General features: G+C 46.4%; 3 long non-coding RNA genes across 10 annotated transcripts; 1 reads left to right on the plus strand and 2 right to left on the minus strand.

Annotated features, from left to right (window-relative positions):
• Positions 1-909: 909 nt before the first annotated feature.
• LOC144167312 (uncharacterized) lies at positions 910-4839 on the plus strand. The gene is made up of 2 exons (XR_013321950.1): positions 910-1050; positions 4678-4839. It is a non-coding gene; the product is annotated as an uncharacterized LOC144167312 (long non-coding RNA).
• Positions 4253-20881, minus strand: LOC144167272 (uncharacterized). 8 transcript variants are annotated; one of them, XR_013321926.1, is made up of 4 exons: positions 20488-20881; positions 11526-11596; positions 7462-7566; positions 4253-4838 (listed from the first exon to the last, which is right to left on the minus strand). It is a non-coding gene; the product is annotated as an uncharacterized LOC144167272 (long non-coding RNA). The 8 variants fall into 8 exon arrangements; XR_013321918.1 differs by having other exon boundaries at positions 20484-20881; XR_013321932.1 differs by having other exon boundaries at positions 7441-7566; positions 20484-20881.
• Positions 20882-26902: 6021 nt separating this feature from the next.
• LOC144139358 (uncharacterized) lies at positions 26903-35019 on the minus strand. The gene is made up of 4 exons (XR_013316161.1): positions 34731-35019; positions 31758-31847; positions 30743-30866; positions 26903-27020 (listed from the first exon to the last, which is right to left on the minus strand). It is a non-coding gene; the product is annotated as an uncharacterized LOC144139358 (long non-coding RNA).
• Positions 35020-72089: the final 37070 nt, after the last annotated feature.

Here is a 72089-nt window from a genome sequence, read left to right on the forward strand (position 1 = left end):
TGGGGATATAAATGACATAACCGTTGACTCCCATATTTTTCGCTGTGGTTTGTGGGCCACGTGGGGGTGTGGACATAGGCTGCTCCCGCAAACTCACTCACAGGAGAGCGTGAGTGCGTCGTTAAATCTGCTGAAAATTTTGAGATAAACGGAGTTTTGAATTAAGCGAAATGCTGAAAATCTGGGGCCAAGTGACTGAAGTAAGAGCTAGTGCTGGTAGCAAAAGCTCAACTGCACCAGGGGAAGTTTCGTGGTAAAGGCAAAACAATTCGCAAGAAAAACAAATTTTTTAAATATTGCAGAAGAAAAAACTGCGTGATGCCAGCCTGCTTCGCGTTCACATCCAGTCCCAGGAAAGCGTTCTCAAGTTGGTCAATGCATTGCATCAAGTTTTGGTTGCCACCGCTACGTTCTACCTTGCAAAACAGGAGCAGCATGTTTCTTGATTCTGCCGTTGTAGGCACTTCTCGAGGCTCCTTGTTGCCCGCATGATCAGTTGGACGAGGCCAAAGCAACAGCGCCAGGAGGGGGGTTCGGAAGGAAAACTGCTCCCCTCCTTCTCTCGCTTCCTCGTAAGTGGCGCAGTCGACTGTTTCCAAGGGGTAGACAGAATGCGAAGCACATCACGGCACATGTTGTCAGTGCGGTCGCCATGGAGAGCCGGCAGCAGCTCGCATTTTCGATGCTGGCTACACCCAGATTCAATCTTTTTATCCGATGTCCCGGCACTGGAGCATTGTAATAAGCAATTTATTGCACTTTAGAAAGTATACAAAAGTGGACGGTGCCATAGCTGTTCATCGTTATATTCTATATATAGTTATAAACGGTATTGTTATAAGTGTACTCGACTGTACCCGTGGCCTAAATATTTCTGCAGCACCTGTATAGAAGCAGCACAATATGCAAACAGCGAAGAGGGCAGACCGAAACCGGTCAAATCACCCATTTGTGCCGCACTCTTCTCGCCGTGTTTCCAGGTAGCTCGCCACACAGAAAATGCTCCTTGGTGTTTTTGCTGTTGGTAGCACACTTATTTAAAATTACCGGGTCATTTCAGATAAGATCGAACAAAGCATGGCTGGTCGACCTCTTCAATTCGCTTGAAATTTTTTTACCTCATTCCCGCATGTATGTAATGTGCGGATTCACAAATATTTTCGGCGGAAAAAATTTTGGCCGACTGAAAAAAAATTTGGAACCCACCCGCGTGGACCCCGGCCGCTACCTGCCCATGCGCCGCGGCCAAATTTAGCGACGTCTAGCAAAAAATATACTAATCAGGCGGGAATGGTAATTTTTATGCTTAATCTACGCCTGGTGTACATTTCGCGCCCAAAATATCGTTGGCTAGAAGAACATATATTTTTTGTAATAAATTTCCAAATCTTGCTCAGAGCGCATTTTGTTGTGTACTTTGCGGGCCAGTATTACCGTAAGTAATGGAGCTAGAGCGCTAAAATTTGACTGAGGGCTGCTCCTGGCAAGCACAAATAAGGGCCGTAAATATTGTGTCTGTGCACACTACGGTTAAAAAGTAAATGGCGCACAATTGTGAAGAAAAAACTAAAACACTCCGAGTTCAGAGGCTTATTAAAACAAAACACTTCTTCGATTTTGCTGAAATTCTCCCCAGATATTAACCTGTGAATGTACTTCAATGATCATTAAAAACATGTTGCATCATTTTGTTCCTACAGCGCGAGAAAAAAGCCTGGTCGGCCAGGTCTTCACAAGATCCTGAGACACGAAACAGTGAGAGCAACTTCCAGTGAATGTGCAGACGTTTGATAATTTTTTTGTACCAAAGGCAAACTGTTACTTATTGATAGTATTACAGAGAATTCAGAAGCAAAACTGAAATTTTTATGTGAATTTTGGAATGAAAATAAACAATCTGCGCACCGCTAAACGTGTACTCTTCGAAGAAAAAACGGAGGAACACCAGATTCACGCGCATTTAAGAAAAAACCCTTCTTCGAGTTTTATGAAGCTTTCCACGGATATTTTCCTCCTACTTTAATTGCGTGAGCCATTAAAAAAACTCGCATCATTTTGATCACTGAAAAGCAAAAGAGCCTGTCAAGCATGCTCGTCACAAGGAGCTGAGACATAAAACGACGATTGTGACTTTCTGCAGATTTCCCTTATTTATTTTGTAGAAAGGGCAGAATATCTTCTGAGATAAGGAGAATAGAATAGCCACGAAACATTAACGAAGTCAACGTTTGAAATGACAGCGTTCCATCGGCACCCCATTAATACCGTGCAGCTACTAGCTGTTTATTTACACGTTGCTTGCTGCATCAATGTTCACAGTTTCCTCAAAGGGGCACAAACAGTCCACGCTGCACATAGTTTGCATATATCTGCTTCTGATGACTTCCTTAAAAGCCACACGTGCCAGGACTGTATGCCGGGAAAGGCACGCACTGTTTGCCATTCTTCCTTTTTTGTTTCGCGATGGCTGGAAACTTCGTTCCCCTCGAGGTATATGAAGTGAACGCCCTTGATCTTCTCAGACAACACAGTTACCATGTCTTTTGCCGTCTGAATCGCATTTCTTAGTGGTTCTCTTAGGTTGTAAAGTGTCGCCTGGTGTTTGACGATTCCCCCAACTCCGTCGCAGGCATTCTTTCCGTGCCCTGTTGCGGAGAATATCCAATGCGTTTCATGAGGCTGGTGAAACGCAATGAAACTCATGAATCTGGTGCCTGTTTTTAAAGTGACTGGCAGCTCCGTCACTCACATAAGTCACCTTGGAGTACAGTGGCAGATTGTCGTCTACCCACAGCCTGATTTTTGCTAAAGCCAAGCAGGCATGCGCAGAGTCATGGCAGACGTCATCGCTTGCAACCACAAAACTATGACAAAAGAGACTGAGTAACAAGCTAAATATATACAAAAAGAATAATAAAATCAGAATACTTAAAAGGAATAATAAAAAGTGATGAAATGAAGATTAAAATGCGACCGTAGTCAAATAGTGGGGAGGTAGCGCAAGGCACTCTCCCAATGTGACAGAACAGAAAACTTGTAACCGTTCGAACGCATGCAGCCCCTTTTCTTCCAGTCCCCTCTTTCGCTCTTTCTGTCAGCCAAGTCCCCGCCACCACATACGGTTGAAAAAGCCCAAAAAACACTCGACTCAAACAAAAAAATGAAGATCCCACATGTGTCGTCCCGGACCCCACCGGGCTCAAGGGCGTTTGCCTTCCTGTTTGGTCGCTAATTCGGTAATTGAACCAGTGTGTCTGGAGAAGGACTGCAGAGGGGCGTGCTACCTGGAGACGTTACCCGCGCCGGGTTCGTGTGTGGCCGATGTCCGTTTTTAATACTTGCCATGTGTGCTGCCGACCGGACGGGCTTCCGTTGAACCTTTGATTTTAGGCGAACGAAAGTTACGTCCAGGCGAGTTAAAAAGAAGACTGCGTGCACCTTGTCAAATAGGTGATCTTATGAACCAAATACAGCGCATCACGGCAGCAGTGCGCACAAAAAAAGAGCGTTGATAATGTAAGACAAAGAGTGACCGCGGTTGGGGAAATTTAGAGGAAGCTATAAAAATAGACCCGAAAACCTTCAAATTGCGCGTTTTACCACCATACATTGCAGCGGTTTCGCCACCGCACGACTGTATCCGCGCTGTGCTCAGAATGACGCACGATATTTCTAGGGCTCACACAAGTACGTTTAGAGGAAAATATCTGTGGAATGCTTCATAAAACTCGAAGCGTTTTTTTTTTAAATGCGCGTGAATCTGGAGTTTCTCCGTTTTTTCTTCGAAGAGTACACGTTTAGCGGTGCGCAGATTGTTTATTTTCATTCCAAAATTCACATAAAAATTTCAGTTTTGCTGCTGAATTCTCTGTAATACTATCAATAAGTAACAGTTTGCCTTTGGTAGAAAAAAATTATCAAACGTCTGCACATTCACTGGAAGTTGCTCTCACTGTTTCGTGTCTCAGGATCTTGTGAAGACCTGGCCGACCAGGCTTTTTTCTCGCGCTGTAGGCGCGTCAGGAACAAAATGATGCAACATGTTTTTAATGATCATTGAAGTACATTCACAGGTTAACATCTGGGGAGAATTTCAGCAAAATCGAAGAAGTGCTTTTTTTTTTAATAAGCCTCTGAACTCGCAGTGTTTTAATTTTTTCTTCACAATTGTGTGCCATTTACTTTTTAACCGTAGTGTGCACAGACACGATATTTACGGCCCTTATTTGTGCTTGCCAGGAGCAGCCCTCAGTCAAATTTTAACGCTCTAGCTCCATTACTTACGATAATACTGGCCCGCAAAGTACACAACAAATTGCGCTCTGAGCAAGATTTGGAAATTTATTACAAAAAATTTATGTTCTTCTAGCCAACGATATTTTGGGCGCGAAATGTACACCAGGCGTAGATTAAGCATAAAAATTACCATTCCCGCCTGATTAGTATATTTTTTGCTAGACGTCGCTAAATTTGGCCGCGGCGCATGGGCAGGTAGCGGCCGGGGTCCACGCGGGTGGGTTCCAAATTTTTTTTCAGTCGGCCAAAATTTTTTCAGCCGAAAATATTTGTGAATCCGCACATTACATACATGCGGGAATGAGGTAAAAAAATTTCAAGCGAATTGAAGAGGTCGACCAGCCATGCTTTGTTCGATCTTATCTGAAATGACCCTACCAGTCCTTCTTCCTTTGCATCCCTGTTCTGTGTTCTCACATTGCAGACACTCCAACTGGCTGCAGGGTTACAAACGAGGACAGGGCACAAGCTGGTCAGATGAGGTGGCTGCAGCATACTCCCAGCTCATGATGGTGTGCTTGGCCTCGAGCAAAGTCCGTTCACTGAGGACGGGCGCAGCCAAACAGCCATTAATCAAAATGAAAAAAAAGAAAAAAAAAGCACCCCAATAAACATACAGCCAACAAAAGCGCCAACACACACCATATCTGCCAGATTCTCTGTGACAAAAAACCCCCAAAAATTGTCTCTGTCCAAACCGCTTCTATTTGGAGGAGCCATGGGAATACTTTTTGAGCAATTTGTAGCTGCTAACTTAGGTAAATATGCTTAGAAGGTTCGAATTTCCTTCCCCCTTTTGTCGAGCAAACAGTTCACCTTGAACTTGCTTTGCACCTAATTACATGGAATAATATACACTACCGATCAATTCCCATTCTGCAGCAACCCCCCAAAACCTGAAAAAATGTGATAGTTAGATCTTGTGCCACAGAGCAGTTTTCACTAAACTTACCTGAGTAGCAAGTGTGCCAATATTCTCAAGGAAAGATCTTTTTTACTCATTTTAAACTTCAAATGGCATACCGATAATTTGTACTCAGCTGTTTAAGTCTAAAAGCAGTGCTAAAATGTATACAAAACTAGCTTTCTACCACAATAAAATCTTAAAGCACACCTTCTTCGAAAGATTTATAACAGTGCAAAGCACTGGTGCATTCTGCTTTTCTAGATTGCACTACCTATACTTTAGCCGGCAAATGAAATAAAACCAGGAGAATATAAACCACAATTTCTCATCTTAGCTCGCTGAGGTTAAATCATACCCTTTTCCCCACACATTTACCACCTGAGATAACTGCACTATACAACAGCGAACACAACCATTTGATGTTTAATGAGAAAATCTTTAAATTTGCTTGTATTTTTCCCATTTGAGTTAAATTTGCCCGAGTAGTGCACAGATTGCTAACATGGCAAGTGTACTACGACCACTGTACACACAGGAGAACAGAGTATATCATCTGAGGACAAGAAAGGCATAGTTGAATGGGAGCACGGTGTGACATTTCCCCCACTGCAAAAAAAACAGCTCTATGCAACACCAGTGACCTAGCACAACCTACACTTTACATCCTGCTGTGGGAACCGAACTATTCAAATTACTAGACGTTCTGTTTGTAGACTGGTGGAAATGCATGCATAGGGGTTCTTCAGTTCAGTTTGCCAAAAAAAAAAAAAAAAAAAAAGACCCCCGAACATTTTGACACATGCTTATATCTACTCGGATGCGAGATGCTTACTTCACATCATAATAATCCTGAAAATTTCGGTGCCCCAAAATTGATTGTTTTAAGTGCCTTATCCCTGAAAACACATTACATCCTTCTTTTGCTGCACCAACAAATGACTATGCAATGGTTAAGCGTGTCCTCTCTGATAGAAACAGCATGTGTAGTTTCCCTCTGTTGTAAATTTCTATTCAGAATCGTGTAGAATTGCCAGACCACCGGTTAGTTACATGCCTTCTAGCTTCATTCTCTAAATGCTATTGCTGAAGGCTGAAGTCAGTTTCACAGGGCTGTTTGACTGTACATGCAATGTACAAACTGTTGTTGCACCCAGAAATAGCTTGCAATTTGGTTAGGCCTTGCACCAGATAAACACAATCACAGTGACAAGGTAGTCCACCATATTCTTTTAGGCCTACTCTTAGGGATGCCAACTGTTTCAAGTATCATCACTGAGGACAGTTTGGAGCCTCTCCTCTAGGGCAGTGGAACAACATGGAAATTCGTTTCAAGCTTGGATGTCCGCCAGTAAGGAAATTATACACGACATTGTGTATCTCGTCGCACTTTTCTGATGTACTTTCACTTACAAAGGCCCTGTTCAGGTAGCACCTACTTCTCCATTCATGCAGTCAACATGGTCCCTGCCACATGTGAGCAGGAGAGCAGGCCTGACAAAACTGCAGTTCTAGAACCTGCAGTGCATGAAAATGTCATTTTGTTATTATACTGCTCTACTGCAATACCAGTGGTACAACCAACACATTGTGATTTGGAGCCGTTTTCGGAGTTGCCAAATATCAATTTTGGAGGAGTTGGCAGCATCTATTTGGGACTCTTTGAAGCAACTAAACATCATTTGGTAAAGATGCCCAAGGTTCTCTGAATGCTTTAAAATAGACCAGCATCGACCCTGGAAGTATCTGCTTGATTTATAAGTGTGCCGCTCTGCCTACAAATACACACAAGTGAGAACTAAATTCACATTAATCTTTAAATTTAAATACAAACAACAAACCTGCCTGCACAACCTGATTTTGTGCATGTAAGTCAAATAGAGTGAATTTCTTGAGACATTGCCTCTTGCATGTTCTGAGGTTTTTCATTGACAGCTGCGAAGTTAGCCGTGTTTCCTATTTTTGCCTTGTCCTGATTATTTTTCCTGTTATTCGTCAGCCATGTCCCGTTTGTCTTCATTTTGAGTCTGTGTGGTTCCCTTGCATGCACTGACAGCGTAAAACTAACAAACCTCAATTTATTCACATAGAATAATTTACTCGAATGAAAATGCATTAAAACGTGTTTGCATAATAAATGTGCCCTTTATATTGGTCGTCAAAATTTCAGGATTTTTTCCCCTCTGCACAGGGAACACATCCCCCCTTTTTGAGAACAAAAATGTACCTAATCTGCTCACAGATTGCTTGTGGGTAGTTACCGGGCTATAAAAGGAGTGCCTGCATGTGCCAGTCACCATGCCTGCTCTGCCTTCCGGTCTGTTATCACCTTCGATGCTCCCCACTTCAGTGCATTGTGGACTGACCTGTGAATGGTGAAGAGGTAAGAGGTTTGATAACATGCCATGCGAGTAAAACTCCAGTCACAGAAAAACTCAAAACATAGTGCCTCGAATAGAAGGTTACTGTTTTATGCGATTCCACTGTTTTATGCGATTCCACGAAGTGCTCGGCTGTACCGAACAGCTAGGATGGAATTCTGAGTTGGATGTTTTAAAAATGTTTATGTCGCACCCGTGTTAAGTTGCGATGTAGTTACTGCTGCAGGGCAGCCTCTGACAAGCATAGAAACCAATGCTGCCCCTTTGCTTGTTTTGTGACCGATCCATATCATCTGCCTTCAGCCAATCAGGGCTCACTTAAAGTTGACACTTTGAAACAAATAAAATGTGGAATACCAGCCCTGGCCACGTCATGAACGTTTTACTTTGCTCATATTACATTGAGCAACAGGTTCTCAGCTTGTGAAGAAGACATAATGCAGGTATCACAAAAGAAGAGAGAAATATAGTGAGCTTAAATTTGCCTTGCACAGAAAACGCATGACACATGCCACGTTTTACAAGGAAACAGCAGCCTAACCTCCATTATTCATTTGTGCCAACTATGTTGAAATGTTACAATACATCTGGATCTCTCATCGAACTGAATATTAAAAAAATGTATTATTTGGACGAGCATTTGTAGGGAAAAAATAAAAGCCTACTGGAAACTACTGAGACGTCAGAGGCTGCACACAGTATGTGCAGTCACTACTTTTGGCACACCTGCACACAAGATCGTGACAGAATGGTGCAGGAGATCTCGTTTGGTGTAATTTGGCACAAAGTGGGAGCAATTCAACAGGCACTCCCCCAATTGATCGAAAAGGGGGCTTGGAAACCTTCTTATCATACTGATTTTATTAACAGTAATGTGAGGTGACTTGGTGGCACCAGCAAGAGTTTGTGGCAACTTCATTCTCACATGACAGCACCCACCATGCTCATTCACCAGTGTGTCGCCCTTACTACCATCGCACATGGCCATGGCGCCTGTGCCAAGTCATGCACGCAAAACGACCATGGCTGCCTGCTGAGGTGCCAGACCCCACCACACCCTCTTCTAGCCTGGCTTTAAATCCCAGGAGCTCAGTCTTTATCACAGCCTCTTTCTACAAATGGTGACCCAACTTCTGCACCCTCTGACCCTGCCACAGCAAACATGGTGACTTCGGACCCAACCATCCATAGGTTCTAGCTGTGCTGCCATAAAACCTTAAAATTCTGCACGTACCTAATTTTTATGAAATTTGCAATTTTAAAAATTCATAAATGCCAAGTACATGCCATTTAAAATTTTGCTTTTAAAAATTGCACCGTGAATAATAATTGTGGCTGTATTGTTTGTTGCTAAGCCTGATCACTCGTGCATTAGAAATTAGTTTCTTGAACACACGGACTACTGCTTCTGTGTACAGAATGAACTCATCGAATCAACACGAACCGTGAGCACTGCTCCTCAGCTGGCAATATGACAAACTGGTTTGATTTTGTAGCGGTGTGGAGCAGTCAGAAGAAAAATTTTTCCAAGAGTATATTGAGGCTGCACCTTGCTTTGCTCTGTTACAGCACTTTGCTCTAGGTTAAGATTGAAAGTGCCAGTGTGCTGAAAAAGCGTTTCCACAAACCTTTGTGAAAAAAATACTTGTTGCAGTGACCCAACCAAAATGCTCGAGGTTGCGCAGATTATCTCTCCCTCATAAACAACCAATATGTTGTGAGCAACTGCCAGCTCTTTGAAAGTCTCAGTATGCGTTTTCTTCCTAGCACTGTTTCTCCCTTCAATTTAGTCTGACATTCAGTCTGACATTTTTCATGTTGCCGTTTTTTGCCTCTTAAGGTGAATTTATGAACCACTCATCTTTCCAGGCACAATTATGGACACCATGTGCAGAAAATCCTGGGCACATTCCAAGTCACTACGTTTCCATGGCTCAAAATTCAGCTTCAAATGTCGGCAATCAGCCTCAGACATTTGCCAAAATTTATCGTCACAAATATGGAGCGTATGCCTGAATAAAAAAAATACAAGCAATGACATTAACATGTATATTATTAAAGGGCGGTGTGAAAAGCTGGAAAGCATATCCCAGTTGCACTAAATTACCATTCAGGCACTCAAGCGCTCGATCCTCTGGCCAGTCCCTACTAAGTCCCCACCATTCCATCACTGAGTATGCACCCTACAATGACCTTTGTGCAGCCATGCACAGACACTATGGCTCGTTTTCATGGGCACAGACTAAGCTTAGTAGCCGTGACTACCTAATCACGACTTCTGCAAGTCAGCTCTTACTAGGCCCTGACTAACATAAACCGTTTTCAAGTCGCCATTCAAGTGTGCTGACTAAGTAGTCAAGCATTAGTTGGCACTGTGACGCATTCAGAAAATGCTGCGCATGCATTTTAGAGATTTCCCCCTAGCAACAGGACAAGTATATGCTTGGCGCTCACTTCCTCATGACATGGTCTTGTGAGTGTTTAAAGGAGCCATGAAGAGAAAATGCAAGTTGGTTTTATTCGAAAGATTTCGTGTTTTATAGTGCCCCCAGCGCTTGTCCGGATACAAACGATGCTTTATTCACTGAGAAATTAAACAACTTAGGTTAAAATTTTGCATTTCCCGCTAAATCGTTTGTTTTCGGTGTCTGCAATGACATCACAGGAACCGACCGCTCTGCAACCTAGAATACCTTCATTCTCCGCCGTACAGGGTAGAGACACGTATACGCTGGCGCCGCCATTTTGTGTCGCTCGCTCACCGCCGAAGCAAGTCATTGTGTCAAAACCGCGCTAAAATTATCGCCGCAACGCGGTTTACTGAAGAAGTTTGAATCATATTGTCTGTTTCGCGTTGCTAGGTCTCGTGGGAAACGAAAAGAACAACGCGTTGAGCATGTTGGCCCAATTGCGGCGGCACGGGACCGTTCAAAGGTTGTCTCCACCCTGTACAGCGGTGTTGGTTTGTTCCCACGTTTCTTTACGTTACCCGAACCTAGATGGCGCCACCATACCGTGGCAAGCGTTTGGTTTGTTTTTGCCCGTATTTAAACCTGGCTTGTTTTTGTTCTGGGAGAAAATATTCGTTCCCTGAAACAGTGCTCGCTCGACAAATGTGGTCACGTAAGACACCGTTGCTTGCGTCAATCGGCCAGTGTCGTCTGAGACAACCCCAAGCCCCGTAGTGCCGTGCAACTAAACCAAGCATGCTGTGCGCAGTACGAACAGCAGTACGCATAAGTACTTCTATGTTTACATGTGCTTTCGTAACTTCCACTGTTTGTCCCATCATTCTTATTGTTTTGTAAAGAATGTGCCCTAAATTTAAGTGCAAATCGCTCGTTCGGCTAGTTTGTAAGCTCTACCTAATTTGCGTCTGCTTGTGCCGGCATCTGCCAATCGCAGAGCATTCTCGTGTGACATCATAGGTTCTGTTGCGGGAAATGAGCTGGTGGGTCGCATGGTCATTCCCTTTTTTCCTAATTATGTAGCTTATTTGAGCGAAGTTTACGTTAAAAGTGGCGTCAGTATGATTCTAACGAGGCAATCTTTTGAATGAACCAAACTTGTGTTTTCTCTTCATGGCTCCTTTAAGAAGTGCTCCATAAGCGATTCCCCGGAACGCACTAAGGACGAATTGCTGTGCGGGAAAGCCAGACAGAAGCAGTCGTTCAACAAGATTTCAGGCAGCTCTAATCAGTAACAGACAAAACAAGTGCTTATAGCCTCAACAAAAAGATGTTGTGTACCTAATTTTTTTCCCCCCAATTCCGATTTATACAGTATGTGCAGTGCCATGCAAAAACCCCACATTGGATCATGACTGCACACCCACATGGCAACTTCGCAGACTGAATTACCTCAGCCCAAACACAGGCTGTGAAAAGAAATAAAAAGAAGGTATGTCAACTCCTTCCATTCCTCTGAAAGCGGCAGGCTCTTACCAAACAAGCGCCTCGACACTCCCCACACCAGCTGCAACAGTCAGCCCCTCCACAAGCACCATGGCAACATCCTGCAGAAACCAAAACAAGCTGGTCAGCCAATGCCGCCATCCAACCCACTGCTCTAGAACAATTTCCACCCTTACCTGCCAACACTCCCCACACCATCAATCACCCAATACACCACATTTGACCGTAAAAACGCTTAACATTCCACCATCCTCATGAACAAATAGTGCAACTAGAAACGAACTCTTCAACAGCCTTTTTAGTATATGCGGTGCTTAAAACCAGTAAACCTGCCGTAAATGACGAAAGGAATTCCCAAATGACACTCAATGTCGCTTAATGGAATGACGAGCATCAGCAATCCAAATTTCAAAGGCAAGCGATCAGTGTTCGTGTCATGGCAAAATACCACACCAGGGGCCCCAGGTCCTATTCTGTGAGGAATGATTGTGTGCACAAATTTTCCAATACTTTTTTGCCGCTACTGAAACACAACTATTTCAGCCACCTGGTAGAAAGCTGAACAAGTGCCAACTGTCAGCCTGCCGCACCTTACTAGCCTTACTAAGATGCAACTATTTCAGCCATCACTGGTTCTAGAAAAGAGAACGAGCATGTATTAATAACAACCTGCAAGAAGCTTTCTGCCTTATGTATATAAGTGGTAGAAAAAATTTACCACCCCTTCCAAAAGAAAGTTGAGAGAAATGCAAAAGCTAAAAGTGCAACCAACATTCATTGAAGGTGCCCCCATTCGATCGACAAACCTTCAAAGACCGAAATCACAAACGAAGAACGAACCCATGCAATGATTTTTCCCGCACTAAGTAAACGCATCTGCGAATGATTTAAACGTATACCGACAGGTGATTTATGAGCTAAAGGTATGCTATCGTACACACTCTTCGTGATTGATGCGGGTATTGTCTTATCTAGAACCGTTCCTTCTTCGCGATTTTCAAGTAACCGTTTTGACACAATGGAAGCCCAGTTACACGCGCTGTGTGTCTAGAGATGTTATCAGACCTTTTCGGTCGACCAACCGGTCTGTGGGAAAATGCATTAGTTTTTGACAGAGTGCAATCGATAAGAAAGCTTTCACATTAAAAACTTCACAAAAGCTTGGTATTGCTAACACAGACAAGGACAAAGGGACTGGACGCACACACAGGGCACTAACTTCCAACAACTGTATTACCATGTTTCCTACGTATACATATACAAAATCAAGCTCTTTCTTTGATAATGCTACAGAGGCAGTGCTGAGGCACTGGTCCTTCATATTTGCTATCATCTGGGATTCTATTATCTCGCGCGTGAGTTGATTTTTGTGGTTGCCATGATTGCCCACTTATCGTAGAGGATTGCAACCACACTGCTTGCAGTGTAACGCCAGCTATCTTCCTGAGCCATTCCTTACATTGTTGCTGTGCTCTTTGAGGTGGTCATTGAGGCAATGCCCAGTCTCGCCTATGTGCTGTCAGAAGCAAAAGTCTGGATTCCATGCGAGCGGCGAAGGAAATGCATTGCAGTGCCACCATGCAAAGGGGTGCCTGCTGCCGAGACACCGCTTGCATGGCCTAACTGGTCGCATCTTCGTTGGCTCGCTTGAGTTGATACACCGTTGGTAAATTCAGCTGCACATGTGTCTTGCCTTTTTGAAGTGTTCTGGCCGAGCCAGGCTGAGCGGTGTAATTCGTGCAGAGTGATGCATCGAACAAGTTCGCTTTTTTTGTTACTTTTTATCATACACTCACACACGTGACACGCTTCAATTAAGCAATGCCTGAGCATGTACTGGCTTACTCTTGAGTTCCAGATTGTCTGGGAAGCACAAAGAGGATAAGGAGTAACAACAAAGAATAAGAACACAGCCGAGCATTAAGGCACCCCAGATAGTAACTGAATATTCAGCGGCTCACCGAGACCACCTTTGAAAAGACATGCAACATGTGCAGCCAAAGGCGACACCTTTGGTTTCTCTTTCTACCAACAGTGTATCAACTTATGGAGTTAAACGAACTGTGTGCAGTTAAAATAGGCCGCACAGCTAGTATCTCGGCAGCAGGTGTACTTCCATTGGGTAGAGCTGCAATGAGTTTCGGCCTCTGCTCGCGGGGTAGCTAGACTTTTGCTCCCGACAGCACCTTTTCAGACTAGATAGCGAAGGCTGTGCCCGATGCCGTCTGCACTGTGGGGACCCTGGTTTCCTTTAAGCCTCATTCGCACATGTTTTAGTGAGCTGGGAGCCGCCATTTTGGCAGCCGGCGCGTCACGTGAGTCGTGATCTCTTCATGACCACATGAGCTGCGCCGAGCCAGCCCGCCGTGAGCATGCGTGTGATGGCACGGAGGAAGGAGGACCTGCTTGTAGCCTTCCACTGTGCAGCCCTCTCCGCGACCATTGGGGGAGACCTCCTCTCCCCCCGAGCCGACGAGCTGGATGCGCGAGTGTTCTGCAGGGGAGTCGGCTGGGCAGTTCGGGAGTGCCTACTCTAGACTCCATAGGACTCTGCTCAGAAATTCCGTCTTGAGCGGTCGTAGTAAAAGCCCCTCTTCCCACGGCTCCAATGATAGATATTGGAGTCTGAATCCCCGCGGCTTGAGCGAGCACAAGGAGCACACCTCCCCGCGAGCGACAGTCGTGTTGTCAGTTATGCACCCAGTACTAGCCCACCAATAAAGCCTTACTAGGATTGCTGGAGTCTGTCTACGGCATGAGTACTTGAACCCGTGCATGAGTCTTCGGATTAAACTGGGGCTGGCATACGGCTGATAGCACTTTCTCTAATGAAGCTATCTGGGGCCCTCTGTTATTCCGTAGTGCATCCTACAAAACGATCTTTGTGCCTTTTGTTGCACATAGGCTTGGTAGATAAGCTAGGGTTACAGTCTGCAAAGCGTCCTCAGATTATTTGAAGCCAAAAACCCAACTTTTATTACCTCCAACCACGCAGCTATCTTTTTCAAACTGTGGGAAAGTGTGCACATGACAAAAAGCACAAAAGTTTTCCTGTAGGATGTACAAAAAGCATTGTGTAGCATGTGTAGAAGGCCTGTGTTCAAATCTGAAAAGCACTTCGAGAACATGTTTGGTATGCCATCCAGTCTAGCACTTTCAGTAGTGTCGATGCTCAAGCAAAGGTTGATGCTCAGGGAATATCTATTCCTGGAAACGGAGCCATTTCCTGGTTAATACTCAAATCATAGGTGGTACCATTGTCATTTCCAAACACAGATTAGAAATAGCTATCGAAGGATTTCGAGATTGAAGAGTCAGAACAGAACACATCAACTGAACGATGATGGGCAGGAAGTAGCAGGATTGATGGTTTTCCAAAACTGAAGTGGATTATTTTTCATAAAAGATCTTAATGTGGTATTAAAATAAAACTTTCCAGCATCACTCATTTTAGTTTTTAGCTCAGATTTAAGTGGGGACTCCCCATCATTACTGTGTGCATTCCGTCATTTTCGCAGGCACTTCATTGCAACGTCTGAGCAGTATGATTCGCCTGGTGTACCATGGGTGTGTAGAATGACATTTTATACTCTTCTGAGAAGGAAACTGTGCTATACACTGGTTAACTATGCTGTAGAATTGGTTAGTCAACATATCAACACTGCAGTCATCACTACAAGACAGTACATCGTCAAAACATGATGCAAGTTTAGCAAAAATAAGGGTGTTGTCAGCACACTCAAAATTCAAAAGTTTTAAATGCAGGTCGTACTGGCTCACAAGCAACATTTAAATGAACAATAACAGCCTAATAGTTGGAAATTTTGTCGACTACACTGCACCGATGTCCTTTCTTTACCAATTCATCATTGACAAAAACAATATCCAAGACAGAATCTTTGTGCATTGCCTCATCAACCAGCTGCAACAGAAATTAAAGTCACACCTTATGGAACCACAAGCAAACAACTAAAATTACATCTTACAGAACCAGAAATAAAAGCTATAGTCACATCCTATGTAATATATGCAATTTCATCCCAATGTTCCACTGTAAAACACATACCATATAATGTGAATACAAAAATAACACAAATTACTACTTTGTAACATTCGATGCAGCGTTAGAGCACTGGTTTAAATCGTAACGATGGCCATGGTTCCAGGTTGCTCGGTTGCTCTAGAACATGTTCCTCATATATGTATAGTCTGCTGAAGCCAGGTGGGTTCGATGGCCATGAATGAATGAATGAATGAATGAATTTATTGTTAGAGACCATGGAAAGAAAATTTCACCAGCGGACGTCTCACCTAAGGGTGGACACCAGAAGGCCTGCAGGTGGGGGGCTGTGGGGGATGGGGAAAACAGACAGGCAGAAACAGGAGAAGAAACATATATACATGCATACAGGACTATACACACACACACACAAAACAAACATGGGCACAGACTAGTTTGCTACCTGGAGAGAGAGCAGAGTGCCGGGAGGAGTCCCAAGGCGTCCAAATAGGAACCCAGGGCCTCACAGACTTCATCCCGCTCTCTGGCACTGCCCGGCAGCCACAAAATCTCTCCGAAGGGCCGAGCCGTTCACCTGCGGGCGGCCAGCTGTTCAGCAGCCCTCCCTGCCACAAACTGGGGGCACTCAAGGACCAAGTGCGGCAGGGTCTGGACGACCTGGCAGTGCTGGGACGATGGCCAGCTCCAGGCGGCATTTTCGCTCTGCCGTCCACACCCCTACGCGGAGGCGCACGACAGCCGAGCGTTGCTGATGTGGTAATCGTGTGGCCTGCACGGGTGGTGGGGCCTCTCCGGCAGCTAACCGCGGGGCTGGGTGCTGGGCCTGCACGTTAAGCTAGATCAGGAGGCAAACATCGAATGCAGCTGCCTGGGCTGCCACGAGTGAGGGGGGGCAGCTTGTGGGCCTCGGCCACCAGCTCGTCTGCCTGCTCGGTGCCCTCCAGCCCGATATGACCAGGCACCCACTGCAGCCGCAGGCAAGTGCCCCATTCAGCCAGCCGCGCCGCCTTGTCCTGCACAGCCTGCACCAGGAGTGAGTGCAGGTCACCTTCCTAGGTCCAGAGTAAGGCCACCGGGAAGTCGCACAGAAGGGTGCAGCGCTCGAGCCCATTACAGATTGCTTTATTTTATGTTTCTTTTAAGCAATTTATGTAGATTATTTTTATAACTAAGGAGCATCTTGAACTGAAAATTACACAAAAAATGTACAAAAGTAACACTGAAGTCAAGCAAACAGAACTCCGATACAAAAAACAGTTGGTGCATCAATAACACCATCAAGTGACAACAGTAGTATTTCACGGTTAGTATATTATGTGGATATCTCAAGCTTATCTCTAAAATGTTTGTTTTCGACGCACACGGAGATTTCGGCGGGAAAAGCGTTCCATAGAATTATGGCATTAAGAAAAAAAAATGAGCTAAATGCTGACGTTCAGCGCCGGCTGGCGTTGTTGTTATAAAATTACTTCAGAGTAGTCAATGGTCTGGCACGGTCCAACTAATCAGGCACTGAATCTAGTATTCAGCAAATAACGACACTTGCAAAAAAACTGCCGTGCTAGTCGAGCATTCACATCACCTGAAGCCATGCCATGCCACATGCGCCCTCTAAATACTGTGGAGGCCCAAGGGCATACAGAGGTTGTATGGAATGCTGTCCTCATTTTCGGTTGGGAGAGCCCTAATGCCATGTGGGTCTAAAGAAAAACCATTATGTATTGTTCATTGGCTGTTGAAACATTGTACTGTCAGCGCCCCACATTACTTTAAACTCAGCATTGTGTAGCCACATTCGAACTGTAAGTGTTCTGAAATGAAATTAAAAAAACGACTTCGTCCCTCCCCCCTTGAAATGAAATGGCACCCTTATAAGCACATCACGTCCTGGGCCTACTGAGTACAAGGATCTCTACTGTCGTACAAGGCAGAGATCTCAACAACTGTCTATGTGCATTACACTCAGATACCACATTGAAAAGCGAGCAGGCAAAAATCAGGAGAAGACAATTTTTATAAAATAACCAAAAATGCTTCCTGTGAAAGCACTGAGACCACAAACTATGGAAGCCCTTGACCTAAGCGCACCTGTCACATGGTTCTCAAAAATGAGTTAAAAGGACACTGAAGAAAACCAGCAAGTTGGTTTCAAACAAAAGTCTGATCTTTCCATAACCATTTTAGCGTTGAGTCGGGGCCAACAGATGCCTTGATTGCTAAGAAATCGCTATCAAAAAACGCATTTCCCTTCCTCATATTCCTCACAGCGATTCAATGAGCTGTTTGCGTCACGATAAACTGGAAGCCATTCTCAGATGATGAATAGCAGCCTACCATTGTCGCTGAAGAAGAAAGTGTATGACAGCTGCATCTTACCGGTACTCACCTACGGGGCAGAAACTTGGAGGCTCACTAAGAGGGTTCAACTTAAATTGAGAACGACTCAGCGGGCAATGGAGCGGAAAATGATAGGTGTAACATTAAGGGACAAGAAGAGAGCGGAGTGGGTCAGGGAGCAAACTGGTGTTAAAGACATATTAGTAGAAATTAAGAAGAAATGGACGTGGGCAGGGCATGTAATGCGAAGGCAAGATAACCGCTGGTCATTAAGGGTAACAGAGTGGATCCCTAGAGAAGGCAAGCGTTGCAGGGGGCGGCAGAAAGTTAGATGGGCAGATGAGATCAAGAAGTTTGCGGGGATAAATTGGTCACAGTTGGCACAGGACCGAGGTAATTGGAGAATAATGGGAGAGGCCTTTGCCCTGCAGTGGGCGTAGATAGGCTGGTGATGATGATGATGATGAAACTGGAAGCAAGTACGGAAGCAGTGCTGTATACAGTATAGAAGTAACTGAATACAATGCTACCATGCATCAAGCGGTTTCGCCAATTTTGGTCAAATCAGTCGTGCTTTCCACAACTCCCATGTACTTTGCTGCTCCGAAAACTAAGCAAAACGTTTAATCATGGGATCCGTGATCAATAATGATGCTGTGTTGAAAAAAGGCACATTTTCTTTTTAGGCCACGTGAAGGTTGATGTCGAATCAAGCAATCGTGCACAGCCCCAGCATGCCTCCTTGCATAGCATTACTGCTGCATGCTTGGACAAGTAGCGCCATCGAGCAGCAACCAGGGAAGACATTGCATGCGCCAGACATTCCGTACACTTGAAAATACTGACATTAGCCAAAATAACCGTTCCTGTGCTTTTTTTTTAGCGCAGCAAAAGCCCGCAGAGGGTCATAATTAAAGTGGCTATCTAGAAGGGTCACACAATTATTTGGCCGAGTATTGCCCCAGGGATTGCACCAAAACAGATTGATTGATTGTAGGGTTTAACGCGCCGACGCAACGCAGGCGATGAGGCGCGCTGTAGTGGAGGGCTCCGGATTAATTTTGACCACCTGGGGATCTTTAATGTGCGCCGAAATCTCGTACACACGGGCGTTTTTGCTTTTCGCCTCCATCAGAAAAGCGGCCGCCGCGGCCGGGAATCGAACCCGCGACCTCGTGCTCAGCAGCGCAATGCCTTAGCCACTGAGCCACCGTGGCGGGTTGCACCAAAACAGAAACGAACTTATTGGAGTTTGGGGTCACCCCGTGATCTCTGGGCTCCCGCAATATTGTTTCTAGCTTTCCTTTCATTCTTCAAAGTTAAAACATGACACAAAAAAAAAACTTTCATTTGAGTTTTTATAAATTGGTGAAGGCATGTTGTTCAAATATTTGTCACGCAATTTTAACCACTTCCAGCGTAAGTTGCGTAGTATAACCAGCGGGGGCAATGCCTGCTTCTACGTTTTGGCTATTTTCTACCTTGTTTTAGAAAAGCTGTGCATAAGAGTGGCAAAGTCGTGTTCTAGGTGTCTTCAGGGTCCCTTTAACTGTGACCAGCAAAAAAAGAATACGGTTTGACCAACATAAAAAGAAAGAAAAGAAACTGGCACATAAACAAATGTGGCAGTCTCAGCCCACCATGTCAAATGTGTCTGAAGAGGTTTGTTCCTTCACACCTTTCCCACATTGAGGATCAAATGTACACTTCAAATGCTCAGAGCATTTTCTGAACCTTCTTCTGGGAGCGATGCATCACTTGCATCACAAACCATAGCTTTGGAAGTTGAACCAAAAAATAAATTGCACACAGATCGAAAGGTTGACCCCTTCCACCTTTCCCCTCCCTTTCCCGTGTTTCCTGTGTTTGCGCACACCAGTAAGGATCACTGTACCTACAGTTCTCGAGAGGTGTTCCAAGATACTTGATGGGTTTGTTTGTCAGCTGACGCCAATGAAGCCTGGTGTTGTTGGCCAACGGCCATGCCCGAACCTCAGACACTTTTGGACCAGTTCATTTACACTACCTGATACCATACCAAAAGCCTTAACGTTGTCAACGGCAATAGTGACACTTTCCTTATTTTTGCAAAATACCACAGTATTATCTGCACATACTAATTAAGCTTGACTTCATGCTGAAGCAGCTTGAAACCTCAGATTCAGTCATTTCCCATTTCTTTCAGGCTCGACGTCTCGATGCAAGGACAAAAAAGCGGGCGGCCCTCTTTGCCGCCAATCGACCAACCTGGAAGCATGGTCACCGTGGCGATTTCATCCAGTGCAGCAATGGCGCATCGGACGTAATTTGTGTTGTTTGTAGGCCGTAAAGCGGAACGTTACAATTCGGCTGCGCAGATTACATATGGGGCAAATTTAGCTTTAACCAACTTTTACTTTGGGTTACGTCAGAGAAAATTTCAATTTCCATGTGACGGCATGTAACACGTAACTCGTGACACTGGTGTAAAGTTACAAACTTTAATATCCCTTTGAAACTACTTCGGAGAAAGGAGCCAGTTTTCACTTCGACGACCACACACGTACAGCTAGCACGCAGCAAATACACTGTCACATCGACCTCCAACGCTGTCGCATAATTAAAACAGAGAAAAGTCGAGCGATACTCACTTACGGCGTCCCTTTGCATGCTGTCCTCAGTGTACACGGCTATGCGATGCCACGGAGAACCTGCGCTCGTTAGCAGCGCAGTTACTGTGAACGGTGCACACGACTTGGCTGCATATTATGGAAGACTGAAAAGTACGATCTGAACCCGCACTTTACGAAAATAGAGAGAGTCAAGTTCCCGCGGTTTTTGCGGCATCGCTCAGCTGGCTCGGCAACAGGGCTATGTCCAGACCGCGAATGTTCAAACCTGAGAAACCGGAGAAACTATGAAACTGTGTTCAAAATGAGAAGCGTTGTGTTGTCTCGTCTCTTTTTCTGTGTTCCGTCCTTTTTTCGCTGGTTTCCCATCCGTCAATATGTAGCAACTGGCTTAGCAAGATTCACTTCTGAGAAACTCCATGGTTAGAGTGAACTCTACCATGGTTGAAAGTATTCAAACAGCAGGGCGCAGCCATCTTAGTTCGACCTCGATTGCGATTTGGCTGGTAAGAGCTTCTTGCCACAAATGCTGAAAGTTGAGTAAAAGATTAAAAATACGCTCAAAAGTTATAATTTTCACATTTTACGCAGTATTTTTACTTATTACCGCAGTTAAATTGCTCATTTTCTCCACCTTTTAAAACAGAAATTAGAACTGCCAAGCAGACGATTTTTTTAGGGAAGGAAGGAAGGTCTCCCGGACGAACGCGTAAAGACGGCTCAAAATCTCGCAGTGTCGCAGTTGCATATGAATGACGAATAGACTTTCGTCGTTATTTAAAAGGCGAAGAGATGAGTAATTTTCCCGAAACTATGATGTTGCAGGGGTTGCAGGACGCTAGCATGGACCATAACAACGTCGGAGAGGCGGGCCTTGGTAAGCTGTCTGAATCCTCTCTCAAGCTATGCCGCTTAACGATTCCTTCTTCTGTTGTCAGTTTGTAGCTTAGTACATGGGTATTTCAATGTAGTGTGTTTTTTGCTGCCTTAGGATGCGTGCATACATTCGCTAGAAAAATTGTCCTCAATTTAACGCTGTGGGTAATTCAACAGCGAAGCTAAACGTTCTAGTGCAAGACATATCTGACAAGGGCACAGTCCAAACAAGTGCTAGAAACAAGAAAATGATTATTCGTAATTTACACAGATCATACTCTTCTGCTAAATGAACTTAGTTTTATCCCAGAAGACAAACCAGGCGGTTTCTCGGTGTCTCTGTGGCGCTGCCGCAATAGCTTAGGCGCAGCGGCTTCGTTTTTTGAATTAAAAGTGACTGATATTTATACTTCTTCTTCTAGCCCGATGAACTTTCTGGGCAGCAGACAAGAATTTCAAATTGCTCACCACTCCGCGGTGAACGAGCTGCGGATATCAATGTCACTGTGCGCGCGGCCAGCAGCGCCTGTCTCGTACTCTGTTTCCTCGTCCGTGTTTTAGTTACGCTCAAATCATGGTAACTATTCATCACCTAGCCCAGCAAGAAGTTCTTCAGCAGCGACAAGTCCTCCGAGAACTGACGCTGGCGGCGGCCGTGTAGGGGTACAGGTGCACTGTAGCGGGAGCCATGGCTGGAGCCAAATAGGGACACTTAGAACGACATAAAATCCCTAGAATAGCCAAAGTAGCGCCAACCGTTCCCTGCGCTCCCTGTTTTTCCGCTGCTCTCTCCTCTTTTTGACGGCGCCGCTACGGCGCGTACGTTGGTGCGAGTACAGCCGCGTCGTCTGCTACAACGGCCGCCATTACGCCTCCCGCCGCGGGATAGCTGGATAGCACGCGAAGCACGCTACCGCTTGCGCTGCACGGATACATGCGGAGACAAGTACACGTTCGCGAGCTTTTTTTCTTTTTTTTTTTTGTTTGCGAAGCTCGGACAGCGCATAGTGATGTTGTTGTGGAGATTCCTAACACGGCCGCTGGATGAAAGGCGCACTGACGTGCGTCCTGCCGCGTGCCTCCAAAGCGGTGTGAGTGCGCCTAGAGCCAAATACTGCCACCGCGGCGCCACCGTTCCGGGACTGGTTGCGGCCCGCGGGACGCCGGCTTGCGGGCCGCTTATTTCGAAGTGTGGGCTTATCATAGGCGTTCCACGCTCTACATAAGGCATTTACCAGCACTAATGTTACGCCTGTTAAAAGACAAACACGATTAGCGGCGGCCGAGCTTCATTTGGTCAAGATGGAAGTTAAATACCGTTCGCAGCAGCAGCATTACGCGCTGATAGTGTGCCTTCTGTTTCGCATTGCTATGTCGTTGTGTCTTACACCGCCTGGAAGGCTCTTTGTGACCTCACGCCAGGCAGAGATTTACGTTTTGTCTGCAAGCTGCGACTGCAGAGGATATATTAAAATTCCGGACAAACAGAAACAATGTTTTTGTGACGGCGCTTGTTATTTGTGAGTGCCAACACTTCTCAATGTTTAAGACATAACCAGCTTTTATGTAGGCTTTTCCTCGTGCACTAAATAAAACGTCACAATTCATATTAATTTCACGGCACATATGACTTGATTATACGTTCTTTAGTTATGAAGCAATACTACTATGATAGCTATGTCGGCCCTTTTTTTTGACAATATACCGTAATTACCCGATTCTAACGCGCGCTTTTTTTCCGGAAAAATAGGTCGAAAAATCGCATGCGCGTTAGAATCGGATACGAAACCGAAACTGCCGAAACAACGGAAATTTCATCCCGCCCATCACCATCGCCATCTCAAGCAGGCGCCAAAGCTTTTAGCAACGATTTTTCAGACGCAGGAAGCATAGGTATAGTGCCTAGAATATTCTAGGCACTATAGCATAGGCGCCTAGGCTTTTCTATCGGCGTTCACACAAATCGTCAAATCGTTCCACTTGCGCGCTTGATAACAGCAATGGCGGTGCGGCTCTCACGCGTTCAAAACGAGCGGTCGGCTGAAGCGCGCGCCTCTGGAGGAGCTCGCAGGATGGGCGTGCGAAGCATGGGCCACGATCCCATCCATCATGGTTGAACGTTCGTTATGAAGTATGGCATCGCGAACGCGCTTGATGGCACCAAGAACGAGATGTTGTGGTCAGCGGAGAGCGACGAGGAGTGAGATGAGTGAGATTATTTCGAGAAATAAATCGCCCGTTTCTCTCGCATTCGTTTTTCTTGCTCACAAAGTTCCGTGCGCGTTACAATCGGAGGTGCAAATTTTTTCGGTTTTTTTGCCAGGAAAATCGGGTGCGCGTTAGAATCGGGGGCGCGTTAGAATCGGGTAATTACGGTATATCTGCAGTTGAATGAAAAGCGATTCCAGTTTCTACCTGATATTTATACTTGTTCTCTGTAGCCTCGAAAAAAATAAGGAGAGCAGATGGGATGTCCGGGCCAGCAAAAAATTAAAAGAAAAATATTTGCCGAGCTACGGCAAGCTAATTTTTTGCCCGGACACAAAAGAAATAAGTGAAATTGTTCAGAAATTCTAAAAAATTGCCAAAAAATGCGTAAGCATTCAAACACCGCTTTTCCATTTCACCTTTTTTTCTTTTCTTTGTTATTTTAAACCAACAGTCTACATCTAAATATCATTATTATTAATTGTTCGAACTGCGTGAATTACGCATTTTTTGCGCAGATACAAGGCATTACACTTCTTGCATTACGTAGAGATTATGCTTGGGTACTCAAAAAAGAAATCTGACGTAATAATAACCTACGTTAAAATTTTCCTATGCTATGAAAATTAATTCGAATTGAAGCGCAGTATGTTCACAGAGCAAAACTACCGCAACGTCTTTAGAGCGAGCTAATTTGAGCACATACTGGTGCTGCTCCAGGAGCCCGGCCGTTAGCTTCAGGGATAAATGCATATGGGTTTAAATCGGCGATGAAATAACGGAGGAAATGTACCTAGGGCTAGTTCTCATCGCAAAGTTTAAAAAATGCTTAGCAGCTAGGAGCGTGGACCGTACGCACTGTCTCTTGAACACAGCACGGCGCATTTATTTTTCTTTCTTTACAACCTCTGTAATCAAGTTTTCAGTAGCGTGTTTAATGGCGTTGTCGTGCCTGCGAAAATGAAACAACCCAAATCTCTATGCGCGGCAAGACATGATCGAGCCAGTATAAGAGTATCAAAAGACACGCATAGCAAAATATCTAGTCTTTTCAAATCCTTTTCAACCATCCTATCGCGTGTCCCCGTTTTATGAGGTGCGCATTCTGCCCGGCCAACATGTTTTTGCAATAGAAGTGTCTTTAAGGCAAGCTTTATTCCGTCGCCGGCAAATATTCGTCGCTCTCCCGTTTGTCGACACAACCTTTCCCGAGAAAATGTGACATTTTTGAAATTTCGGAGGAATAACGTCCCACCAAATACCGGCCGCTTGAACTGTAACTAATCAACTTGCGACTTTAAACTGTGCAACGCGGTATACGTGCTGTGTGTGAGACGTTTTCAGACAAAGCTAACCGGTGGTTACTATCTTTTTGTTGAATATTATCTTTTTTTAACAATGTTGTTGAATATGGAGCATCTTTTTAGATTTGTTAGATTGAAAATGTATTGCCTATATCTCATTCAAGAATTATTTGAACTTCTGGCTGCTTCAGTTACGGCCGGGCGGCTGAATCGAGCGACAGACTGACAGACATACATACATACGGACAGACAGTTTTCGCGGTTGAGTAGCCCAGGAAGGACAACATCTTTAAAACCCGTGCGCTGGCTGTGTCTCTCAGTCGGCGCAAGCGCTCGCCTACGGGGACCGCCCCGCTCCGTCCCGAAACCAGTGCATGCGGCTAAAAGGAGGAAATTATTCCACGTTTTGATTGGCTCCTGAAACCACTGTCAGTTGGGGACAAAAGTTAGGGACATTTAGGGAATTTGTTGTTGCAGTGAGCAGGCTTGATGTGGCTTCGCGCGTCGCCTCCTAGGGAATTCCCTGTAGCTGAGAGGAGGCGATGGCCAGTGTCTAGCAGCAGACGACGCAAGAAACGGCTGGAACTGACGCTTCCTTTTGTAATTACTTCAATTTTTACGGGTGTCTTGCTGAACGATTTTTTTAATGCGGAGCGTGCCTGCCTGACCGTGTCCATGGTGTCGCCCCGAGTTTGTCCTGCGCTGGTTCCTTTATTCTTAAAAAAACTTCAAAATTTCTTTCTCCTCTGTGTGGCCCTAATATATTACTGCTGGCCCGCGCCAACCAATAATCAGATTTGGAGGACGTCTTCTTCATTATTTCTCCGACACTTAATTACCTCTGCGTTTAAGTTTCTGCTTCTTTCAAGAACGATGAGAAAATCATCCGTTCACGGCTGCGAGATTTACTACAACCGCGCGTGCACCCGGGAGAACAGTTATCGCAATAGCAGTTTTACTTGTGCAGTGTGCCACATTTAAACTAAAAAGAAACGTAGGATAAGATACTGCCTTCTCTAGTCAGTTTCCAAATGTGGTCATTCCAAAATGCATATTTATTGGCAATAGATGGTAGCGTAGCTTATTTAGTGGATCTAAGTCTAAACAAATTTGTGTTATTGCAGGATGCTTGATTGCTGACACTAGCCCTTTGTAGTAACCGATGTAAAGCAAGAATTAGATTGCTTCCAACTTACAGGCTTCAAGAGCAGATGTGAAGGCCAGTATTAAAATATGCAAAATCTTGAGAACCTGCTGTTGTAAGAGAACCTGCAGTGTAGCATCTCAATCTTAATGTCTTCTTGTGAAGACCTTTAACATGTTCCTCGGACAAATGTCTTATAACTTTTCAGCTTGAGAGGTAGTAGTAGTCATTGGCGGATCCAGAGGGGGGGTCCGGATGTCCTGACCCCCCCTCAATTTGGGAATTTGTACCCCCTAGAAGATGACCCCTCAGGTAGTAGAAAAAGTCTAGTTGAATATTTTTTTTCTAGTTCTTGTATTTGTGGTTTGAAATATTTCAGTGAATAAAAAAGACTACTATCTTCATCCTCCTTTTTATCATCATCATCATCACTGGTAGAAGCTGACTCCCCCCTCAGAAAAAACCTGGATCCGCCCCTGGTAGTAGTAGTATGTATTGTTGAATAAGGTGGACTTAGCCTTGCATAGCTGCCGGCAATTGCTCCGCCTAATCGTCCCCAATACCATATCAAATCTCTCAAAGTCATAACACCTCACTTAGTCCTAAAATAACAGACACGCAATGTCACCACACCTCACTTAGTCCTGTGGACTGCAAGAATCCGAGTAGGAGATGAGACACATCTCTTCGCACAATCCAGTGGTCCCTAGAAAAAATAATGTCCTCCGATGTAGCATGGGCACTCCTACTACTTGAATTGGTTGTGAATGTTGGCTACCTGGCAGTTCGTTTAAACTGCAGCATAAATACCAATAAGTGACCAGGGGACGATGACGTGCAAGTGCTTGGGTATTGTCCTCCATGTTATTTCCACGTTCCTGAACAATGTAAAAGGAATATACCAAATGAAGGAGACAGTTTTTAGTTTTATTTATTCCCAGTTTCACGGCCATAGAAGACGACATATCAGAGGTGCTCAGCACAAACATTGTAGGTGCATCCAGATGCTTGTTGAGACCCCTGTCACTGAAAAGTAAAAAAGAAATAGCATTTTGAAAACTGGTCAAGCACTACATATATTTCCTTAGGAGCCTCCCATTCACAATTCAAATGAACAAACAGCTTAAACACAGTACACTATTATTGTGTTGCTTGCGTGTATGTTTTTTAGTATGCGTGTGGACACTGACGTTTCTGCTGTATCTTTTTTCCTTTATTTTTTTTCTTGTACGCACGTGGCAGAATTCTCTTATGTTATTATTCTTCGTTTAATCTGCTCAGGTACCACACCCCTCATTAATGTCAGTGGGGCTATAAGGGTATCTTGAATAAATAAACATAGAACACCAAATACATGGTGCTACATCTACAAATTAACGTTCCTGTAGCAGTTAAAAATTTATAAAATAAATAATAAAATGGCACATTTCCACACATTTCCTAATACAAATAAAAACACGGCCAACTCCAGCTTTCTTCAAAATTTTGTACTATACCAGTCTCTTTGAACCAGGCAAAAAAACTGTAAGCATCTTGAAAACAATTTTATTTGCACGTAAATTGCAGACAGCTTAAAGGAGCCATGAAGAGAAAACACAAGTTTGGTTCATTCAAAAGATTGTCTCGTTAGAATCATACTGACACCACTTTTAACGTAAACTTCGCTCAAATAAGCTACATAATTACGAAAAACGGGAATGGTCATGCGACCCACCAGCTCATTCCCCGCAACAGAACCTATGATGTCACATGAGCTAAGCTCTGCGATTGGCGGAGGCTGGCAGAAGCAGACACAAATTAGGTAGAGCTGTAATTACAAACTAGACGAACGAGCGATTTGCGCTTAAATTTAGGGCACATTCTTTACAAAGCAATAAGAATGATGGGACAAACAGTGGAAATTATGAAAGCACATGTAAACATAGAAGTACTGATGCATTCTGCTGTTCGTACTGCGCACAGCATGCTTGGTTTAGCAGCACAGCACTACGGGGCTTGGGGCTGTCTCAGACGACACTGGCCGATTGACGCAAGCAACGGTGTTTTACGTGACCCCATTTGTCGAGCGAGCACTGTTTCAGGGAACGAATATTTTTCTCCCAGAACAAAAACAAGCCAGGTTTAAATGCGGGCAAACACAAACCAAACGCTTGCCACGGTATGGTGGCGCCATCTAGGTTACGGAACGTAAAGAAACGCGGGAACAAACCAACACCGCTGTACAGGGTGGAGACAACCTTTGAACGGTCCCGTCCCGCCGCAATTGGGCCAACGGGCTCAACGCGTTATTCTTTTCGTTTCCCACGAGACCTAGCAACGCGAAACAGACAATATGATTCAAACTTCTTCAGTAAACCGCGTTGCGGCGATAATTTTAGCGCGGTTTTGACACAATGACTTGCTTCCGCGGCGAGCGAGCAACCGAAAATGGCGGCGCCAGCGTATACGTGTCTCTACCCTGTACGGCGGATGCGTGAATCAAGGTACTCTAGGCTGCAGAGCGGTCGGTTCCTGTGATGTCACTTGGGACCACGAAAACGCACGATTGAGCGGGAAAATCAAAATTTTAACCTAAATTGTTTAATTTCTCAGTGAATAAAGCACCGTTTGTATCCGGACAAGCGCTGGGGGCACTATAAAACACGAAATCTTTCGAATAAAACCAACTTGCATTTTCTCTTCATGGCTCCTTTAACTTAGGTGTCGCAGAAGCTGTTGTACAATAATGACTTACTTGCTCGTCTCTGTTTTTCTGATTTTGCCCTTCTACGAACAAGTCACATCCTACAGTCGCAATGAGGTTGGTCGACCTGTTAACAGTTACAAAATAGAAAGCTATTGTATTGTGCTTATTTCTAACATTATTTTAAAGTTCTTACTCTCACTCCTGTGACACCTAAGGCTGATTCAGCTGGAGAGCACCCCTATGTTGGCAGCAAATTCTATAGTGGTATGAAGTGGCAAAGATTTGGCAAAACAAAGCTTTTTTTGTGATGTAAGGATGATGCTCTACCAGGTGAGCGCAAGGGTGGAGATTGCTTCACCTTTGCACGATAATGCATTAATCACGACTAAGTTCAGTTAGTTGTCCTCGACATTTCAGAGAAGTGCCGAGCAAAAATTGTTTTGAAGAACAACTCAGAAATACTAATGGCCAGAAATGGGCGGCTGGGCGGCCAGAATGTTACGGTCTCTCTTAACTCCAAACTAAAAACAAGTAAGCTTAAAACAAGTAAAAAATACCTTAAAGGAGTAGCACCACTATTAAACGTTCATAGCATGATTAGGCTCTACTTAAAAGGAGTACTTGAAATATCAAAGCTGACATAACTATGCAAAAAGTTTCCTTTGTAGCTGCAGATTTTAGTAGCAACCATTCAGTATAACATATTTTAAATCAATTTTAATATTTGCATGCACAAGAAAGCTCCGAATGAATACCCTTTCGACACTGGCATAAGCAAGATACGTGGAGTGCCTCGCCATGCAGTTCGCCCCAAACTGCCGACATTAGGGCTCCAGTGACTTAGCCAACACACTGGCTGCTGATGGTGCACGCTGCACTGCCTTGTGAATCATGTCACAGTTTTGGGACTGATATTGTGTGGCCCAGACGTGTGCGGCCATGGCCAGCTTGGGCCACTCTAGGGCACGCATCTAGTCTGACCATGATGCAATGAGAACAGCGACATCAAGAGTGCCATTCTCTCATGGCGGCCGCCTTGGTGTTCGTTCTGTCCAAGCCAAAACTGACACGAATAAACAAGGCTCAAAATAATTATATATACTGAGGTTGACTATCTAATGTTCCAATCTATGATTCCTGGGCTGGTAGGCACCCATAGAAATGGGAAAAATGTAACACGAGAATTTCATACCAGTACTTTTTTAGAATATTTACATAGACAAATGAACTGCAAGCTAATGACCCTTTCTGCCAGTTGTTGCCCCCATCTGTCCACCATTCCTCAGCTGAGCATGAAAGACTGGTACAATAAAGTGTCAAGTTTAGATCTGACAAGTTTGCAAGCTCAGTGATTCACATTGAACTTTTTGTGAACTTTCTTTACAAGGATTTAACCTATAACCACTCCTCCCTGGCTTGGCTCATGTACAATGCTTAAGCTTCACGCACATACTGTACTTGGTACAGTTTCATTTACTAAAGTGAAGCCTCCAGCCTCTCGCTGATGTGTCTGTAGTCCACCCAAAATGCACTGCAGAAAGCCAACTTTTTCTAATGATGACGATCGTGGGTGAAGTGAACGCTTCCCGTGATCTGAATTGAACCTGGGTCCCTCATGTTATGAAGCTGACATCTATCCCATTGCGTCATTCCAGCACAGTCGAAGCAATCTGGATTTGCATAGAAGTGGAAAATTACACAGGAAATGTACACCTCCATCTAACGACAATGGTTGTACACTACAGAAGGTCATGGATTGCCTGCATCAGTAAAGCTCTAGAGAGCACAACTGCAGCGCATCAGACCGTCCCAATAAGAAACAGGTGTTCAGTACTGGGCTGGTTAATTTGGTGTTGGACTTGGTTTCGGAAAGCTTCACATCCCCCATTTTTGTCGTTTCAACAGATGGGCAGTTGATTTTTTGTTAAGTCTTCCCGTCAGTAACTAGGACACAGCTACATATTTGGTTGTCATACTACCAGGGTGGTCTGCGAGCAGACACAGTCTGTTTGCGGCTAATTTCGAGTGTACCACAACACGACCCACTTGTGGAGGCATTCACCTGCTTTCCATGGGTACCCAGAAATGATGTAGACCAAGCCTTGCTCTCCAGGCCCTGCACCAACATCGTAGGGGCCAAGTCCAAGCACTTCTTTTTTTCCACTGGAAGCCCTCCTATGCAGATGCTGCAGGAACAGGATTAAATGCTGTGTCAGCACAATTGAAAGTTGGGTAGGCTGATAATACATCTTTGAAAAACAAAATGCGTAAAAGATGGCGACGTGGAATAAGACCACACAGGACAACCGACTACAAGAAAAAGAACACACATACAGCACATTGTTTTGTGTTTTCTGCAAAAGCAGAAGTGGGCAATCTCTGCCGCATTGTTAATAACAAGGATTATTGAAGTAAAGGGAGGAACGAGTGCAGTGTTAACCTTGCGCAGCCTTTAGTTCATTGTACGATTGGCATGGTTTACAGAATTCCGTTGTCATGTAAGTCCGTGTATGTGGGCCAGACAGGACGCCGTCTAAGCGTCCATCTCGGAGAGCACTTGTTTACGGTAACGAAATCAACGGGTGCAAATCTTCCTGCACATGATAAAAAGTGTGGGTGCCACCCTTTGTTTGACGAGGCTGTGGTGTGTCCCTCCTGCCTGTACGCATTATTTGTGTGCTTTCAAATTTTCAGTGGCTTTATGCCCTGCCACATCCTATTTGTCCCATATGCAGCTTCTTCCATTCACCTTCAATGTACACTTTACTGACAGTTGCTCCTGGTGCCTCCTCATAAAGGGCCCAAAATGCCGCTTAACCTTCACAGCCCCTTGGACGATCTGATTCTGCCGCTGTCATTTGGTCTATCCTTTCTCTCTCCCTCTTCCGTCTTTTTTGGCTCACGATTTCACGCTTTTGTTTTTCCCTTTGGCCGCGATATCCTTACGTTCTCTGTACAGAAGCGACGTTTTCCATTCATCTCCCGCAACGCAACTTAACTGCCCGAAGAGCTAGAACGTTGATGCGTGCACACGGCATACTCGCGAGATTAACGCTATCAAACACATGCATACTTACGATCGAGGCACTGCACTTCAAACATCCAGGACAGCGCTTCGGGGAGTACACGCCACCGGTTCGATCAAACTTGAGCAATGTTATGGGCTCCTACACAAAAGGAACAACGAAACGCTTGAAACTGCGGCCGGAGTGTGAAAGGACATAGCATCGTAATTTGAATTTAGCGTGTGCTCCATACTTGGGCGAGAAACAGGGAGTGGGAAAAGAATCCACACGTACTACGTTGGATACACGAAGCAGGCGTTGGTTTGCGCGCCAACGTCTGGTTTGTCGTTTTCCATTGTGTCTGTTCCTCGCCCAAGTATGCAGCGCACGCTAAATTTGATTCAAGATTATACAAAAATCGTTAACATCACAATTCGCCCCGAGCGCGAACACAGTCGGCCCCTGGCGGCGGCGGGACGAACCGCTCCTAGTGTGGATGGCGCTCTCGCGTCGTCTGCTTTTTCACGTTGCGTGCGGCGCAAGACGCGTGCTGCACACGACAAAACAACCAATATGTGTGCTCGTTTGGCAGTAAGCAATGACATAGTTACCTTTGCTTGCGCATTTCTTCTAGAAACGCAATAATCAGCGGCCGTTGCGGGTTAATGCGCTGGTTTAATTCCACGAAACATCTTCGCCCCGGTCACCGCTTGAGTGTGAAACGTGTTATAAACATTGCTTCCACACATTGCACTTTCCTTATTGTTGAGTGCAGTCGTCTGCCGTTTCGGGAACGTCGAAGGGTGCTTTTTGAAGGTGGCGTGGTGATTATTCAAAGTATAAAAGTTTAGTACGTGAAACGGGTAAGAAGCGACAAGACCTGTGCATACGCGTGCAAATTCCACACCCTTGTAAAATTGTGCTGTGTCCTTATAGAAAGAGGAAACTAACAAAAACATTTACACTGCACACGACCCGTGCGCTATCGCCCATACATTACCGGACACGTATTTTACCCGCAAGCGCCTGTGTGATCGTGTCCTTCCCGTACCTTTTCTAAAATAAATACCATTTTTTGGACAGTCGTTGTTTTAACTGAGGAGGAATAAACATTTATTCAACTGTATCGAGTTGCTAATTTTACGTATTATTTAAAATACGTTTCTATGGATACGCAAGATTATTTAGGGGGGATTTTTCGGTAAAATTAAGCAGTTGTGAGTTTGCGTCTGTCATGTGGCATTTCGTGTGTCATTTTCATATATATCATTTTCAAATCCGACATGAATCACCTTGTCCAGAAATGTGTCTCACTCAGCATAACCAAATGCCTAATATGGTCACGTCTTAACCTCCTGAGGTGGACCTAAGTTCAAAGAAAGAGGAGAAAACGCGTAATATAATGCACGTTGTTGTCCACATGTGTGAGGGGTGTGTGCTATGACTCGCTGTTTTTTTTTAATTTTTTCCCACAATGCTTGCTTTCAATACAATTTTGAAAAGGCGAGTCACAATTCCTGGACAATCCCGGACGAATTCAAAGGGGGCTTCAGAAAATGCGTACTGCTCAGAAAATGCGTTTTTCACCGCTACAGAACACGACGCCTAGTGTAGTTTCGATTGTAAGTAATGCTGATAACCATAGTTTGGCTTTTCGCGTTACATGCGTTCTCTTCTCGCTGCTCTTGCAACGTTGGCAGGACACCCCCCCCCCCCCCCCTTTCCCGAAAAAAAAAACGAAATGCACAGAATTTCATTTTTTAACCAATCCTCAATAATTAAATGCCAAGACAACGGCGATATTCAGTTTACAAAACAAAGTAGTCACATGGAACCCGTTGCGCTGATTCGCAACGAGAAATAACAAGGAAATGTACGTTTTACTACATCTGCAACAGCGCAACTTCATTTATTGCCATCTTTAGGGTTCGTAAGCGACCTTACATGCAAGAATGCAAACACATCTCGCTGTCGCAGGCACCTATTAGATTTTAAAAGGAACGCAAATGGTCAACAGAGCGACCTTATACGCAAGAATGCAAACACATCTCGCTGTTGCAGGCACCTGTTAGATTTTAAAAGGAACGCAAATGGTCAACAGAGCAGCCGTAACAGAAAATTTGTGCTCACTGGAGGTCCCAGAAGCTTGGTTTGCACACTGTAAACCTGCTTATCACTTTGCGAAAACCTAGCTATACATGAGATGTTGATTGTACTGCGTGCGTTTACAATTCAATTCGCAAGTTCACTTGCGACGAAAGCCGTAAATAAGTGATCCGAAACCGTTATTCACCAAACCTTCCTTCAGAGTCGCTAAAATTTCATTTAGAAGACCCGTTAGAGCGGTTACATTAATTTATATCTCTGCGCTGATCAAAATTCAGTAATTTTATGTTGCCTTTTGAACACACAAAAAATATCGTAAGCTCCTAGAAAGAATTTCGGGGCAGTTGTGTAGTGTTACCTTTACAGGACATCCCACAAATGCAAGAATGCGTCATGCTACCAGTGGAAGCGATTGAGATTGCCGCTGTAAACTGAATTTCAGAGATCGAGGCTTCATGATTTGTTCCTGCTTATGCTTTTATTGAAGGCTCAAAGCCATAGTCTGGAAAGATCGAGCTTGCTGCGAGCCACGGCGTACAAGTTCGTTGTCATATTACGGCCATTCTGAGATTCCCGATGAGTCGTCGCTTTTTTTTTTTTGGCGTAGTAATGAAAACTGACTGCCGCTTCCATGCTATACATTGAACGTTGAGGAACCGAACTACAGCATACCACTCTTGTTTGCACCTTTCGTGCGCGCATACAGCGGGAAAAAGGCACGAAGCGCGCCCACAGTGTGCATTCTTACGGGCCGCTCAGCGGAGCATCCACACTAGCAGCGCGACGCTGTCGCCACCTACATGTCGAGCTCGCGGCGAATACAGCTAGGAGGCCGAGCTAGGCGGCCACGTAAGCAAGAATTCACGCAGCTTTAGGGTACACAGTACAGTGGTATAAACACAAAAACTACAACAAACATAAAATAGCGATGTTACTGACCTTGCTGGGAAAATGAGCGCATCGATGCCCTCTTTTCCGCTCTTCCATGTCTGTGACTGCAAACGCCGGAGACCGGCATGGCTGATCTACGCTGAGCTCAGGTACAGGAGGCGATGGCTCAGGCTGCAAGTCTCTCTTGAAATGTCGTAGTAGGTATGTCGGATACGGAGATCGCACCAATACTAGCATTCACGGTATATTCACGCATCTGCAGCTTCACTTAGCAGCAATCAACACAAACACACGCTGGGTACTCAAATCGTTCACTCGGGGGACCCAGGGAAATGCTGCGCCAGGGTTGCCACTGAGTTTTGGGTCAATATCGCCAGACGGCCAGCAAAAAGTCGCCGAATGTCGCCATTTTTGCTTTAGAATTCGCCAACAGTGTCGCCACACTAAATATCTACGGCAACGCCTAAAAATAAAAGCTCCCAATTTTGTATAACCCCATAAACATCAGCAACGTTCAAAACACTTATATTGTATTGATGTTTTTCAATGCCAGTCGTATGGTACGCTTCATAATGCCTGGTTCTTCGACTAGCCGTTAGCCGGCGCCGCAGGAAAAGCCCACTCTGGAGTAAGCAGCGGCTGTAGTATTGGTGGAAAAAAAGCAGAGAAGTCGATAAAGTGTCATCCCAAGCAGGGGTAGCGGCAGGGCAGAATTAAAAAGAAATCTGAGTTGAGGGTTAACTAAATTTAAGTTACTAAGATAGGCTAGATGGCGCATGCCGTTACGTCGATTCAAAGGGGAGACCTTTGATCATCATCATCATCATCACTTTGGCGGGAAAAGCCCACTTTGGCGGCGGTTTGCGCGCAGGCGGCCGCGGCCGCGGTGCAGCAATCCTCCCTGTTCTGTGAGACTGTGGCACAACCAGCACAACCACAGCTTGGGGAGGGCGCTGCTCTTCGAGGCTCGAGCGGAAGCTCTCCGTACTCTTCTGCGCTCCGTACTCGCCACTATCGGGGCGCGCGGTGGCCCCGCGCCGTTTCACACGGGCTACGTCGCCGCTGAAGGCCTGGGTCGCACTAGAGAGGCTTTCTTGTCGCACAGGCCGCCCGTTTTCGGGAGCAACGCGTCAGTAGACCATGTACGCTGTCGTAGCCTACGCGGGGGCAGCGGAGGCTAGATAAGCGCCACTCGCCAACACCAGCGGGCTGGGCGCACGAAATCTCCGGACAATCCGGCCGCCGAGCCACCGAACGACCAGCGAGAATTTTCTCGCCCCGCCGCGGACCCCTCGCCGCGCACGCAGTCGTTCCTAACGGAGATGCTCCCCGAGATGCAACCTCGTTGTTGCAGCAAGCCATTAGCTTGATCGAGTCCCTTTCAGGCGCTCTAAAGGTTTCCCTGGGGGCACCGAAGCTGTCAAGGCCACTGGTGAGGCTGGAAATACCAGTTTACCGCAGTTACGAGGATACCATCAGCGTGACCGACTTCACTACATGGGACTCAGCGACAGCGATATGCTCGCTCGTGTCGTGCCAGTCGTGCTTACGAAGCGAGCAGCGCAGTGGTACCAGCTTGCCGGTCACCGATCCACCACGTTCACTGAACTCAAGGCGGCAATCCGTCGCTAATTTCTTCCAGTGGACTGCCATTGTAGGACGCGGCGTGAACTGGAGCTGCGCACACAAGCTCCCTAGGAATCCCTCCTAGTGTTTGTGCGGAGTATGGAAAAGCTATATCAAATCGCCGAACCGACAGCCCTGAACGATGAACACGTCGAGAGGGTTATCAGGCAGGCGCAACCCACTTTTGCGGCGTACCTGCGCGGCGCTCGGTTCCGCGACCTGGAGGAGCGAGCCGCTGAGGCGAAGCGGATACAGGGCCACATACTCGCTTCCCTAGCGTATCGCCCTCTTCCTCCGGCAAGCGAGGCTCTTGAGCCCCGCTGCGCGTGGAAGGGAGCTTCCTCTTTTTCTCGCCACCCGCCGGACGCCGCCCACGCAGTCGGAGCGGAAGACAAAGGTCTGTTGGAAATTAGCGAACGAGCTTAGGACCCATACACTTACGGACGCCACACGGCCAATGCCAGGAAAAAGCCTGCAACTACCGCCCTGAACTCCCAGGTCCGGCGGCAGGCGGATCGAGACACTCCAAGGGATGCCAATCGCGGGAAAACCCGTGGTGGGCTGCGCTGTTTTCGTTGCAGAAAAGAGGGCCACATGAAGCGCAACTGCTCCCAGCCGCCGGCGCAGTTGGGAAACGCAGGTGCCGGCCGAGCGGGAAAGCCCGTTCGGCCGAAGTAATTCTGGCCCCTCCCTAGGCCGCCCGGGTTACCCCGTCGGAGGGCCTGCTCCGTTCATCAGTGTCGTTATTGCGGGCCGAGAATCCCGGCTTTATTGGACACGAGAGCTAGCGCTTTGTTTGGAGACGAAATGTTGTACGTCTTGCAACAGCGTTCTGTTCGCCTCAGGGAGTGCCGAGCTGCGTTCAGCCTTGCCAGCGGTGTTGCGCGTGCCGGCGGCGCCGCAAGGTTGACAGTTCGATGGTACGGGCGGAGGAGTCGATGTCGTTTTATCCGCCTGCCAAGCCAGAGTGTCCCCGTGATTTTGGGCCGCGACTTTCTTCGGAAGTCCAGAATTACGATCGACATTACGATCCCGCTTTCTGACCCCCGATGCAAACCCCCACGCCGCCGCCTCGACATGCCCACGCCTCGGGCGAAATAAGACACTGAACAGAGACGACTGAAACTTTCGAACACCGCATGACCGCATCACGCGCAGAGGTATTGCGGCCGTGTCAAAGCAACACCGACTAGGCAGAGCAACGTCACCTAGACTGGAAATAATTTCCTCTAGGTGGCGTTGGGCAGAGCCGTCGGGACGGACGGAGAAAGAGAAGTGGGGCAGCGAGAGTCCCAAGCCGAAATTCGCCATAAAATCACCATGTCGCCATTTGTGATTTTCGGTCGCCACGGGCCTCTCAAAGCCGCCAATTTGGCGAAAAGTCGCCACCAGTGGCAACCCTGTGCTGCGCCTACTTCGGCGTTGTCCCTAGGCGCTCAAAAACAAGCCCAGTGACGTCACGTTTTGATCACGTGACCCAAGGATTTCTTTCCTCCTTTTAGCCGCTCCGGAAACCAGTCCCCGAACGCTAGCGCCGCGAGGGAGTTAAGCGGCGGCAAGCGTAAACACCGCCACTCACGCCCTCGCCCGTTGAATTCCGGGCGACGCGGCAGGCCGCACCTTGCGTGCGCTCTCATCCTAATAAAAGAACGAAGTACTTCATATAAGCTGGTGGTCTGTTCACGTTTTATACACTAGGGGACTAGTGCATAACACGTTGGAGCACTAGTTAAGCACTAGTTATGCGCTTATGCAGGAAACGACAGACTTTCAACAAGTCTAAATCCTTACCTATTTTCCTCGTTAACTCTGCATTCCAAATACGGTAAGGGTCGTGTAAAGCGCTTATATGCATGCCAGTAGCATTACATGTACCTCAACGCACAAATTTCAGTGTTGCGCAGGTACCCAAGCCCAATGATGGTGGCTCATTTTGCGAAGTTTACAAACAATTTATAAATTTATTAGATATGACGTCATACGTACTGCACACAGGAAAATTCCTCCTCCTCAGAAATACACTGCCGAGGAAGAGAACGGTGCAAGTACACAGGAAATATTTGGATTTTCGTGATATATGAACTCATGTTTTCCCCTTGTTATTATCTGACATTGGTACCTCCTCCCTCACCCCACCATTAAAAGCACGTACTGTGCGCGCACCCTGTTGCATCCGGGAAGGCCGACCCCAGCCGAGCTCCGTCGCCTCCGACATACGTGTGGTAGCGTGGTTTGAAGTGAGCGGACAGCCAATGTTGCAGCCGTGAAGAAGTCCAGAAGCCGTAGACAAACGTAACTGTTTACTTCATAGCGAGAGATGAGCCGAAGCCAAAAAACAATGCCCCGACGGGCGAGGTTACAGTACAGGACTCGAGCAGAGTGACAGCATTGATCACTGCTCAAACAGGAATGAACTACAGCGCTTGGGGGGTCTTATTTATACCCAAAGCGCCAACGGTCAAAACAAGCGTTCCCTCTAGATTGTGCACACGTCACGAACGGCACAGACACACACAACACTCTTTCCAGAGTTTGTGAGCAGTCGGTAGTAGCGGCGCACGCTGTGTCCGAGAGAGGGGAGAGAGGAGGTCTCCGCAGCGGTCGCGGGGCTTCCGTGTCCTTGGGCAAGTCTCGGCGTGTTGCGTCGGCACGCCACCAAAGTTTGATCGCGCCGATAGCGAGGCGCCACCGATCCAGACGTGTAGCGATGCGTTTGAATTGTCGGCTGCAAGCGTGAGTCACCGACAGGGGGCCTGCTTGAAAGGCGCACGTAGTGGAGGCTTCGCCGCACAGCAGAGGAGTGTTGAAACAAAGCCCAGCGGCGGGCTGATTCGTAACAACCCCTAAACACATCAATCACGAAATCCGGGAATTCCAGTGTAGTAATTTATTTGTGGGCATAGATGCTGCGCCGACGGAAGCAATTCCACCAATAAAACGCTCCATGGCAGAATTGGATGAGTTCTGTGGCTGGTCTCTTTACGACTGCATTCGATTTCAGCTTTTTACAACCGTCCGCACGGTTTCGCTCGTAGTTGTATGGTTCAGAGTGAGCCTGCAAAACAAATTACAATTCGTTTTTAACAGACAGGCAAAACAAAAATGAATCTCGGTCTCTGTCATTAAACAAAAACTTCATTGATGCGTGCAGTATGATTCCTGGAAAGAACTAGCAGTGACTTTTACAAAGCAAATTTTTATCAGCTGAGCTCACGAAGAACCTGGTCTGTAAGACGTGATTTTATAGCGGGCGCTACAGATTTCGTTTCATCAAAGCTTTGTAGCCAAGTCGTGGTTTCGTACTAGGGTCGAAGGGAATTATCAGGTAATATGGCCACGACACTGCGCAATAGCGCTTGTTTTGATTGTCATCTAGAAGCCTCTGTTTCGCAGGTATACAGATGGTGATTCACGATACACACTAAGCGAGCGCAGGCCGAGGCCCGTAACATTGCACAATTCTCCCAGGAACAGCGTAAGTTTTGTGCTCAAACGCTGCAATTGCGGAAGAGGCACGCAAATAAATGTCGACTGAGTTGTGGAACGCGTGCACGAATAAGTAAGCGCAGCAGCCAGGGTAAAACTTTTCCACGCAAAGAGAGAGAGAGCGCGCGCGCGCGAGAGAGAGAGAGAGAGAGAGAGAGAGAGAGAGAGAGAGAGAGAGAGAGAGAGAGAAGGCTCTTTATTGAAAAAAATCAGAGATTTTCGCGGGCTTTTGCTATCACCTACATGCTTCTCTGCTAGGGATTGGAAATGTAGGGAAAAAGGCCCTAGAAAGAGGTGGGAAGAAAGAAAAAAAAAAAACAAACTACAGGCGTGGCTTGACGTGCTTGACGGACGATTTATCAATTTGCGCCAGAGAATCCACAATTTTAAAATGTGACCAATGTCCTCCAAATAGGAAAACAAACTTTTTAGAGCCTGACGCTGCTTTGGGAGGCAGAGTTACCGGCCCTTATTCTATGCGTTCAATATCTTCAAAACACAAGAAAAACGGGATCTTGATGCCAAGTAGGCCACACATTCTAATAAAATATGTTCAAGAGTTTCCACAGCAGAACAGTTGTCGCAGTACGGGTTGGTAGTCAGTTCGAGGCGAAAAAGGTAACTGTTGGTGAAAGCCGAGCTCAGTCGTCGGCGATGGTACAATGTTTCTAGGCTACGAGGGAAGTCTTGATTTCAACTCAAGGTCAATCGCGTGCAAAAAGACTTGACTTGGTTATTCGGCTGGTTACACCGTAGCCGGTTTATTTGTTACAGCAAAGCGATGCGCCACGGTAGGAGTCTCTGTTTTTGTAAATAACACTTCACGGTATTTTCGGTGGTTAAGGTCCATACAGGCCGCTTCATCGGCTTTTTGATTTCCAATAATACCACTAAGGTCAGATATCCTTGTCATTTTATTCTGTGTCCAGTAATGCAAGTGAGGTGCTGAAGGTAGGAGACATCGAAGGCTGCAGTATGGGGAAGGGGGGGGGGGGGAGACCTGATCCTCCTTGACAAAACTTGTAGAGCCGCCTTGGAGTCTGTAAAGATGCTCAACTGATGCGGCTCGTGGCGTAGGATGTAAACAATTGCTTCTTTAAGGGCATAGAGCTCAGCCGCTGTAGATGACGTTGGTCGCTCCAGACGAAATGAAAACATTTCACCAGTAAGTGTCATGTGTGTACTATTATGGGCAATATGAAAGGGAACACGGGAACGCGCAGAAAACACCCTCAGACCCAGCTATGAGTGGTACGCAGCGGCCGCCGTGGGAAACAAAGTGGAAAGGGGGAGGCTGTTCTAACAACTGTTCGCATTCTCGCCGTGCGTCTTATCGGCTGTCGGACGATACCTTATTATCGGCGAAATGACGTAAGCTGCTGCTTTGATGAAATTCCAGCGTGGTGGGAGTGCCAACCGTTAGTGGAAGAGCGCCCACCTTTCCCCTTTGTTTCTCACAGCGCCATCCGCGTGTCGCTCCGAGTCTGTTTCGAGGATGTTTGCCACGCGTTCCTGTGGTCCCTTTCAAATTGCTCATAATAGCACATTCCAGATGAAGAGCTTTGCGGGGGTGATGATCCATCCGTAAATGATGTCACATAGCCAAAGATGACGCAGGGCTTGAAGGATTGATTGATTGAGTCTTTTTATTGGAGCAAGTAGGGCGTGTGCCGTACGGTGGGGAGAGGAATGGAAGGAAGGGGATTACTAATCAAGGTCCGTATTCAAATATGGGATTCGTGTTAGGGGGGCCTGAAAGTCTTCACCGGAGTCGGCCCCAGTCAGACTACTCGCGCCAGACCACTCTTAACTGCAAAAGCGGCAGTTGTTCGTAATAAAGATGCGTCTAATCCAGTATGTGATTCATGTTGTAGGGTGTCGGGATTAATGTTTGTTAAGCTCTCTGGGCGATGTTTGGCAAAGTGTGGGCACGTCCACACAAGGTGGGGGAGATCTGATTTGACGTCAGTGTTGCAGTAGGGGCATCGTGGGTGTGTGTTGGGGCATCTTGTCCATTTCTGGTTAATGTGAGGAGTGTAGGCGGCATCTGCGCATAGCTTGTTAATGAATACTTCCTCGGATCTGCTGCAGGAGACAATGTTGGCAAGATACCCAGAGGGTGTAACCTGTTGGTAACGTTGTCTTTTACGTTTCTTTAATCGGAGAAGTAGGAGGGCTGGAGGAGTAGGTGTGGAGGCTGAAAGGGGAACCAGTGGAGGCGTAAAGTTCAAACACTCCTGTGCCGCCTCGTGGGCCGACTGGTTCCCTGGGCCGGCCTCCTCGTGGCCTGGAATCCAGTCAGTTCTGATGTGCACGTTGTGGCTTTTGATGAGTTATTTGTGTAAGATTATAGAATTACCGAGCGGGTTCAGGGAGAGTGGCTTGCGAAGTTCTTGAATTGCTTCGAACGAGTCCGTTAAAATCCATATTTTGGCTGGTGGTCGGGTATTGAGGTCGTAGCAAATATGATTGCAGTTCGCCTTCCAGTGCAGTTGCACCATCGTGTCTGAGGGAGACTTGACCTCCAAGGGATGGGTTTTCAGGGCAGGTCCATGCTACGCCAATATGCGAAGTTGCCACACTGGCGTCGGTATAGGTGTCGATCTCATTGGGAAGTTTGGACTTCTCCAAGTGAAGGCTGCGTTTAGATCTTGTTGCCGTTCTAGAGCGGGGGATGGGTTTGGTAAGATTGCTGGTGATGTTTTCCGAGATTGTCCAGGGTGCTAAGGGATGGGAAGGTCGATGACAAGGATAGGCTTCTGCTCGTCCCATGCTGTGAGAAGGAGCCCTTGTCGGGTGAGCCCGCGCTTGGTGTCTGCCTTTCACGAGTTTCTTTTATGATGATGTCTATAGGAGGGAGCGCAACTGCTCGCTCAAGAGCTTCCGTTTTTGTATGTTTTGGGAGGCCTGTTATGATACGCAATGTGGCTATATGGAGCACCCGAAGGTGTTTTCTGTTCGTTTGTTGAGGTTGTATACTGGAGCTCCATATGCGAGAGTGCCGATTGCAACTGTCCGGGCCATGGAGAGGTATGCCTGTTGACTTGCGCCACCATATTTGTTAGACAGTCTCGCGATTAATTTGAGCATGAGTTTCCATTTCTGTCGTAGTTGCTTTAACCATATTGAAGGAAAAACAAGTTTATTGGAGCGAACTTGCGCTCCCCTAACAACTCAAATAATACACAGGCGGCGAAGCAGAAGTCAACAATGTGACGTGCACAGGCGAGTGTCGGCGAATTGAATGCCGCGGCGTCTGCTCTGAGGGCATATATCTTCCGGCGCGGGTGTTTTTCGAACCGTTGATTTACATCGAGCACACTATAGATCAAAGAAGATTATTCTAGGCTGTTGACGTTAGTTCGAAGCGCTCCCCATATCAAAAGAGATAACACGTGTGGGATAAAAATATAGAATGGAACGCGGCACTTGGCACACGGATAACACAGATAACACAGCCTGGCGCAGCTGGTCGGAAAAACAAAACATAAACAAACCCAATGCATGGTTTGTGGCATTACCCCCTCTAAGAGTGCATCGACCCGATGCTAAAATAAAAGACACTCAGAACAAACAACAAAAAAGCCCATCATCTTGCGTAGTAAGGTTTCAGGCGAACCACGTGAACGACTTCAGGCCGCGTGCGTCGTCGTGATGTTCCGGAATCACCATCATTAGGGATCACCGCGTAGGTAAGTTGGCCAACACGTTGTAGAATCCGATAGGGTCCGAAATACCGTCGCAGAAGCTTCTCACTGAGTCCGCGTCGTCAGATGGGATTCCAAACCCACACACGATCGCCTGGGTGGTACTCGGCGTCTCGGCGTCGGAGGTTGTAGCACCCGTCATCCACCAGCTGCTGGTCCGTTGTACGAACTCGAGCGAGCTGGCAGGTTTCCTCCGCATGCTGAAGGTATCCTTGGACGTCGGCGTTGAGGTCGTCGTCTTCTACATACGGAAGCATGGCGTCAAGCATCGTAGTCGGCCGTCCGTAGACAAGCTCGAACGGTGTCATCTGCGCAGTTTCCTGGATAGCCGTGTTGTACGCAAATGTGACATACGGGAGAACTTCGTACCAAGTCTTATGTTCAACGTCGAAGCACATTGACAGCATATCCGCGATTTTCTTGTTCAGGCGTTCCGTTAGTCCGTTCGTTTGGGGGCGGTACGCCGTCGCTCTTCGGTGATCCGTGTTGCTGTAGCGCAAGATTCCTTGCAAAAGCTCCGCAGTAAAGACCATTCCGCGGTCTGTGATAGGAATTCTGGGGCTCCATGCCGCAACACAACTTGGTTTATGAAGAGCTTCGCTACTTCTTGTGCAGTCCCCCTTCGAAGAGCGGTGGTCTCTGCGTAGCGCGTCATGTAGTCTGTCGCTACGACAATCCACTTGTTCTCGGATCGTGACGTAGGGAACAAGCCCAGAAGGTCCATTCCAATTTGTTGAAAGGGCCTCGAAGGGACGGCGATCGGCTGCAGCAGTCCGGCGGGTCTCGTCGGCGGCATTTGTCGTCGCTGGCAGTCGCGGCAGCTCCGGACATAGTGGGACACATCGGATGCAAGGCGGGGCCGTAGTACTTCGCCTTGATTTTAAATGCATAGCATTTTAGTAACTCACAATGTCACGCGGCGTTGGCGTGCGCTGTCGTAGTCCGCATGCGCGCCTTGTCGTAGTCCGCGTCCGCAGCCAGGAAGAAATAACAGTTTCCGGCGCCCGGTTTCGAACCCATGACGCCGCGGGCGGAACGCAAGGTGCCCGGCGCACAACCGACCGAGCCACGAAACCGACACAGATTTCGATGCACCGAACGCGCCTTATATCCTTCACTCATTTCTCGTTTGTTTCGAAAGCGCCACAAGTTGTCCCGCGCTTCCAAAAGATGGCGACACGGGTCCCGCGATCAAGAGATACGACTTGCCGGCGCACCCCCTCGGAAATGCTGTGCATTTGATCGTGCCCCTCGCGAGGGGGATGTCTTTTTTTTCTTCTGGAGCCTGGTTATTTGACAAAAAGCGTGCGACATATTACATTGCAGCGCTGACCAAACACGTGCTCACACATAGACTTGCAATAGGACGATGAGTTCCCGGTAGTATCGAAAGGCGTCAACAAGGACCCGTATGGTTCTTTTACAATAGTGCGAGCTGTGCCGAGATGTCCGGAAGACGGGTCGTCTTGGCACGCTTCCAAAATTTCGTTACGAAGGTCTGCGGGGATGACAAGAAGGTAATTCGGTCTTGTTCCTGGGTAGAAATTTTTCTTCACAAGGACGGAGTTTTTGAGGCTGAATGCTGGTAAGTTGCGTTTGAAGGCCCTAGGCACGGCGCCAAGACGGCCAGAGGGTTCTTTCAAATTGGCGAGCCAACTCAGCGCATGGTGGTCTGTCACAACCTTGAACGGCGTATACCTCACACGTATGGCCGAAATTTTGAAATGGCCCTATAATAGCCAGGCACTCTTTCTCAGAGGCTGAGTAGTTTTTCTACTCCTTTGACAGACCACGGCTGGCATAGGCGATTACTTTTTCGCAACCGCTTTGCTTTTGGACGAGGACGGCACTCAAGCCTATATCACTGGCGTCCGTGTGCATTTCCGTTTCGGCGTTTTCGTCGAAATGAGCGAGTACGGGCGGGTTTTGCAGGCGTTGGTGCAGCTCGCAGAATGCTTCCTCTTGGGCACTTGCCCAGCTGAAAGTGGTGTTACCTTTCGTCAAGCGCGTGAGTGGCTCTGCAATGCGTGCGAAGTTCGTGAAGAAGCGCCAGTACTATGCGCACAGTGAGTTCTAGCCGAATGCATTTTATACGTATTCTAGCACGATATGTAGTATTTCCGTCTGGGGCATTGTCTTTTTGGGGCCAATTCCAGGGTTGCGACACTGAATTTATAAGGGGGTAACGTTCCAAGGAGGGAAATGTGGTGGCATTATTTGTTTGGGCTTGCTTGGAAATAACATAGGTATATTGCAAACTGCTTGGGCGAATCCAGAGCTCGAATAGCTTGAGGTTACCCGACTTAAAAAGTGGTTCCTTAAGTGAAGCCGATGCCTCAGGTGCACACGGAAAGTCTCCTGTTGTCTAATCACGCCAAAGGCAAACAACGTGCCTCTTCAAGAGTTCCGACGCTCGAAGATCCCTCCGGAAGCCCAAGGCAGATGCGTAAATTGTTGTTCCTTGCTGCCTCGAGACTCTTCTTGCTTGTTTCTAATATTCGGTGCAGGATATGGAGGCTGCACTTCAGCAGACCATCCACATAGCTGTTGTGCAGCATAACCATTGAATGGCAATCACTGCGCCAGCGTGGACCCGCAAGACATTTCAAAACCTGAGTTACCGGAGAAATGCGGGCCCGTAACTGTTTAACCTCGGGTAACCAGGTCAAGTTGCGATCTATTAAAATTCCAGAAATCTTTGAACTCGTGCATATGAGAGTGCGCAGACTCCTAAAATCAGTGGACGACAATTCATGTTTTTTTCGTGTGAAGGCCATGGCTACGCCCTTACCGGGGGACTGTTGCAGGCCATGGTCTGCGAGGTAGCTGGATATGTTATGGAGGGCTTTCTGTAGGCGCTGCTGTGTAGATCGTCGAGAACGTGAGGCACACCAGATACAGATGTCATCTGCATATAGTGTGATCTTTACTCCACGCGGCAGGACTCGCTTGAGTGAAATGAGGGTCAGGTTGAATAGCAATGGACTTAGTACAACGCTTTGTGGAACGCCCTTTTCTAGAGCGTAGTAAGAAGTGGGGCCGTTTGGAGTAGACAAAAACGCTGCCGTCCATTAAGGTAGTCCACTATCCATGCGTATATCCTGGCCCCAAGACCATGGTCTTCAAGAGCGGCAAGGGTTGCTGCGTGGAGGACCGAGTCGAAGGCAGCTTGGATGTCCAAGAAAATGGCAGTTGGTGTGCAGCCAGAATTGAGTGACTCTTCGATAGAAGACACTAGAGCGATGATGTTATCTATCGATGATCTGTTTTCACGGACGCCATTCATTGCTCGAGGAAAAGTTTTCCTGCTCTCAAGAAACCAGATCATCCTTGAATGCATCATTTTTTCCATTAACTTTCCAACACAACTGAGCAATGCAATAGGCCGGAAAGGTGCGCAGCTAGTTGGCTCTTTCCCAGGTTTTAAAAGTGGTACTATTTTTGCTAGCTTCCGTTCCGGAGGCACTTTACCTCTTTGCCATATTGAATTATAGAATTCCAAGATACGCAGCTGAGAAGGCCGTGACAAATGAGCTGTGGTTTCATAGCTGGCGCCATCATGGCCTGGTGTAGAGCGCTTGTTCACATCGAAGATGGCCGAAGAAAGCACTTCTGTTGTAAAAGGAAGGTCAAGGACTGGTTCCTACATTCCCGAGTTTGTAGAGGAGGACACACGCACAAGTCGCGGTGAAGGCGTTGATTACGTTGAGAGAAGCCTGCAATATTCCTCGGAGGCTTCTTTCAATGGTGCGCGCTCGTGCAATCGACTAATAAACACCAGGGCTTTGGGGTACGGACTGCATTGCGAATGGCGTCAGTCACAGCTTCCCATAGACCGGACGCGACAGGCTACAGAACATACGTCCACAAATTTCAGCTGTCGGTCTTTTTAAGGGCCACATTGCACTTGCACACGAACTGGCTGCTTCCGACCTCAATCTCACGCACCCATTTACGCACCGTTGATTTTCTTTCACCGCCTTTTCTCCCTATCCTTTTCTTAATTCCCTTTACCGGTAGTGTATTCACTAAGGCGCCCTATTCCCGTGGCCTACCGGGCCTGATCTTTCCAGCCCTATGCAAGAGTTCATGTTATTAGCGCGAATTTGATGCTGCCGGGCACGTGGCGTGCGATAAAAAAGGACGATGCGTTGTGCGTCGCCTGCCGAGCAGCGTGGAAGTCAACTGGGAAGTCTACTTCAGCACCGCTATATTCTCGCTTGTCAGGCATCTGAGTGGCTTGCACACAAATAGCCACGTGACACGGTTGTAAATCTTCGATCCCCATTGTTCCCGCTGTTTACCCGAAACATGAATGCCTGCAGTCTTTCCCCGCAATGGGGAACTTGATGGTTCCGCTTCATAAAGGTGGCCAGATGGGATTTACAATGGCTGCATGAGTTTAGTTTTTGACGGATTCATAAGTTCAGCTTTTAGTTACACTTGAAGCAAAGTAGCCGCGTGCATATTTGCTTGCAGGTGCTCAGGGCCCAGCGCAGGAGCGCATGCAGACTGACCCAATGCCACAAATGTACCCGCCCGGAATCGGCCACACCCGTAAGTGCCAGCAGGGTCCAGGTTGATCATCGGAGTAGGCAGAGCGGACTACTGGCGGTGCGGAGGGGGTTCAATCTCCATGTCCCCCTAGGCGAGACAATTTACGCCTGTTGGTGGATCTTCCCATTCCAATTATACATACATACATACATACATACATACATAAATACATACATACATACATACATACATACATACATACATACATACATACATACATACATACATACATACATACATACATACATACATACATACATACATACATACATACATACATACATACAGCGAATCAGAATGGGAAATGAGGGGCTCGTTGAATTAAGACAGAAATCTTGACTGCCAACCCTTATTTCTACATACATACATACATACATACATACATACATACATACATACATACATACATACATACATACATGCATACATACATACAGCGAATCAGAATGGGAAATGAGGGGCTCGTTGAATTAAGACAGAAATCTTGACTGCCAACCCTTATTTCTACATACATACATACATACATACATACATACATACATACATACATACATACATACATACGAGACATCCACTCCCATGGAGTTAGATCTACCTCTTCAACTGCATGAAAGTCGAAGCCGCTGCTAACCGGAAAGCATCCTTTCAGAAACCCGAGGCGCGTCATTGGCAACCTCGTCTGCTTAGTACATAAACAAAAAAGAAACCCGTACAGACGCCTAACACTGCTTACGTGGGGGAAATATGAAAGTATCGTACTGTATTTCAGGCTTTGCGATACACTATGTGTAACGGTATCGGTCGGGATTATATTCTGTTGCCCCAATATTGTCGTCATCAAACCGGTGGTTGCAGCTGTAGCCGGCGCCTTCCTCGTCGTTCCCCGGGCGTCATTTCAAACCAAAGCTTTACTAACCCAGTCGAGCCGAGTTTCGCCGTCGTCAGCAAATTGACCTGCAATTGACGGCAGCTGATACGTAGCCTTGGCAACGCGCCACGTGAGTCGCCGCGCCGAGTGCCGCCGCCGCCACCGCCGCAGGCTTGGCGCACGGGCTCTTCGCCGCTGGGTCGCCGCCTGACCGCGTGACTCGGCGTGCGCCTGGCCATAAGGAGCGCCACGCTCGCCTAGTCAGTGCGGGCTTGGCCATAGGTGAGAGCGAGGCCGGGCCGTCTTCTCTGAGCGTTGCGCGGGAGCGGGAGGCTTTGAGCCATGGTCGACAAGCGGCATCTGGCCCCCATGGCCCGCACCCCTGGATATTTCCCGGCGAGCTGCTTCACTGGATAGGGTCCTGAATGCCAAGCTCGCGAAGCTAGCATCTGAGAATGAGGAAGTGTGTGTCTACCAATTAAAGCCTAATCCCAGTCATGTGTAGCCACCGATCTAGGCCCAGCCGTCATACCTGGCTTTACGATGAGTGCATACTTAAGTATAATAATTACAGCTAAACCATAAGTTGAATGAAAAGTGAAACTAAGGTTTAAACAGGCTAAACGAAGCTTTGGATGTGAATATCCAGGATTAGCTGAGCTAAGCCGCAGCCCTTTTTGTGTCTTCTTGAATCTTCCTCCGGAGCATAGTTCCGTGGACGACCATGTTCCCCAGCTGCCGTTAAGGTAGATGCTCCAGTGCCCACCGCAGGGGAGACAATACCGGCAGCAGAAACGGAAACAGTGCTGCGATTGCGACCTCTTACCACGATCTCTCATTGCTGGACTCTCATTCGTATAGGTTCCGGAATGGAATCTCAGATCCATATTCGACCAATTTCTCATGCGTTTAAAATTTAATGGTATTTTAATGGGTCTTTATGGTTTTACATTAAAAATGAATTATGGTCCCAGAGTAGAGTGCACATGTTACCTAGACACGTTGCACACACGTCGCTGTTGAGGAAGTACTCAGCCCGCCCGTTTTCTGTTGTTCTTGGCACGGTTTCACTAAACTTTCTGTTGCTTTCTGCTACCTGCAGTGTTAGCTGAGGTTCTAAGGGAAGGTCACACCTTGTATTTTCGCTTAACATAGCTGCCCCACCCTTACCAAGAAATGCAGGATAACGGCAACCTATTGCAGTAGCTGAGCAAGGATTGTAAGGAATAGTAGCCTGCTGATTCAGACACTGGTCGCACGAGGCGCTGTTTCGCACATACCAGCTGGACAGTAGGACACGAACTTCCAGGCGGTAAGGGAATCGAACGAAGGGCATGGAGGAAGAGAAAAGTAGTAAAAGAAAAGGACCAAGCATGCGGACGGAATAGCTGACCGACGCGCGAAAATGAGAAACCAAAAAAGTGGGTAGGGAAAGTAGGCAAGTCTGTACATCGTTGAAATTTAATCTCGCTCTAGAAACTCCTACAAGAAAGAAGGCCGACACCATGTTTCTAGATCGCGCTTGAATTTAAACCATGTATGTTCACCAACTAGCTCGTCTCTACATTTTACCCGCAGCGGTGGCTCAGTGGCTAAGGCGTTGCGCTGCTGATCACGAGGTCGCGGGTTCGATTCCCGGCCGCGGCGGCCGCTTTTCTGATGGAGGCGAAAAGCAAAAACGCCCGTGTGTGCGAGATTTCGGCGCACGTCAAAGATCCCCAGGTGGTCAAAATTAATCCGGAGCCCTCCACTACGGCGCGCCTCATCGCCGGCGCGTCGGCGCGTTAAACCCTACAATCAATCAATCAATCGTCTCTCCATTTTACTTCAGTTCTTTGTAGATAGAATGCTGGAAATTGGAAGAGGGGGAGCACCATAGATCGGAAATTGTGTGCTCTCAAAGATATCTTCAGTGGACTTCACCCCAATGCTACCAAGCGACCTATCAGCGTCACTAAATGCGCGAGTTTGGCGAATGGCAATTAGGCCCAGTATCTGAAATACCTTGTCGAGTCAGCGTCTTTGAAGAAAAAAAAAGTGGCTTGCAATCGGATACTGAGAAACAGCTTGAAAATATTTTCAATGCCTGCGAAATTCCCGACAAATTCGTGGTCTCGGAGGAAAATTGCTTCCCCGGTGCAACTGTCCTCAGCCGCACTAAACGCCGCTTTCGACATATGCACAGCATAGACTTGTTGCTTGAACGGGAAAGGAAATTTACCTGGTACCTGTAATAGACTGACCTACCGGAAATGGGCTGCGCGGGTAATGGAGAGGTGAGAAGGTTTGTAAGAAAAGAAGGTCGGATAGAATTCTGGGGGCCGAAGGGCCGGTGAAGTAAGGGCCGGGGAATTATTGATATAATGAAACCCCGATATGCGACTTTCACGACACCCACATGTTGAAAGAGAAGGTCTATACAAGTTTTCCACGAGGTGGATGCGGATTCTAGTGAAACCCTCAGGTGTACGGTGCATCTCCTCTCAATTTCTTGCACAAACTCTGGACTTCGTCGTATATACTGGTTGAAACCCCCATCAAAAGGATGGGATCTTCTCGATTCCGACATTGCACTGCATTTTATGTAAACTCCACAGCCTCCTTGGCCGTACCGTAAGGGGAGATGTACGCTACTCTCATCTTCGTAGCCTGGCCTCGTGTACAGATGGCAACACTAGCAGCCCGGTTTCCAGGGTGTTTTTGTTTTGCGTTAACAATGCCGAGACCGGTTTGGGGAATGCGCTCTGCCGGATTATTCCATGTTTCACGCAAACAGAGGAGCTCGATTGTCTGCAACGCCGCATATAGCACATTAGCACAGTTCCCAACGAACTTCAGGTACATCTCTGCCAACAAGAAAGGCGCGCATGGCCAGACGGTGCCTAGCAGTGAAGACGCGCGTGCGTCTTTCCTGATGGCATGTCATTCTTTCGCTCAGGCGCGCACTCCTCTCTCTTTAAGCCTCGTTATTATTTTGCTCAGGTTGACTCCCCACATACGACGACTTTTTAGGAAGCGGCACAGCTAGCGCTCGCACGCTGGAAGAAACACAATAACGCATACGCAGCTGTGCGTTTAAAGAAAGAACAGCAAGATAAAGTACAGAACATAGCCTACAGAATCGGGCAACACCTACTCCACTTTAAAATTGTCAGCTGGGAAGTTTACAGTGAACTTCCATTAAGAGAAACTCGGTTAAGACCAATTCTCGGTTATGGTGAACAACGTGTGAACGTTTGTTTGGCTTTCCATAGACCCAATGAAAAGCAAAAATCCGCTCACGACGAGCAGCCTTGCACGTACTCTTCGGTTAAGACGAACAACTTTCGGGTTGACCCCCACTGCTGGCGATTCGGGGTAGCGAACATGGCAGTCTTGGCGGGGGGCGACGGAGCATTTACGCAACTAGCCCACCCTTCAACCCGCGGAGCCAGCGGCAAAGCAAAGGGAAAAAAAAAAAGAGCTAGAGCGAGTTTTGTGGCCGCTCTGCTCTGAAGGAGAGAGGCGCAAAACTAGAAGGATAAAAAAGGTAAAAAAAATGGTTGTGGCTTAGTTCAGCTAACCTTGGACACAGTGAACTAGAATATTGTAATAGTGGCAAAAGCGGCACAGGGAAATTGAAGCCAGAAATACGGAAATTCGCTAGGGGCGCTGCTGTGGAATGCTGGACGGGACGTAGTGTAGTGGATGGAGTGTCCGCCTTCTAATCGGCGTTCATGGGTTCGAATCTCGGTGTAGAAAAATCAGTTTTTTTTGCATATGCATGGAGCGCATGAACAATCTGCTTAATTAAAGCACACTCAAGGTCAGGATAATATGTACTTTTCCATAGCAGAGCTGTATTACGTTAAGATTTCATACATTTTTCGACGCCCTTGGTCGCGGGCATTGGACGCCGCGGCGGCCCTATGGACTCCCCCCCCCTTCCCCTCGTATTCACGGAGACTTAGTTTGTTCTCTCTCTCTCTCTCTCTCTCTCTCTCTCTCTCTCTCTCTCTCTCTCTCTCTCTCTCTCTCTCTCTCTCTCTCTCTCTCTCTCTCTCTCTCTGTATGCCCTTTCATCAATATGCCTTGCGGCAAAGCCAACTTTATGCGCGTGTTTTTAAAGCACGAGGCGCCAAATACAGCGAGGAGTTCGTGGCTGTGCGTTTATTTTTTGTTTTCGCGCGGGCTTATAGCAGCTTCAGAGGCTCTAAATGTGTTTGAAGCGCGAAGTGCCCAGAAAGACGCGTTTTAACCCGGCAATAGCTTAAGGAAACAAGCAGCGTGTGACGTGTAGGAGACTGATCGAATGCGGAAAGCGGAAGGGGATCGGGAAGCAAATTTCGAGTACTCGGGGCGGAATCAAAGTGTTCCATATAAAGATGATTCAGAACATCAGAAGAAATTTTAAACAAAAATAAAGCACAAAACTATAAATGAAACCAATTCAGCTTTAAAAAAATTTCGTTATGCAGTCGGTGTGCTCTTCAAGCCATCTAATCGCTTTACCTTTTGTTTTTCTTAACGAGGATTATTTCATTGGCGCTCTTTATTGCAGATATATTTGTACCGCTAACACGAACGTTTTGTCCGATGACGGATCAAATTGTGCAAATAATAAGTGAGAAAATAAGTGAGAAAATAAGTCTCGGTCGTCGTCATTAGGATGGGCGTGCCAGTATTACATCCACTCCCGAGAAAACCAATGATTCCGGGAAATAGGGCGACCCCTGCACAATTATTCCTTCATACGGCAGAGCCATCATGCTTTTTGTGTATTCGTCCAGGAAAAAAAAAAAAAAACGCGCACGCCTGATACGTGATGTCAGAAGAGCTCACTAGTCTGAATACGTGTTTGCGCTGAGCCACCATTGCTGCGAAAAAGCCTGTTCTTTCCCTTCCACTTTTTTGTTTCAATGCGAGAACGAATGCCACAGAAAATGTAGTCAATCTCGAATGAGAGCTTCACAGACGAGGTCTTCGGATCCGCGCATTTTCTCCAACGCGCAACTTTGAGAAGCGAAAGCCATTCCAGATGCTGCTCGGGAACAGTTCACTGAAATATTCCAGTCCTCTTACAAGTAGTCGCATTTGGTAGGGAAGACAGGAATTAGCAGCTGGGGAAAGCGTACAACCGTCATCTCTGCTTACGCCCCACTGAACCGCTTTGCCTAGAGCAATACCTATACGAGGCCCTATGCCGAAAATTTAATGGGTAGCATTCTTTGCCGAGGTATACCCCGCAGCCAGCACCGCGTAACGCCCTGCATTTTTTCAAAAATGCAGATTTTGCGGAAAAATCAGCTTTAATCGTTACAATAGCGTAAACGGGAATAATTGCTAGGACAGCATTTTGAAAAACAAAGGATTAAATAAAAATAAAAATAAAAATTTCACAAAAATGATCTCACAAAATCAAAAATGTGCATCTTATACATCTCCTCCCACAAACGAAGAATAAACTAAAAAAAGCCCGCAAAAGAGCGTCAGAATTGCGAATAAAAATAGCGTAAACGGTCCAATTTCGCAGTACGCCTTGCATCTTTGGGAAAAAGAATTACCAGCGGACTAAAGCGCTTCATCCCTATAATTCTATAAATTTACATTATTCGCGAAAAAAAAACTTAAAAAGAATAAAAGAAACCAACGCCTCTCGCTTCTCATACTCATATTTGGCTGCAAAGAACTCTTACTCTACACAAGTTGCATCACAATGCTACGCATTAGTAGACAATTCTGTGAATTTCTGCAGATTTTTTTGCTGTCATTAGTCATTATAAGCATTGAGTCAGTCGGTGTTCAACAAAAAGAATTTGCTTTTAATCGTGTTTATGGGTTTCTAAAAAAGAAAACAAACATGTGCATACGCCGGGATTCGAACAGAGTGACAGGCGGTGACGGTATCCACTACGCTATGTCCCCTCTAGTATTCGACGTTAGCGCCCCTTGCGGATTTCCGGTTTTCTTGCTTCAGTGCCTCCCATTGAAAATGGCCTTGCTTTTGCCACTATTACAATATTCTAGTTCACTATATACCTTGGATATGCAACGCAAAAGCTTGCCTTTGTCTGTTTGAGTGTTGGTTTCGCTTGGTTATCCTTTGATGTAGCCGTATTGCCGACCACGGCTCAAAGCCGTTCGGTCCCGTGCGACGCGCACAGAAGGAGGCCCGGCCTCGCTTTCATTCTCGGAGAACGCGGCGTTCCTCTTTCACAGCGAACGCGGCGCAAGATGAGTCACAAAGCCCGAGACAAGCCAGCGGCGCATGCGTGGGAGGCTGCGGGTTTGGTCAGCTGCCGACCAGCTGAGCGGCCGCTCCCGTCGCGGCCGCAGCCGCTACGTGAGCACAACGATTGAAAACGGGGCCTTGTGCGCAGCGCGGACAGCGGGCCCGGTGAATATGCGCTTCGAGGAGTGTGTCGCCGGGGGTGTGTTTCCGGTCAAAAGGTTGACTTACTCATCCTCCGCGAGACCGCTGGACGAAAGTAGTAAAGCTTTGCTTTAAAAAAAGCGACGACGGAGGCTTCCTGTTCGCGAACGTAGCTGCTGTCCTGACCAATGCCGTTTCTCAGCGGGAGCATGCGAGTTCGCGGCGGTTCGCGTCGCGAGTCCCACCGCGTCACCGCCGAGAAAGCGAGGGGTTCCCTCTTTGTCTCTTGCAGATTGAGGTAGTGGGTGTTTTTCTACCAGGTTGCGCACTCAAATAATTTTCATCTTTTTCCTCAGTTTTAAGTCTACTACATTCACCGTCTTGAAGCAAGATATTTGCATGCACCTGGGCGTGTTGACGATTCTGTTTTTGGGAGGGCTTCTGATAAGACGAACTTCTGATATAACGAACAAGTTATCATGGTCCCTTCGAGTTCGTCTTAACGGGTGTTCACTGTATGTCTATGAATATAGTGTACCTGCACTGCATTCAAGAGATTTATAAGAGTGCTGCAGCAAGAGCGCGAATTATAGGCTTAGCGATATAGCCAACAATGACCAATGTGCTGGTCTCAAATGCTTACGAGAACAAGGGCCGTTTATAACCGCGATTCCCGCTGTGATCAGCTCTTACTGCAGATGCTACGACGAAGAAGGTGAATGGGATGCGGATGCCAGTAGTCCCTGTGCCGCCGCCTGGATTCCAGTATAGTAAGTGAAGAGAATCTAGACAACTTTCACAAACCGATTACTAAATGTTTTTATACGAAGCGTATCTTGACGCACCTACAAAGCTTTTCCTGCGTCGGGCTGTTGGCACCGCTTTTCTTTGATTTGCTGTTTCAACGTAGCTATTTTGAAGCCAATTAAGTTTTAATTGAGGAATGTAGTTTTGTCCGAAGTGGGGCAATTTAATATATATGATGCTACCCAAAATTCGTAAGACCTGTTTGAAGAAATTGTTGAAGGAATGGCTCACTCTTGTAAAGGTTGCTGCATGTTTGGGATTGTTAACTTTTTTAGCCCCAAAGAAAGTGAGTCTTTGTGGTATGGAAGTTAATTTGCACGCATATTCCGTGCATGTGCAAGGCCTTGTCAGTGCCACATACTCGCCCTCCTCAAGGCGCCGAGGAGGCCAGCGCAGTGCGCATGTGCTTGAACATTCATGTGACTTACGTGCCGAATCATTTAGATAGACGACCTCACACGTTCACAAACAAAAACACCAAGAGGCATGCATTTTTCAGCCGAAGTTTGCACAGAAAAGCTACGACCTTTAAAAGCAACACCGCTAAATGACGCTGCGTGTGTGTCGATACTGCAGATCCAGACCCGGAGACGGTCCAGTTTATGGTACCGCGACCTGGAACACCCATGCCTTCCACCGCATATTGTAAGTGGGGAATATCCTAATGAAGAAAAATCTTAAGCCAGAAAGCTTTTTTATCGGTATTCAAAATATCTTAGTAGAACGTCAATTGGCGAATAGGGAAACCACAGTACAAAAAGTTCACTGTAGCAAATTTGAAAGAGGACAAAGCAATTTGAGAGTACCAAATAGGAGCCGATGTGTTCATTCCAACGTGACATGTATTCCACTCAAAATTTATCCCAAATGGGGCGTCATGCAAAGGGAGAATTTGATTATGATGGTTGACGTTTAATGGCGCAAGGCCGACAAGGGAAACAAAAAGGGCGTGTAGAATAAATTCCCCTTTGCCAGAGAAGAAGTTATTTAATCATCAACGGTTAAATAACTTCTTATATGGCATAGGGAGAATTTATTCTACACGTTAATATGCGCACTGGCCAATAAAAGGACTTCGTAATTCACGCTTGCCGCTGACTGTCGTCTGTGACATCATACATGAGAAATAACGACGTCAAACAGCCAAAGAACTGCAGAAATTGAGCGTTGTCAACTAGGGCGCTGTAACATTTTGACTATATACTGAAGCGCCGTGAAATACTTATACCGGTGCTTCTTATGAGCTGTCAGCACCAACTCGCAGGTTTTAAAAGTGAAATCGTTCCTTTGCTATAGGTTGGTGGACTCGCGCAGCTGGCGTATGTACACAAAAGGTAGTGGATCGGTTGGTCGGTATCAGTCGGTTGGAGCCCACAAAAAGCGTACGCAAAACAACTAACTCTATGCGCGCGCAAGTTTCCATCGGCTGCTACGCGTTCCATAGCAGTGCTTCTATCACAACAAGTAAAACCCAAATTTCCCCCGAGGCGTCCCAAATCGCGCTCCTATAACGAGCGGAACGGCAAAAAAATATCAGGTATGGGCACCGGCCCACTCCGCTCTGGCCGGAAACGAGTGTGCGCACGACGCGGCTCGAGGCTTTTCCTACCGAGCTGGTGTCGACACCTCTAAATCACGTGCAATCTCGTTTTTCCGGACGTGCAGAGTGTGGCTTATGGCATACAGGGACTTTCTCATTACCGACTTGAACGGGCCCGCTACACCACCGCTCATCCATTCCTCAGCAAAAGGCCATCTGTAGCTTGGCGGCTTCTCCAAACCAACTCGTACGAAAACCCCGCAGTGTATAGTCATTGTTATCTCGGGTGGTTTTGAGATAGATTGTAAAGATGCAACGAACAGGCCGGCTGACCGGACGCAGATATTACGTGCCCGTCCGCAGGAGTCTTGTCACGGCCTCAGAATTAATCGCTAGTGATGGGCAGTGGGAGACCGGTCCGCTCAGTTCGTGCTCGGTAGTTCAGTTCGCCCGGTTAGTCGAAGACGCTGCTGGAATCAAAAGGCTCCTGGCCAACGTCTAGGGTGGAGAGGGCCCCTGGACGACGTCTAGCCTTCATTCAAAAACTGGAGAAACAAAAGTTCGTTCTCTCTCTCCGAAGAAACATCCGGCACGTAGTCGATTCCCATTGACTGCCACAAGTTCGATTGCATGCGCACCAGAAAAAAAAATTAACTCTGAGGACACCTAAGCACTTCTTATGGGTTATGAATGCGAAAGCATTGATGTCCCATTGAACGCCTGACGTGATTTGCTTTCACTTAGCATTATCTAAGGGCATCGTCCTCATGCCTCTTGAGACGCTTTGCTTCGAGGTTCGCGTTAACGCTTTCGAACGTCTTCGACCTGTCCCCGACGACTTGCGCCGCTTCTCATTATTGCCCCATGGCTGCTGCGGAGTCACGGCTAGGAGCGACGGCGTAGAGGGACTTTCCGGCCGTCAATTGACTGGTGGATGAATAAAGTTATCTCTCCTTTTCCTCCTCATTCCTGTCCCCGAGTAGTTGGAAACTTGATGGCAATGGGGAATTTCGCTGCTTGTTTCTTCGCTCGTTTGAATGCGTTCTTCCGCTCGCTTACTTCACCTGCGGTGTAGTGGCACGCATGATGACTTTCACAACTGCGGAGTTTTAGTTTGCGCTACGGAACGCCTTGCGCTACGGAAGGCTTCCCAGACACTTTTGCTAAAAGGCCGTTTCGAGGTTTTCGACGCAGACACTTACGCCAACGCCTACGCCGGCTTTTATTCGGAAGCATTAAATGAACCATCGTGTAAAAAAATGCCGGCGTCGGCGTGCGGACTGTAAATAGCTTCTTAAAAAATGAAACCGAAACATACTCGATAGGTAACCCGCCTCCATATGAACGGTTTGACCCTTGTATTTTCTTTATGTTTTTTTTTTATGTTTTTAAGGAGTGGAAGATTGAGCAGGAGGGGGAGGAGGAAGTACTTATGCACCTGTTCCCTCTCCCTGGGTTCTTCTTCTTGGCTCCAAATAGCTTCCATAGGTCTGCATCATGTTCCGCACGGGCGACGGCTACGACGCGCAGCATAATGAAACACACCGGAATGTTTGTTTCCCTTCGCGAACCTAGCTTTTTTTCTGCATTAAAAGCAATCGCTCCCACTCGGACTCAGCCGCTCGCCCGCCAGCTGTCTCCTGGTTGTCGTGGCGACAGGTATTTAGAGACACACCCTGCAGTTTGCTCGATTGCTTGCCTTCGTCTTGCGGTAGAGCGTGAAAGCTCGCCCAACTGCCACCATCCGTCATTCCTAGGTCGTTCCCTGCAGTCAATTGGTCTCGTCGCATTTCATGCAGTAGACGACTTCCTCAGCGAGAGATGAGGTGTGCTATGTATTTTCATCGGTGCCGGATGGGTACTTCGCGTACCTGTAATATTTGTCCCATTTGACAGGGCTCGTGAAGGTAAATCTACCACCGCTATTTTATTAAAATCACGCACCCTCTGTGGCACCCTCAGCTTCCAGTGGAACCCTCAGCGTCAATCTTTATGCAGAAAAATTCGTGGCATCGCTTGTGCTAAAAACGTATCTTATGAAAGAATAAATGCGCCGCTAATATCAATTTTATTGGCAGCTGTCATGCTTCGCTGCGAACTATTTCCTTCGTAATGCAGGTAACGAACCCGAGTTGAGCTTGTATGCCGAATTTTCGTCTAGTGAAAGCTCGTTAATTAGAACTTCAATAATTAGAATTTATGGATAATTCGAACTGTATTTGTTCCGGCTAAGTCTCTATAGATGTCCACGTAGAAGATCGAAGAAAGAACAGCGCAGAAAAGAGACAAGGACAGAGAGAGAACGACAAGGACTGCGCTGAACGTGGACAACGAAGCCCGTTACCTCTTTCCTAAGGCGGCATAGGCCATCGGACACGGAGTTCCGATTATTTCAAACGTCCCGCAAAAGCTAATAATGGCGCCTTCATCTGGCCTATTTATTGACAGATACTTTTTTCGATTTTATTATCTTTGTTGACATTTTGCTTGCGGAGACGGCGCCGAGAGTGAAATTTGAGCCCGCCATGGAGGCGAGTTGCGCAGTAATGGCGTCCACTTCACGGCGCGCTCCTTCAATAGCGGACAGCTGTGGCAGGGACCGTCGATTTTCCTTACCCCAGCAGCAGTGATAACACCAGCAAGGATGTGGATTCGTCAGATTTTAGTTCTGATGGAGACGCTCTAATTCAACGGCCTCAGACTTCGACAAGTGCTGGGGGTAAGGTTCGTTTTTGAGTTCACTCTGTATTTATGATCAAAACGGGCTTCCTATCTGATGACTACGGTTTTACTTTCATGTATAGGGTCTGGACAACGTGCGGAGGACATATTTTTCCAAATGCACCGTGCCGTACGGTGTTATCGCCTCGAGATAGCCTGGCGCTCGTGTCAAATTAGCGCTGCGGAGCGACGCGCGCCGCTTCTCAAGAGCGTTGAATTTCTTTTTCTTGCTTTTTTACACCTGAAGGGATAAGACGTTTGTGGGAAAACCCAAACAAGTATGCTTGAATGCATATTTTAGAGAGACCGACCTACTCTCGAGTGGCTTACTGGAGTTGCACAGCCGTCAGGGCCGCTAGTTTGACGGAACCGCAAAAATTCAAAACTTGATGTACAGCGTTGATGTATATATTGAATCATAGGTTAGGAACGTAGGAACAACTTGTATTTCTTAGAACTCCTAAAATAGTTTTTAGGTTCAGTACAATTGCCTATACACATTGTGTGTATACTGCTTTTGTGCATTATTTTTTGTTTATTTAACTACTAAACTGTAAACAGTTGTACCTTTCGCAAAACTGCTGTTATGTGGGTGAAAAAGCAATTATAAGTTACAATTTCACGCTAAGCAGTGCTAAATGTGTCCAGTAGCTCAAGAGAAAAAAAGTTTTGTGGAAGCACTCAAAGTCGCCCGTTTTCCCGCCGTAAAGAACGATTTACTTGACAGGTATATTTATAAAATGTTTAGTTATTGGATACCTTGCTATCTTAACTAACTAACTAACCAATTAAATAACTAACTAACTAACTAACAAACTAACTACTAACTAATAAATAACTAACGTACTAACTAACGTACTAATGAACGAGCTAGCTTAAAAATCAATAGAAAATAAATAGAAAAATAAATAAACAAACAAACAAAAACAAACAAGCCAATTAGTATATGAATGTAGATTAATGAAACGCCAAGAAATTTCGCTGACGAGGCATTGTAGTCAGGCAAAGGTTAGTTATGTTATAGTTACGTTAAGCGAGCCTTCATCTGGTGTCTCAAAACGAGGTTTATTTCTAATTTATCACATCCTCCTGCAATGTGTTCGCGTGAGAAAAAAAAAGGCCGTATCTATCGCACCAACCCCGACCCCCAGCAAATGCACCCACACCGTTAGAACCGCCACGTCAGTGTGAATATACTAACTGCCGGCTACTCGACCTTTTATCGAGCGACCGGGCTAACGGTGTGGGGAAACTCTTTGGCGAGGCAAATCGTCTTTCCAGGACACGGTACCGCAGCTCTTTACTTTTATACGAGAAGCATATCTCCGCAAAGCATGGCACCTTTTTTGGCATTGTGTTTGGCGTCGTGCCTTTCCTTTGAAGCTGTTTCCCGCACCCGTTACAAAAGCATCTCGGTGTAGCAGGCAGCGGCAGCCTGCATCCAGCGGCATACGTGCGCTCGCATCTCGTTGCCGTCGTCGTCGTTCCGGTAAGCGGCGATGATATCGTTTCCTTGAACCCCTGATACGCACGGCTGTTGACGTCTAGTGCCTGTGGAAAATCGCCCAGTGGCTTAGTAACTCTATCGCGTTAATAGTAAGCGCTGCTTTGAGACGCATTTGTCTGTTGAGCGAAATCGTGCAGTGTGACTTGCACTGGCACCGGAGTAGACTATAGACCTATTTCATAAAAAGTTACAACGATGCATGGGTGCCAACAGCCGCTAGCAAACACGCGTAATGTAAGCAAACGCCCTGTAACAAAGCGAATAGAACCTAACAACAAAAAACGAGCGTGCGTCCATGCAATGCTGCTGCAGCATGCGACGCCCCAACTACTGCTGTTACGGAACTGTGTAGGCAATATTTCGGCGGAGAACGCCTAAGTTCCCTCAGTTTGTTTAGCAATATGAAGTATTTCTATAGTAGGGGAAAATGGTTGGACACAAGGTGCGTTTATATAATGCCACACGATTTGCCTTGGAAGCAAATCTCGTGGGGTTAAGTCACAGCATGATAAGCGCGAACTTGAGTGCGATCAGTTGTCTTTATTTATTTCAGTGCCACTGCCACAGCCGCAGGGTCAAGATGAATCCATGGCCTGGGAGGTGAGATTATATTTCAAACAAAATGCTTACTGCTTTCGTGGTGCCCTTACATTGATGGATTGTTTTGGCGTCAGTACTTTTCTTTGAAGCCGTTTTACGCCTCGTTACAAAAACATTTCTGCTATAACAAAGAGGGCGTACAAAAATCTCATATAGGTACGATCTTTCCAATCTACTAGCTCTGGCTGCATGGCTTATACATGTACACATTCTTCAAAACGTGGCTCATCTTTCTCATATTTGAGACAAAATATCAGGGCATCAACGAGCATCACAGATTTGCTTTTTTAGGAACTTACGTCGGGGTTATTTTGATAAGAATAAATTAAAAAACGGTATTTAAAACGCCAGTTACGAAAAGCAAAATAAGAGCAGAAAAAAAAACATTGGCGGCATATCTGCTTACTTCACTTCAAATGACGTCGAAAAAGATGAAGAAAACACAAACTAATGTGTAACACTCGAGGGTAGCGAAGCTGTACGCAACAGTAGCGTTTTTCTTCTTTTTCGCCTCACGGCGTTGTTTAAGCCTCGCCGCTGTACGAGGGACCACAGCTGGATGTTCGTATTCCTCTATCGCACACAGTTCTGCGCCGCACGTGGCCTCGCGGCCTTCTTTCGTGGCTCGCGCTTATCGCTGCGGCAACGTCCTCCTCGCCTTCCTCCGCCACGCCCGGCGCACGGGTCCCGCGCACGTCTCCTTTCCCACCTCGCCTATGTCCCTCCTGCCGCCTATCTCACCCTGTTATCGGGCCGCTGCTGCCTACCAGGAGCTTGCGGAAGGACCTGCCCTTCAGGAGAGGAATTAACCAACCTCTTGGGCGGGTGAGGAGCATCGCTAGGCGGATGTGACGTCACGTTTGCTCGCAGCGTTCCCGCGCGGTATGTTTACATTTTTCCGAGTGCTGCCTACACGGCGTACGTGCCGTAGCGATTCAAGTAGTCGCGTTAGACTTATGCGGTCGACGCATGAATTCATAAACTGGCGATGGTTGTCGCCCTGTCAGTCGTCGTTCAACAGCTCCAGCGTCTTCTGGCACAACAGCTTTGCAGTTATCTGTGGGCGTTCAACTGTCTACCATCGGCCGACCAGGTGAGTGTTTTTTGGCGGGTTTGCAATCAGGTCGCATATCTCCTACTGCAAAGCTTGCTTTCTGCTCGCGGCAGTTATATTAGCGACGTTTACGAAATTCTTAACGGCGCGTTCTCCCCGTCTTGCATTATTGTTGCTGTTTATGCTGCTCTGTTCGCGTCTGTCGGCGATCGCAAGCTGTTGGCGGTTTGTTGCACGGCGCGGGAACCCGTCTCGCCCGTGGCGCTTCTTTGTCTCTTCTTCAATGTGGCGTCATTAACATCGCTTGTTATCCTTGGGCTAACCTATCTTAATGTTGTAACGAAAATGAACTTGCTGTGCGAACTGAGCGTGACAGAACGCTGTTGGCAAGGTTTTCGTGTGCGCGTGTGGTTCGTGAGGGCGTTGTAACACGCTGCTTTGGCCTCTTGCACCTCTTTCCTGCATCTAGTACTCTTGCTTGCCAGGAGTGCCTGCCAAGGGATGGTTACTTCGTTATGTGTTTTCGTATTTAATAGTGAACCACTCAGCGTTCTATAACTGATGCAAATGCAGGCGGAACGACCCCGATAACAACGCAGGGCAGGGGCAGTGCTTGTGTGGTCTTCTCTGTCGTTTGCCCTTCTTTTCAGTCGTCGTAGATTATTTACTGTTGCGTGAACGTTGTTTGATTCTTCACGTTTCATTTTTCTCTTGCAGCATCTCCTGACTGCAGTCACGGTGCCCCTAGCCTGCGTGCAGCACTCATCCTGCCATTCTAGTGGGAACTGATGTTCGCAGGCCACTTGTCACGACCTAACGGGTTCCCGCCCTTGCCTGGCTTATAATTGATGGTATACTTCAGATACACTGCTGCGTTCTCTCTCTGCATAAATTTAAAGCGAGTGTTTACACTAACACAGCAGTGGATAACCATGAAGACAGCAGCGTGTGTACTGAAAATGCCAGTGAAAACAAAACCAAACGATCTACAGATCTATGCCAGCTTGACCATTACAAATCTTTCAGCGAGTGTCAAAGCAATGGACAGCTGGGGATATCTCGTGCGCTAAATTGTGTTCTTCTTTCTGTTTATTTTCTATTTGCTGGTATAAATTTACGAATTGATAGTATGAGTAAAGTAGACAGAGAACAAAGTGATTGCGTTGCTCTTAGAAATGCCTTACACGAAATAAAACTGCTTCCTGCGAGTTCGCACTGCTCAGTGCGGGGAAAAAAGGTTCCGTATAACAAATAATTTGGTGCACCCAAACCCATCTGTGATGAACATATGTCATGCATGGATTATTTAAGGGCATGTTATTAGCTTTGGCAACACAAGAAAGTGACCTCTTTCTTGTGCAGAAAACTAGTTTAGTTGTAATTTTGGCTCTTATCTGTCCAGTGTCAACAGGAATAGTAGCCTTGATGTGCGACTTTGCGGACACTTTCCTGTCACCTTCCTTCAATGTCACCACAGTGGTGGTGAAGACTCCTGGGCAGTCGAAATCGCATGATGACAGGCAGTTATATTCTACCACGAGAAGCGCCCTCCACAAGCCGTGAGGCCTTGCTCTGTTTTCAGCTGGGGCTCCTTTCGTTGCCAAGTGCCTTGGTCTTTTGGGGTAAAGCTCCCAAAACAGGGTGGTCTTGTCCCTGTTGGAATTGTCATGTTGATCATACTTTTCACCCACAGCTTTCCAGTTCATTTCACTTTTCTAACCCAATTCTAATGTTATTAGTGTAGGGAAATCTGGTGTCCAGCAGCTTGCGTTTCAAAGGGAATAGATGTAGCAACTACATCAAGCACTAGCTGATTCTGATGCTTAGTGGACTTTGCTGTGAGCCGTCCAAAGCACCACAAGGGGAAGCAGTGCTGGTCTTATGTAGTGTACTACTTTGGAGCTGCAAAATTACAATGCACCTTTTTTACCTCAATTTTTTATGCTGCAGTGGAAATCACGCGAATACATGTTTGTAAATGTCCATTCCACCAACAAATTCACGGCATGCCTTGACAGTAGGCGCAGTTTTATGCATCTAGATAATCACCTGTACCCATTTATCACAGGCCTGCAATTTGCACATGGTCGGATTTAAGCACCCTAAATGTGGCAAGTGTAACCGACTGTAACACACAATCTTGAAAACTCTACCTTATCAACGCGAAAGCAATAAGTGGCCCATTGACTAAGAAGCCACTATCCGCTGTCTGTACTAGCACAACAGCTCCTAAACCGGCCAGCAGTGCAAAGAGTGGATTGAGTTCAAAACTTTGGCAAGTTGAAACCACATGGGAATCAAACCCAGGACATCCCTAGTGCAAGTCCAGCACCACATCCTTGACACCACTATAGCTCAGTGGGTCTAGCTGACTAAAGGTGGACCCAGGGAGCGCATTATGACCTTAAACTGAAAAAAAAGTCCACAGGTACAAGCAACCCGACATACAATGAGTTTTAAATTTCTTGGCAATTCATTAGGCCAGCACATAGCCGTAGCATCCCCACTCAGGTGAATTGGCCAGTCACGATGATAGCTGCTGTCAGAAGCTCATGGCTGTTTCACCAATTCCCGTTTGTCTTAAAACAATGCTGCTTAAATTGCACACTGGCCAACTGCACCTCATGGAGTATATTTTACGCTCCTAGCATTCTGCAGTAGCCTTGTTTAGCGTTAAAGAACTACGTATTTGATCACATGTGAAGACTGCGATTTCTGTTAGAGCATTTTGTGCTTTCAACCTGAATTGGTTGACGCTCGTCAATTCAACACTGGCTGCAAACTTTTATTGTGGTGTAATAAACATAAAACCTGGATAGAGTAAAAATACTGAAGAGTAAATTATGCTAGGCTTATACATTGCACAGCGTAGCTGTAAACATCAAAATTCAACTTTTTAGGTTTCACGAGGAAAAGCTCAGCATAACTTGGGCCAGCTATGAAGGGTAACTGCAGTGTAGGGCTATAGGTTAAGTCAGGCCACCTATAAATCTTTGACATGCTTCGAAATCTTGGCACACAGGCATTTTTTTTGTTCTACCTAAACCAATGCTTTGGACTTTGGCGAAATGTTTTGTACGGGTTAAACTGCAAAATGCAATTGCAAATAAGAATTGAACAAACGTCTGTTGTGTCCATTCGAGAATCCAGTGCTTGCCTAATATCGAAAATTGCATCCAGCAATCGATTCAAGAAATGTACTTGTATGTCCAAGAGACAAGCTCAAATAAAAAGTTACCCTACTTCAACTGCATTCCTTGCATATTTATTTATTTGAAAATATTTAGCACGAAAACAACAGAATGGTACCAACAGGCAGTGCTGTCACTTTTCGTGCTCTCTCTCTCGTGCTGTGTTGTTTTTCCAGTTTATTAATTTTAAAAATATGCCACATTTGCCATTTTAGTTGGTTTTATTTGTTTTGATGTTATGCTGTGTTGCCAACGAAACTTTGTAAATGTCTTCCTAAGAAAAAAATAAGAATACCTAGCATTTGTAAGTGTATGCTTCTTGATGGATAGCAACTCTCACTATATGAAAGTGAAGCCAAGAAAACACCAAAGTCATCACAAACACTGAAGAATGTTTATTGACATGGCATCACATCACTTGCTGGACAAGCAACAAGGCACCATAATGCTGCTCACACAAGAGTGCGAAGTATGCGCCGTGGCTAAAACCACTTGATAAAAATACAAGCAGGCGCTTATCTGCCCCAAGGTGACCCTGAATGAAAATGTGACATGCGCAACACTGGAAATCAACAAAAGTTATTGGGTCAGGCATAAGTGAAAAGTGCGGGCAAAAGTCGAGGGCACTTTCATGTGTTGGATGACGAGACTGCTGGCACAAGACAGGAAGGATCGAAGGGTGCTAACTCAGTATTGTATGGTTACAAATACGTGCAGATTACTACTCACTGGACCGAAAGTGCTTGAAGACCCTGATTTTAAAGCAAAACTTTCTATGTCTCACCAGTGGAATATGCCATGCCAAAAAGGCATTACAGAAAAGCCAACTTTCTCTGACAATGATAATGATCGTGGGTAAAGAAGTGCAGAAAAAAAAACGCTTCCTGCAGTCAGAAACAAATCAGGACCCTCGCGGTGTGAAACCAACATCTATTCCGTGACACCATTGCAACATGGTCGAAGTAGTTTGAATCTGGATAGCGGTGCATCGAGATACAAAATTAGACAAAAATGGTGCACCTCACATTCTAATGACGACGACAGTTTGAACGCGAAGCTTTCGTCGAGCAAAATCAAGCGGCGAAGTTTCAAAGCCACTGCAATCAAAAGTCCAAACAGCATGCAAGTAAGTGATAGCTGAAACAGGCAACGTCCAAGCTCAGATGACAATCTAGCAAGAAATCCCTCGCGAGAAAACTGAGTTAAACTGAAAGACAATTTCTCCTAGACACCCTTTCCACTAACTTACAACCAAATTCCTTAAATGATCTCTTGCGTCCCTCCTACCCACCTAATTTAGCGGAGGCAGTGTGGGACACTCTCCTGCATTTCATATACCGACCCACTATTTTTCCCTTGCTATTTCCCACCCATACCCGTCGTGAACTTCAACTAATCGCTACTTCTAAGGGGGTCTGATGCACTAGCAAGAGGCCCCCGGGTGTTTTTTTTTAACAGTTCAAGAAACGTTAAAAAAAAAGCCATTATTGTCGTAAGACAAAAGCGTGCACGTTTTTTTCCTTGCAATTAATTGCAGCAACTAATGAACACATGACAGAACAAGTAACAGAGAGCAATGATGAAACTGACAACCACAGATTTGCACATAACTGTGGAGAGGAACTCTCTGGATAGGAGACTGAGCAATAGAAGAGCACAGCAGCTGCGGCTGAACCTTCCCACGCAGCTGAACAGAGACGAAGAATACGGCAAATTGACAAAATTAAGGGTTGGGAGTCTTAGTAGCCACTCTACTTTCTTATCAACCAGGCGTGTGGCTGGATGGTATAGATGAACAGCAACGTGGGAGCTAGAGGACTGCTTGCTGGCGACACTACTACCACCCAGTAGTCTGTACTCCACAGTACACAGTAGGAGGAAACAAACTGGAAGTGGGACTGCGAATTGCCATGTTGTTACAAATGAAAAAAGTGCTGCGTGGCTGTCACAAGTCAAGGTCAATCACCCTTAAGGGGAGGTGCCAAAACCCCTTAGAGAGAAGATGAAGACATGACATTTGAATCTAGTGGCTAAAAATGAACCATTCATGTAGCACCCCACCGTAAAAGGGGATTGATCTTCACTCATTTCCTGAAATAAAGATTAAAAGCAGTTCATCAAGGGCAGTTGCCACCAGCACCCTAGAGTAGTATGGTGGAAACACACCACAATCTTTGCTTTTGGGAGGTCTTTTACCGGGCTGTCTACCAAAAAACTCAAATTCTTTTTTTCTAAGTGGGCACCTGGTCTTAAACAAAAAAAAGCATGGTTTTTACAGTTAGGACGATAAAAATTGGGTGATGCATGTGGTTTTTCATTGAAATTGTAGATATGAAGTTTGTTTTCTGTGTAAAACAACTACATTAAACTTTATTTGGCTTCTATGTTTGATTTTTTGACAGCCTTTGTAAAAAAACTGCTGGAGGAATGCAGCTGAACAAGGTACCGGTGAACTGTGCACAAATCAAGGACTGACTGCCATAAGACTAACATTATCATTATATATGGTCTGTAGCAGAAGTGACAGCTGTTTGAAGTTTGGGCCTGGACGGCAACACCAGTTTTCCTGGTTCCCATTTTCTAGGCCCAAACTTCACATGGCTGTAACTTCTGCTACAGACCAGATAGAATGATAATGCTAGTATTATTGCACTCCTTGACTTGTGCACAGTTAACTGGTACTTTATTCAGCTGCGCCCCTCCAGCAGTTTTTTTATAAAGGCTGTCATAAAATCAAACATAAAAATCCAAATAAATGTGAATAGAGTCGTATTACACAGAAACAAATTTCATATCTACAGTTTCAATGAAAAACCACATGCATCCCCCGATTCTTATCATCATAACTGTAAAAATAAAGTTTTTGATCAAAAACTGATGTTCCTTTCTAACTCGAAGCTTTCTGGCCAGCTCCGGCCTCGAAGGTCAGCTGCGCCTGATCAAAAGGACTGTCAACGCGGCTTGAGCTCAAGGCATCCTGGAATGAGGACACCTCTCTGAAGCATTTTGCGCATTTAATTAAAGTTTATTCTCGCTCTCTCTCTTGCGACTTGAGTCAAAGTCCAAAATCTAAACTGCTTCGACCGTATCAGAAGGGCGCAGTCTGACAGACAATGGTTTCATAATGCAAGGGACACTGGTTCCATTATGACCATGGAAAGCGTTTTTTCTTGAGGTGCATGTGCTTTTGCTTATCATCCTCATCGCTTTGTGAAAATCACTGTGTAAAGTTAGCTTTCCTGCAGTGCATTATGTAGCCACATTGAATGCAATCAGTGAGGTCCTGAAAGCTTCACTTTAACAACAGGAGTTACGTGCTCGTCAAGACCCTCATCTCACAGCAAACTTCTCTTCACCAGCAGGCACAGGCTAGAGCCCAGTCAGCAGGTGCTGCAAAGACATGATGAGAGTATTTAAGCACGAACCTCAAGATGGAAAGGAGGCGGAGCAAAGAGTAAGAAAAATGCATCAGGAGGAGACTGCAAGCTCTGGGATGAGCAAGCTAGGTGTGGTGCTGTCAGGACACGGTGTCGCAACCCAAGCCTGGGAACAAGCAGAGCCAATAGCGCAGTTGTTCCAGCCTCCTCTGGAACAGTGATTCAGCTGATACGCCAATGACACGCCAACAGTGACACGCCAATTTATAGTTATATTCTATATTTATATTAAATGAAACCAGTGCACATGATGCCATCTCCCGAGTTGTGCCATGCTTGCACCGCTCACCCCCTTGCTGGTAGCCATGTGCTCGTACCGTGGTCAACCTCAAGTCTTCACCCCTTTCCTTTGAAATCCTTTGTGTGCACGCACAACTCACCACATGCTGTCGAAAAAGAAGAAATAAAAACGTGCATCACTAGAAAGCATAGCTGCTACCCCAGCAACAAGTGGAGGGGGCACCCTTTTGTTTGTTTTGCCCGAGACGACTGTCCAGAATGGCGGATTACCAGCCCGCGCATGTGCAGATTGCTAATAGAAAAAGGTCCATTACCGCAATCTCATGGAGTCCGACGTATCACAGACGCTGCGGCACATACATGGCGGCGCACACACAGGGTCGCCCACTTGTGGGCCACACCAGTGAATACAACCTATGAAGTGCTATACCCACCACCGATATAGCATTATCTAGCTGCAGTCAGCAACACTTTTTTATATGTTTACACGTACTTTCAAGCGTTCGGAGGGTCAAAATGGCTGCTTGTCACTGCTTCTGACCGATCATCCATGGGTCGATCCCACCAATCTGGCTATTCGGGCCGGGGCTGTCAAACTGGCGTGGCAACTTTCTGATCGCGGCGTTAACACGCCACAGTGGTTCGAACACTTGCCCAGTATGAAGGTAGCTATTTCTGTCGTCGTTGGTTTGTCGCATAATGCATGCTTTACTGATGTTTAAGTGCAAGACCTGGCAAGCTTCTCTAGCTCGCCCAGAATTTCTCGATACGCAACTCTGAGCTGACGTGTGAGCACATCTGTTTGTCGTGTGGTTCCTTGTTAATGAGCCAGACCATGCAACTGAAGGGTGCGAATGCAGATTTGATGCTTTCAGCGCATTTCACTCCTTTCTTCGATCAAAAAGAGAGAAACTGTCAGTAATGCTCGTAGAAAGATGGGGCGAGTCAGAAATGCTGCTTGGACACTTCCTAGTACCATATAAATAGTGTACTTAATCTTACCGAGAGCCAAAGCATCATTTTAGGTTGTAGTGAAGCAGACCAGAAAACACCCCTGCCCTTTTTCTTGTCCTTTCTCTTTGAAGCACTCCTTTGTTTATGTATTGAAAACCAATTTGTGCAGCGGCACACTTCATTAGTTATTTGTGTATATGGCTAATTTTTTACATTTTAACATTTATATGTTCTCATTGTAATATGATACTAATCTTGATCAGTGCATTTTTGAAGCAGAGGTGGTTTTCTTCAGGTGGCAGTTCCTTTTGTCTACAAAAAAGGAAATCTGTTTTAAGTAAGGAGGAAAAAGGTTCACGTCAATTTATAAAGCTGAGACAAAGATTATGGCAGTCACTACACGTGCTGCGGTTCCCGTAGGGCTAACAAGCGATTTGCAAAAAACTGGACAACACTTCCCATGGTGCGGAAACCGAAGATGTACTCCTGCAATTAAAACACGGAATTATCGCTGCCCCTTCAAAGGTAGATAATTGAGCCATTTTGGCACTTGATCTTTAGAAAGCTTTGATCGCGTATCACACCAGGCTATTTTGTGTAACGTTGCCACTTTCACTCCGTGTCGCCGCACATACAACTATATCCGTAACTTCCTTTCGAACCGCACGGCTGTTATTCAGCTCGGTGACCTACAATCCGACACTATCCATTTCCCAACCATTGGCACGCCTCAAGGTGCAGTATTATCCCCACTCCTATT

The sequence above is a fragment of the Haemaphysalis longicornis genome, unplaced genomic scaffold (genome assembly GCF_048455015.1).
Source record: "Haemaphysalis longicornis isolate Haplotype H1 unplaced genomic scaffold, Haemaphysalis longicornis Haplotype H1 scaffold_1, whole genome shotgun sequence".
NCBI classification, from domain to species: domain Eukaryota; kingdom Metazoa; phylum Arthropoda; class Arachnida; order Ixodida; family Ixodidae; genus Haemaphysalis; species Haemaphysalis longicornis.